General features: G+C 43.4%; 4 protein-coding genes across 9 annotated transcripts in view; all 4 read right to left on the bottom strand.

Moving 5' to 3' along the window:
* Positions 1-236: 236 nt before the first annotated feature.
* ZSCAN16 (zinc finger and SCAN domain containing 16) lies at positions 237-14,035 on the bottom strand. 4 transcript variants are annotated; one of them, XM_046004873.1, is made up of 5 exons: positions 13,158-14,035; positions 12,057-12,195; positions 11,590-11,640; positions 7,054-7,146; positions 6,850-6,907 (listed from the first exon to the last, which is right to left on the bottom strand). In XM_046004873.1, the coding sequence occupies exons 1-4, from the start codon at positions 13,539-13,541 to the stop codon at positions 7,094-7,096; spliced, it is 627 nt and encodes a 208-aa protein (XP_045860829.1). In that variant the 5' UTR covers positions 13,542-14,035; the 3' UTR covers positions 6,850-6,907; positions 7,054-7,093. The 4 variants fall into 4 exon arrangements, with proteins under 4 accessions (XP_045860827.1, XP_045860830.1, XP_045860829.1 ...); XM_046004874.1 differs by lacking the exon at positions 11,590-11,640 and having other exon boundaries at positions 6,847-6,907; positions 13,158-14,034; XM_046004871.1 differs by lacking the exons at positions 6,850-6,907; positions 7,054-7,146; positions 11,590-11,640 and adding an exon at positions 237-4,691 and having other exon boundaries at positions 13,158-14,032.
* An 8,074-nt stretch (positions 14,036-22,109) lies between these two features.
* LOC123941564 (zinc finger and SCAN domain-containing protein 31-like) lies at positions 22,110-28,009 on the bottom strand. Of its 2 annotated transcripts, none has more exons than XM_046004868.1 (4): positions 27,873-28,009; positions 25,902-26,350; positions 25,644-25,773; positions 22,110-23,784 (listed from the first exon to the last, which is right to left on the bottom strand). In XM_046004868.1, exons 2-4 carry the CDS (start codon positions 26,292-26,294, stop codon positions 22,847-22,849), a joined length of 1,461 nt encoding a protein of 486 aa, XP_045860824.1. In that variant the 5' UTR covers positions 26,295-26,350; positions 27,873-28,009; the 3' UTR covers positions 22,110-22,846. The 2 variants fall into 2 exon arrangements, with proteins under 2 accessions (XP_045860824.1, XP_045860823.1); XM_046004867.1 differs by having other exon boundaries at positions 27,904-28,008.
* Positions 28,010-35,928: 7,919 nt separating this feature from the next.
* ZNF165 (zinc finger protein 165) lies at positions 35,929-43,009 on the bottom strand. Of its 2 annotated transcripts, none has more exons than XM_046004870.1 (5): positions 41,978-43,009; positions 40,710-40,844; positions 39,427-39,907; positions 39,003-39,138; positions 35,929-37,421 (listed from the first exon to the last, which is right to left on the bottom strand). In XM_046004870.1, the coding sequence occupies exons 3-5, from the start codon at positions 39,835-39,837 to the stop codon at positions 36,517-36,519; spliced, it is 1,452 nt and encodes a 483-aa protein (XP_045860826.1). In that variant the 5' UTR covers positions 39,838-39,907; positions 40,710-40,844; positions 41,978-43,009; the 3' UTR covers positions 35,929-36,516. The 2 variants fall into 2 exon arrangements, with proteins under 2 accessions (XP_045860826.1, XP_045860825.1); XM_046004869.1 differs by having other exon boundaries at positions 39,427-39,910; positions 41,978-43,008.
* A 17,596-nt stretch (positions 43,010-60,605) lies between these two features.
* Positions 60,606-60,948, bottom strand: part of LOC123941168 (olfactory receptor 1F12-like) — a 945-nt gene continuing 602 nt past the window's right edge. Inside the window, exon 1 of the mRNA XM_046004078.1 lies at positions 60,606-60,948. This exon is cut by the window's right edge and continues 602 nt beyond it. Within this exon, the coding sequence (XP_045860034.1) occupies positions 60,606-60,948 (343 nt within the window).

Here is a 60,948-nt window from a genome sequence, read left to right as displayed (position 1 = left end):
TTCAGTTTTCATTGAAAATAATTATTGAGATTATACAAAATTTAAAATGTTAAAAGTAGATTCACATACCCAAATTACACCAGACATAAAGGTTTTCCAAAAACTGAATTATGTTTTAAATTTAATTATGTTTTAAAATTTATTTAAAATTAAATGAAATTTAAAATGTAGTTTCTTATGGGGCACCTGCGTCTGCCTTTGGCTCAGGTCATGATCTCAGGGTCCTGGGATGGAGCCCCACATCTGGCTCTCTGCTCAGCAGAGAGCCTGCTTTCCCCTCTCTCTCTGCCTGCCTCTCTGCCTACTTGTGATCGCTCTGTCAAATAAATAAATAAAAATCTTAAAGAAAAATGTAGTTTCTTAGTAGCATAGCCATATATACCTGATGGCTACTGTATTGGACAGTGCAAATGTCGATCAAAAAGCCTTTGTTCATGGTTGGCTCAGGGGGCAAAGGAGTGGGTAGCACCACAAGTATGGGGGGTGCGGGGGAAGAACGTCTTAAAAAATGCAGTGTAAGCTCATCTGAGGGCAGATTCCTCTGGTCTTCAACAGTGAGGTGTGGCTTCCTAAAGCAGACTGATTCTTCAGCATGATTACCATTTAGAGCTTAGGTACTCTGGGAATCATTTTTTGGGGTAGGAGAAGGGTCTAGCAGTGCTGGTAATAAGTACCATCTCTATGTAGACTTACTGTATATGGTGAGGAACAGTTATGGAAATCAGATTATTTTCATACGGACCAATTCTCAACTGGGCGTGATTCTGCCCCTCAAGGGGGCAGATGCTTCCCCATTTAAAGAATGCTTGCTTGTCACAAGTAGGAGGGGTGGTACCATCTAGGGGTTGGAAGCTGGGAATACCCCTAAACGCCCTACCCTACAGGGGACAGGGCACTAAAGGAAATGTCTGGCTGAAAATGTCAACAGAAGCAAGATGGAGAAACCTTGCTCTAGATGATTTGAGGAAGAAAGACTGAGCAAGCTGTTCCCTCGGAACCTCAACATGACTCCCTTTGTGGGGTCAGTCAGGGGAGAACAGCTTGTTTTGTTGATGTCAAGGTTTCTAGTTGTGTTTTCACTGTTAATGGACTTTTGGTTATAAACAATAATGTCATGCTCAGGATGAGAAGATAAATACGGGCTGTGCTCATAAGATTCAGTGTACCTTGGGATAAGGAGCTCATCTGTTCTCCTTCATATGGCTTGTATTCTGTGATCTAGGCTCAAGTGTGATTGATGCCAGTTATTAGATTGCTACTCTCTTCTCTTTCCCTATCAACATCTCTTGTTTTATCTTTGTTCTTTTCCCTGTATCCTTGTTCCTTTTTATTTTCTCCCTTTCCCCCTGATCTTATTCACCAATGCCCACACATACCTCCTATAGCCCCTCCTCCCCCAGCCCTTACTCTGTTTCCTCCTTTCAGAGCTGTTGGTTCCTCATTCAGAATCACTACTTCACCACCATCCCCATCTGTGTCTAAGAGACCTGCCCCGTACACCCTTTAGGTGCCTCTTAAAATCACAGTTGTCTTGTTAGTTCACAAAACTTCAGACTACAACTTCTTGCCTCCTTCAAAAAAAAAAAAAAATCAAAACCCTAATCTCTCCAAAGAGATGGAAGGAGCAACGCATATGCTTCTGACACAATCTAATAACTGCTTGAGAAACTGAGCTCTTCTAGAGCGGATGCTGTGTGCGGCAGAAGGCTCTCTGCTAGACCCAAGCGGCTGTCGCTGCTGTGTCTACCGTATTGCATCTTCTCTTCCAGTAATCAGGGCTGTGCTTGAGCACCCTCACCAGGGCTTTCCTTTGGGCTCCTACACACTTAGAGGACACCACCACCTGCTGCTTCTGGTACCAGCAACAACTCAGATCTTTAACCTCATGCCTCCTTTGCCTGTACCTGCACTTATCCCAGGTTTCTCACCTGCAGCACTCCAGGCTGTGTCTGGCCCCATATATTTCTGTCCCTCCCTCTGTTATCAGATGGTGGACACCGTGGTGGCAATTTGGAATCAACACCAAACCTAAAAAAGTGTAACATGGTCTGTCTCAGTGCTCCAAACTAATCTGCACTAGCCTTTGAAGGTATACAACTTGAAGACTAGAATAGTATTCAAAACTATCTGAGTAGAATGTTCTAGCATATAGAGGATAAAGGAAAATCAGTAGGTCATGTCTTTACCAATCTTTGGAAACCTAATCTTGTGGTAGCCAAAATGATCTTTCTTACCATTGCAGAAGTGGCTCTAAATTCAAGAAGTGATCATATCAGAAATACGAGCTTTTCTTTTACAGAGACTGCAAAGAGCTTCTATGCTTGTTTCTCAGCAAGACAGTAGGTAAAGGGGGAAAAGCTATCACTCAGCATCGAGCTTTATTTTTAAAATAAGGATTTTCTAATATTAAAGATTTAATACTTTACGTTTCTCTTCGTGACCATTAAAAAAATCCTTTGTTTCAAATGCTTTGAAATATGGCTCAGATAATTATAAGTCATAAGAGCAAGTAGGAGTATGAAACTTGATGTTTTTAAAATTTTCTACCAGTTGATCTAGACATTCAAAATAAACATATTTTCTTTTAAAGCAGCATTACATTCAAAATACACAAAAGTTCAGTTTATGGTGTTGGTTCTCAAGGAGTGATTTAAGATTCATCTTCTGATAGTAGTAAAGACAGAAATGACTGTGGTGGCTTAACTACTCAGGCAGAAGGAAGTGTGTGTAATTCTTGTCCTCAGGAAGACATTAGATCCCTTCCTGCTTGTTCTGGGGATGGCTGTTCCTAGAACCAGTGATTCACGGTTCGATGGTGGTGTACATTTGAATGTGCTGGGCCTCTGCTCACAATTTATGTCATTTTATAGTATTTTCAAACTAGCGATGTAAAACTCTTGCAAGTACGTGAACTGCTAATACATTTCCAAGCCAAACAGAAAAAAATTGGATTGTTTATTAAACTCCTGAGAGTCCCAGTTTCTTATCAGCATAGGTATCTGATGGGATGCTACTTTGTAAAAATAGTTACACTCTTGTTTCAGAGATGAGGTAGTAACTTAAGCTTTCAATTTAGATTATTTGGTTATTATATTTAATAATCTTCAGTCATTCGGTTATAATACACTCCTTTTTTAAGGCTGGAAAAGTGCCATAAAGTTATTACTAAGTCCTTTTTTGGAGTGTGTGTATTTTATCTCCTGTTGCTACTATAGTCTCCTTAGGTGTCTCTTTTACTACCTTCCTGAACTCAGAATCACACAATATGTAAGTTGGAAGACACGTTACTGGTGATTAGTTACACAGCAGCGTCCTTTAGAACTCTCTGCAATGATAAAAATGATCGTTGTCTGTACTGTCCAGTTTAGTAGCTGCTAGCTGCTTGTGATAAGGAACAGAATTCTCTACTTTGAGTGAATTTAATTTTAAATTTGCCCCACAGCCATGTGTGGGCACTGGCTACTACACTGGACAGTGCAGTTCTGGACAAGTCCCTCCCCATGTCTCTCAGTTTACAGGGACCTGAGACTCAGAAGAGGAGTGATTTATCCTCATTACGGTCATCTCCCTTCCCAGCAGCTTCTACTCATCACTCACTGCTTTCCTTTCCACTTGAATGTTTTCCTTACTCTGCTTCTTTTCTGATGGTTTCCTCTTTTTTAGCATTGGCAAACAAGTTCCACAAAACGATTTCACCCCCTGTGTTAGGCTATTATATCAGTAGTGATGGGAAACAAATATTTAGTATTGTTTGAGAAGCAGCTTTAACTTAATACAACAGACCTCTACTGTGTCTTGTACAGAAGGGGAAATGAGGGCAGAGAAAAATGTGAATGCTTTGCCTAATGTCATACACAGAATTGTCAAGTAAAAAAGAAAACCGAGAAGCAGAATTCACTATCTTTCAACCACGAAACATCGTTATTTTGGGCTGCAAGTGAGCAGTCTTGTCAACAGACAAGGGTTTCTGAAATAATTTTAAATGCTTCCTAAGAAACTGAACTAATTGAGAAGGAAAAGGAAATCTTCTCAGATAGATTCTCTGGTGCCAGAGAAATGTTCCATGATGACTGAAGCTTTGCCTACATTCAGGATACTCAGTCCCTAAGGCAGATTCTCTGGTAACTAAGGAGACCTGAGTAGCTAAAGAATTTCTGTTACTTCACTATCTTAGTAGAGCTTATGTGCTGTATGAATTCTTTGATGTCTGATCAGGGCTGAACTTACACGGAAGGGCCTCCCACACTCATCACATTCATAGGGTTTTTCACCTGTGTGGATTCTCTGATGCTGAATAAGACCTGTGCGCCCACTAAAATCTTTCCCACATTCTTCACATTTATAGGGCTTCACTCCAGTGTGCACTCTGTGGTGTCCAATGAGATGGGAGCGCTGAATGAAGGCTTTTCCACATTCATCGCATTTGTAGGGCTTTTCTCCAGTGTGAGTCCTTCTGTGCTTACTAAGGTCTGAGCTGTGACTGAAACTTTTCCCACAGTCTTCACATGCATAGCGTCTTCTTTCCCTCTGCTGCCACTCTAATCTGCCCTCACTTTCAGTAGCATTTTTGGATTCAGGATGTTGAGGAATGTCTTTGTTAAGTCTGTCATTTATCTTCCCAAGGAATTCTGTGTCCTTGGGCATATCTTCCTTCTGGGACAACGCTTGATTCTTAGTTTTGGTTTGATCACCTGTAACAAAGAGTACACAAACATGTCCTAGTCTAGGTTTGAGAAGCCAAGCCTATGAAAGAACGAACACATAAATGTTATAAATATGCTATAAAAAACAAAGTTACATACAATGCACAAACTAGATATTTGGCACTGTCAAAACATATATGACAATGTAAGGAAGAGATTAAGAGGCCAGTGGGGAAGAGAGCAGCAGAATACTTTCTTTGGGAACTGATTAAGAAGAGAGGAAAAGGCAGTGATGTGGATCACAATGATGTGGATTACCCGGCAATCCTGTGCGAAGGCAGAGTGAGTGGTAAATGAGGACTGGAGATGTGCTGAGGATAATTAAGAGGAGCAGACAGGGATCGAGGAACAGAGCTGGGAAGGGAGGTAAAAGTTTGGGAGAAACATGTAGGGGCCTGAAACACAGGTGCTTAAGTGCTATTAAAATTCAGTAAAAGTGGAGGACAGTGGGAATAGGGATCTGAAAGGAATGCAGTGCACAGGAACCATCAAAGGAGGGGAATGTGTTTGTTAAGATAAGGATAATAATTAAAAGCAGACTTAAGAGGGGTGCCTGGGTGGCTCAGTGGGCTAAAGCCTCTGCCTTCGGCTCAGGTCATGATCCCAGGGTCCTGGGATCGAGCCCCATATCCGGCTCTCTGCTCATCAGGGAGCCTGCTTCCTTCCCCTCTCTCTGCCTGCCTCTCTGCCTACTTGTGATCTCTCTCTGTCAAATAAATAAATAAAAATCTTTAAAAAAAAAAAAAAAAAAAAAAAAGCAGACTTAAGAGCATGTAGGTCAAGATAAATCCAGGAAGATTAGTAGGACATGACAATGGATGGTTTGGTATATGTGCTGGGTTGAATCCTTTTTTCTGAAGCGATCATCTCTTGCTGTCCAGATCCTAGCACTGTGGTTCTCAAACTTGATTGTGCATCAGAATCACCTTGGATGACTTATTAAAACAGATGCCATGCTTCCCGACCCCAAAACTTACGATTTGATAAAGCTGGAGTAGAGCTCAAGAATTTGCATTTTCAACAAGTTTCCTGGTATGATAGATACTAATAGTCCAGGAACCACACTTTTGAGAACCACTCGCCTAGGTATTATTCAAGGTCCATCTCAAATGCTCTGTCCTCCAGAAGTCTTCCTTAATCTCACAAATTGGATGTGTTCTTTCCTTCTTCCTGCTCCCCATGTCCTTAACCCCAAGCTTAGTACAGAACAGTACACAATAGCAAGTATTTGTTGAGATGAATTTTATCAGACAGTAGCTCTTTTGATGATTTGGAGGGAATGGAAAGTGTCACCTATTTGGTCATGCTGTGACCACCATCTCAACAAACCTAGGAATCTTCACTGTGAACAGTCATTTTATTACAATTTTCAATGGTCACCTGGCATGACAGAAGCAGCAGCAAGAGCTACCAGGACATTTCAGTGCCTGAGCTGGGGGCGGAACACTGGCTCACATGGCTGAGGGCCATGCTATGAAGTCTGCTCTGCACTGTCATCACCATGGCCCCTTGCTACCAGTCTTTCTCAAATTGGTTCTTCCTTAATGATTTAAAATTAAAATGATTTAAAAAAAGATTTTATTTATTTGACAGAAAGAGACATAGCGGGAGAGGGAACACAAGCAGAGGAAGTAGGAGAGGGAGAAGCAGGCTTCCTGCCAACCTGGGAGCCCGATTTGAGGCTTGATCCCAGGATTCTGGGATCACGACCTGAGCCAAAGGCAGATGCTTAATGACTGAGCCACCCAGGTGCCCTTTTTTTCTTTTTTAAACCAGGCAGTAGACTTTCTCAAAGTTTGGATATTTCCTCTTAGATGATATTGTTCTGGAACCTAAATGCTGTATTATCTTTGGCTAGAAAGGACAGGACTAAGTTAGAGCCAGGAGGTCTAAATTCCAGCCTTGGAATTGTCTGATAACTGCTTAAGTTTCAGCAGATGACCTCTGTTTTGGTTTCCTTATCACCTCTATGCCCTCTTTTCCTATAGTTTGACTGGATGAGGGAATGTATAGTAAAGCATTTATAAAAGTATAATGTGTGACAGAAGTACTGCTGAGTTAGTAGGGTAATAAGGATCAAGCAAATCATGGTAATCAGAGACCCTCTCATACCATTAAGAAAAGTGTTCTCAAACATCAGCATGTCGGTTGGCTCAACGGCTTCTTTTATATACAGCTGTCACCACTGGTTGGCTTTCCTGTGGCTTAATGATGAAGATGAGTATTTAAAAAAAAAAAAAAAGACACAAATCTGAGTGGTCAGTCCACCATCTTCAGTGTGATCTACTAGTCCTCTGGATAAGTCTCTCTCTACCATGATTTCCGGAGAAATCTAGAGAAAAAATCTCACCAGGACTTCAAGAGGCTTCTTCTTTTCCTTTTTTTTTTTTTTAATACAGGGTTGGTTTTTCTTGGTCAGCAATTGAAATGATAACCCTTAGATCTGTAATTGAATAATGTACAGAATAATATTGTACGGAAATTGTCAAATGGGAAGTTTTCTCATCTTAAGGATCTATAGTCTATTTCTGGGTCAACTGGAATTTCAGGGCCTTATTTATGTATCTCTTCCAATTGCCAGCTAATCCCAGGCCAGCAGGATTCCAAGAGACCTTCTTTCAAAGATTTACTTATGTGAGAGAGAGAGAGAGAGTGAGAGCGAGGGCATCAGTGGGAGGAGGGGCAGAGGGAGAATCTCAAGCAGACTTCTCACTAAGTATTGAGCCTGATGTCATGACCCTGAGTTCATGACTTGAGCCGAAATCAAGAGTCAGACGCTTAACTGACTGAACCGCCCAGGTGCACCAAGAGACCTTTGTTTAGAACAGACAAAATGAAAAATATTTGGATCTAACATCTTCTGCCAGGGCTGTCCTTCCAATGTTATTTTGGCATATATAATACTAAGAGTTCTTATCAGTTAGAATATGAGATAAGTCCAGGTCCACAAAGATCATCTGTATGCACTTGCTTGACAATCGAGGGGAGCAAGGCCAAGGTTAAATGCTGAGTGAAATGAAAACTGGAATGGAGTTAAGGAGACTGTCATTTATTTGCTAATGGAGAGTCAGTGTTGTGGGTTAGTTAGTTCCCTTTGAAATACTTTAAATGTACTATAAAGAACTGCCAGATACTCAGCTCTCCGAGTTCTTTTGTCATCTACAATTATAATTTTCTTTTTTTTTTTTTTAAGATTTTATTCATTTATCTGACAGAGAGATATCACAAGTAGACAGAGAGGCAGGTAGAGAGAGAGAGAGAAGCAGACTCCCTGCTGAGCAGAGCCTGATGTGGGACTCGATCCCAGGACCCTGAGATCACGACCTGAGCCGAAGGCAGCGGCCCAACCCACTGAGCCACCCAGGCGCCCTACAACTATAATTTTCTATTAAGTGATTATTGCTATTGTAATTCCCAGTTATGTTTGTGGAGAGGAGTCCTATTATCCTAGCCAAAAACTAATACAAATAATAATACTTTGCTGGTATTGGATACAATAGCTTTTTTTTTTTTTTTTTACAATAGCTTTTTTAAAAAAGATTTTATTTATTTATTTGACAGAGCAAGAAAGCACAAGCAAAAGGAGCAGCAGAGGGAAAGGGAGAATCAGACTCCCTGCAGGGAGCCTGATGTGGGGCTTGATCCCAGGACCCTGGGATCATGACCTGAGCCTGAGTCAGATGCTTAACCAACTGAGCCACCCAGGAGCCCCACAATGAGTTTTTTTTTAAACAGAAAATAAAAGTCTATTTAACAATAAATTTATATTTTGAAAAACAGTGACTTTTTGGTACATTATCCTGATGGCTTTTAGTAATTGTTCTGGACCAGTAGGCAGGAACCTCAGGTTCTGACTGTACTCTCAGCTCTGCCTCTTAATCTTTGGAAACCTAGACAAGTCACAAGCACCGTGGGTATATTTCATCAACTGTAAAATGAGAATTTGGACTGGACATCACATGCTTTTAATAAAGTTGAGAGACACGGCCTGAAATGTGTTGTGATTTCTGCAGAGTTTGTTTTTGTATTGTTTTGGTGGGTTTTGTATTTTGCTTGTCTGTTATTTTGGTGGGGGGGTATGGTGGTGGTGGTGGTGGTGACACAGGTAAAAACTGTGTACGGCCCTTGGTGCTGCACCTTGGGAAAAAGTCCTATTCACACTGTTAAGTGTAGACAGAAGGGATTCCCTAAAAATTCTTAGGCCTCACAGGATAGCTAGATTTCATGAAGCACCCTTCAGTAGATTAGATTAAGAAAAGACCATTTCTATTTTTCCTTGAAAAGTTACTTTAGTAGCCGCACATGTGTAAACCTCTACAATTTTAGGTATAAGAAGTGTGTATTTTTCTGAATTTGTAACACAAAATAGAGTGGAACTAGTCTAGAAATATCTATTAAAAAAAGGGAAAGACCATCTAGACCTTAAAAATTTTGCAGACTATCCATTAGTCATAATCCTGTATTCTCCATAGAATTTAGCATGTTGACATGTAAAATATTATTGTGACCTGTTTTATGACTGACCGCATGTCTTGTCTCCTCCCAAAGGCAGGGAGAGAAATTTGTGATATGCCTGCTCACAAAAAAAAGGTGAAGACCCCACACAGTCAAGGTTACTAAAGCTTATTAAAATAGCCTGCATCTTTTAGCTTCTACCTTCTGAAACTATCCTTGACTACCACTAACTAAATGCCAAAATCAGTAAATGGACGCTTCTCAGTTCTGATCCTGTGTGCCACTGGTAGCACTGGCAAAGCTGGCTGCAGCTCCTGGTGTCTTCCGTGACACCACCCTCTTCTGCTTCTCACGTCTCTGACAGTCCCTGATCTGTATTTTTATAGAATCTTCTTCCTCCACTCAAACTTCAAATGGTGGCATGCCTTCAAAATGTGCAGGTGCCTCTCTTCACTTTATACATTCTTTGGTCAACTTCATCTACAGCCATGTCCTCTATCACCTACCAAGGGACGATTCCCAAATCTCTTATCTCCTCCCACATCTTTCTCCTTCATCTAGAACCTTATTTTATTTTTAAAGATTTTATTTATTTATTTGACAGAGAGAGACACAGCGAGAGGGAACATAAGCAGGGGGAGTGGGCGAGGGAGAAGCAGGCTTCTGGCAGAGCGGGGAGCCTGATGTGTGGGACTCAATCCCAGGACCCTGGGATCGTGACCCGAGCTGAAGGCAGACGTCCCTAGAACCATATTTTAAACTGCACTGCCCATTGGATGGAAGCTTGAGATACAGCAAATTCACATGTATAAAAACTGAATCCACTCTAAGTTTTCACACATTAAGATACTCCCACTTTATGGGGCGCCTAGATGGCTCAGTCATTAAGTGTCTGCCTTTGGCTTAGGTCATGATCCCAGGGTTCTGGGATCAAGCCCCACATTGGGCTCCCTGCTCTGTGGGAAGCCTGCTTCTCCCTCTCCCACTCCCCCTGCTTGTGTTCCCTCTCTTGTTCTCTCTCTGTGTAAAAAACAAAACAAAACCAAAAAAAAAAAAAAACTTAAGAAAAAAAAAAACCTAAAAAATAAGTAAGTAAATAAATAAAATAATGTAATAGACCTCTGTCTGTTTCAGGAACCTTCATCACTGGCCTTTGATTTTTCCCTTCCACAAAATTCTCTTCATCAAAATCAACTCAGAGCAACTACTGTTCTTAGAGTGTTAAGCTTTCACCCCCACCCATCCCCTGTGATGTTCTCCCTTCCTAGCTCCCACCGTCTGACCATCTCAGCTCAAGCAAACCTACTCTGTGACATTTTTGCAGGCCAGCCACAGGGATAGCTGTCTTTTTTTTTTTTTTTTTTTTTTGGTGGGTCATAGCATAACTGCTCTCTTGTGTTTTTTTTTTTAAAGATTTTATTTATTTATTTGACAGAAATCAAAAGAGAGGCAGGCAGAGAGAGAGGAAGGGAAGCAGGCTCTCCGGACTCGATCCCAGGACCCTGAGATCATGACCTGAGCCAAAGGCAGTGGCTTAACCCACTGAGCCACCCAGGCGCCCCTGCTCTCTTGTTTTTTGAAGAGAAGTCATTTCTTTGTATTTCTGACATCTAACATGGTGTCTAGTGTGTAGCTGCTGCTCAACAAATGTTTAATAAAAGAAGAATGAACAGAACAGGGGGTCTCAACCTCAACCTCAAAAGGTAACCAGTAACCAACACTATGCTTTAAAGCATGAAAAGACTCCTTTAAATTATACATAATTGAATGCCATCTTTCCAGGTATGAACTACAAATATCTCAAAATCATTTATCAGATGAGACAAATCACATGGCAGGGAACCTAGAGAATGAGAGAACCCTACTGGTAAAATTTAAAATAGAATGGATTCCGTAATAGGCCAGGCTAAGCAGTATGGACACAAGAGCCTGCCGAGAAAGGACAGGGAGCACTGAAAAAAGCAGCGTTTCGGCAAACTGGAATTTAAAGTTTGTTTACTTTTTACTGAAGCCTGGGAATACACTAGACATCTGGTTTTCAATTAGTGAACTGATTACTGGGGTGGGGAAGCAAACCACAACCAAAACCCCAGTCACCTAACATGGAGAAACAAAAAGCCTACTATACTGACTAGTTCTTGCTCTCTCTTCCCTACTTCTTTCAGTGTGAGCGTGTATTAGGGACTGAATTGGGCCCTGTATCTCCCCACCCTTGCCCATTTACGTTGTAGCTCTAACCTTCAATGTGATTGCATGTGGAAAAGGGGTTTTTAAGAAGTAATTCAGAATAAATGAGGTTATAAGGGTGGGGCCCTTACCCAATAGGACTGGCATCCTTACATAAGAGGAAGAGAGCCGAAGAGTATGTGTGCAAAGCAAAAATGCGATGTGAAGACACAGCGAGTCTGTGAGTCAAGGAGAGAAGCCTCACCAGAAGCCAAGGCGACTAATCCCTTGATCTTGGACTTTCCAGTCTCCACAACTGTGAGAAAATAAATTTTTGTTGTGTAAGTCACCCGGCTTGTGGTAGTCTATTCTGACAGTCCTAACAGACTAATACAGGGTGTCATATGAATTCTCTTGCTCAAAATGTAAATTTAAGAGAATTTAGAACTAGACGCATGAGATATCAACAAATAGAAATGTAAGGTAACATTAACTACAGTGAGTATTTAAATCCCAACCCCCATCCATTGAGCCAAAAAGCAGCTTTTAAGTCTAATGAAAAACTAAAATATAATTTTTTCCATGATAAGGGTAGGTAGGGGAATAAAATCTTCTACAGTGAGGTGGAGGATAAGCAAGAAAACTTGAAAAGGAGAACATCAAAGTGAGAAAGCCCTTCTCTAACACAAGGAATCGTACCTTCCCTCACACACATAAACTCTTGCTCCTTACCATTCCTCTGGGGCTCACCAGATTCCTGCTCCTGCTGAATCTTCTTGGGATGGAGCTGCGCAGTCAGTGACTCATGGGGCCTTCCCAAGGGGGTCAACTTGTCCAAAAGTGTGTCCTGTCTTTCTGAATTGGCCGGGACCTGGGGAACAATGAAGTATGACTGGGTTTGTAAGGTAGATTTTCTGAAAGAGCTTAAAGAACTTAAGAGAAAAGATCAAAAGAAGCATTTGCCAGGGACCAGGAACACAAATGGGAAAAATTCTCATTCAATTGCAAATGGCAATAATGACTAAAAAAAAGAAGAGGCAGAAATGAATCTCGACACTTCAGGCCACTGGAGAGTGAAATTTAGTGTCTTCTCACAATGATCGGCAGAGGTCCGGGATCACAGTCTTGAGACTTGGAAAGAAACTTAAAATTATCTAGCCCAACCTCCGCCAAGTGGGGGTATTTCTTCTCTAACTGCACTGTCCAATACGACAGCCACAAGCACAGTGTGCTTACTGGGCACCCGAATTGTGGTTCGTAAGAGTGGAGACAGGCAGACCGTAAAATATATATTGGATTTTAAAAACAATGCAAAAAAGGAATGTAAAATACCTCATTTTTCATACTGATTCCATGATTACTTTGGGTTAAATAAAATAACAAAATATACTTAATCTCATTTTTTGAAATGCGGCCACTAGAAAATTTAACTACACATATGGCTCGCATTATACTTCTTTCGGACAGTGCTGTTCTGCGACATCCTTGACATCTACCTGAACTCGCCGTGACTATTCCCCTGGAAAGCGAGTTTTTTTTTTTTTTTTTTAACCAGGTAGCCCATTTTTTAGTAGCTATGAACGCTGGAGAATTCTTTGCTTTCCTCTGTTACCTACTCGCCCTCCTGTAACTCCTCACGGATCGCAGCCCTCCGTCGGACTCTGTGTCGTTTCCCGCGGCCGTCCTCAAGCACGCTCCAGTTATCCGACCCCGGCAGCCGGCGCCCTCCCTAAGCCTTGTTCTCCCCTAGGCCGACCCGTGAAGTAACCCCGGGTGTCCTGTCACGGGCTGTGGGCCGGCCCGGTGCGCGCGCCCTGAGCGTCCCCTGCTCACCTGCTTCCGAGGCTCGTCCAGCTCCCGCTCCAGGTCCTCCAGCACGGTCACGGCCTCCTCGCCCGTCCTCGGGTGGTGCGCCTGCACCCAGGCCTGCAGGTCCCCGGGCAGGATGCTCAGGAACTGCTCCAGCACCAGCAGGTCTAAAATCTGCTCCTTGGTGTGGCACTCGGGCCGCAGCCACTGGCGGCAGAGCTCCCAGAGCTGCGTGAGGGCTTCGCGGGGCCCGGGCGCGTCGCGGTAGCAGAGCTTCCTGAAGTGCTGCCGGAAGACTTCCCTCCTGTGAGGGGTGCAGCGCTGTGAGACGCAGTCCTGTCCGCCGCGACGGTCCTCGGCCTTAACTACGGGCAGTCCTCGTCCGGGGGGAGCCGGCGCTGCGGCCATCGTGCGCTGCGCGTGAGATTAACCCCAAGAACCTCTCGGAACCGCGTCACGGAACGCCGTTGCGGCGGAGAAAGGACGAAAGCTGCCGTGAACACACACGCGCTGATGAAGGGGACAGGGGCACCCACGGCCGACTCAGCTCTGCGCTCTGACTCAAAGTGTCCGCCGCCGACGCGACTCCCGGGCCGTCGGTCTCCCGGTTCTCTCTGGATCGGGGAGCGGCCGGCGCCCGTCAGCACTCGAGAAAGGCCGAGGGTCACAGCTTTGTGAGGAGAAACGCCTCACAGCTTTGCGAGGAGGCTCGCGGACTCCACGCCCGAGAGGCGCAGGCCCGGGGTTCGGCGGCTGTGGGGACGGTCACCCCGTCCACTCGCGGAGGGCCGACCCTCGACCACCCCGGCAGAAGCGGCGGACCCAAGACAGACTCGCCCGCCGCAGCAGCCACCTCTCGCCGGCGGGGAACAAAGGCTGGACTCCAGCCGACCAATGGGCGCCCCGCCGCGGGCCCCGGGCACTTCCGGCCGCTCTAGGATACCTCGCCTCGGTGGCCCCGCCCGTGGAGGACCACGTGTATAAGCCGATTGTTCGCGGGCCGGTGGGCGCATCCTCTTTGTTCTTTTTCAAACCTTTTCCCCTCTCAAGAATTTTTTTTGGTTTACTTATTAGATACGTAGTATGAAAAAGTAATGGATTCACACACTTCAACATTTAAAAAGAGTAAATGTCCTCCAGCATTTACTTTTGACAGCCTGAGTTTTTCCGGGACACGTACCGTTCCGTAAACGGGTCAGGCAGGTACATATCCCCCTCGCTTTCCTCCTGCACAAAAGGTAGCATGTCTGTGCCTTGCTTGCTTCCTCCTAGTAACTAATATTGGAGATTGTGCATAAAGGGTTTCCTCGATCTGCCTTTTTAATCAATTGCACAGTATTCATCGTGTGGGCCATCATAGTTACCCCATGGTGGGTAACCAATGGTTACCCCACTGGTGGTCAGGCAGGTTGTTTCCAATCTTCTTTTTGAATCGCTGCTGGAATAAATTACTGTAAACATAAATCTTTCTCATGCGTAAGGGTATTTACATAGTATATATTCCTAGAAATAGAATTACTAGAGTACAGACATTTGTACTTTTGTTAGTGCTGTATTACCAATCATAACCCCCAAGAGAGATGTTCTGTTTACCTATACTTGTCAACACAATGATAGATATTTTGATGTTCGCCAATCTGATGGGTTAGAAATGCTTATTTTTTTTCTCCTCCTTTCCCTTTCTTACATAAATATTAATTATTCACCTGCTACACCAGGCACTGTTCTGAAAGCTGGAACTACAGGTTAAAGGAAAATAATACTTTTGACTTAATGGGAATTTGTAATTTAGTGTGTGTGCTTCTGTGTATGAGGTAGGTAGGCAGGCAATAAACAAGAAAAATATACAGTATATTAGATGGTGCATGTTAGTGCCAAGGAGAAAATAAAGGAAACACGAAGTTTGGAGCAAGAATGAAGTAAGCAATTTTAAGCAGGGTGGTCATGAAAGACCGCACTAGTATACTTACATTAAAGCAAGGACAGAGGGAGATGAGTGAGTGTATCATCAGGGGTAAAGCTGTTTCAGGAAGAGGGATAGCAAATGCACAGCCTGGAGTGGAATGTGTTTGAAATATTCTAGGCATCGGAAGGAGGCTTGTGTGTCTGGAACTAAGGCAACAAAAGGGTGTTGGGAGTAGACAGAGGGAACAATATGAGGGTTTCGGGTGAGTTCAAGGATACATACGTTTTTTTTACTCCAAGATGGGAAGTCATTCAGAATTTCTGAGCAGGAGAGTAACATGTTCAGATATAGGTATTGAAACAGTTTTCTGGCTGCTGTGTTAGAAATAAACTTGTAAGTGAAGGGGGTTGGACAAAGACAGAAGCAGGGAGATAGGCTGGAAAGCTACTGCTACCTTGGAGTGGGGAGGGATATAAGCATGACATAAAACCCTAAAGACATATAACTGAAAACCCACAAAGGAAAAGATAAATGGAACTGATGATGTAAAAAGTTGGAATATTAAATGAAGAAAATAAAAACTAAAGTATAAGCTCAGAGTAAAATATGTCACCATCTAAAAGACACAGGACTGATTTTCGTAATACACAAAGGCCTCTTACAAAAAATAAGAAAAGTACCACGAAGCCAATAGAAAAATTGGCAAACAACTTAGGTAAGCATTTATAGAACATAAATAGACAACATGAACAGGTGCTCAAGTTCAGTAATAAATTAAAACAATAACAATTTTTAAAAAATTGTTCAGATTACTAAAGATAAAAAGACTGGTCATATTTAGTATTGGAAAGTGTGCGAAAAGTACAGGCATTTTTGGGTTGTATATTTTCTGAAGGCAAGACTTTAAAATTAGTATGTCCATACCTCTTGATCCAACAATTTAGCTTCTTGGAATTATTTATATAGAAATACTTATACAAGGGGTGCCTGGGTGGGTCAGTCGTTTGAGCCACTGACTCTTGGTTTCCACTCAGGTCATGATCTCATGGTCATGAGATCAAGCCCCACTTGGGGCTTCACACTCAGCAGGGAATTTGTTTGAGATTCTCTGTCTTTCTACCTCTCCTCCAGCTCTCAAGCTCTAAAATAAGTAAATAAATCTTTTAAAAAATACACAAATGTTAAAACATATACAAAGAAACATTGTTTATTTAAATTGGGAAACCCAAATGTCCACATTTGGGAACTTAGGTTTTTTTGGTATCCCCAACGTTTTTAAAAACTAAAAGATGCCAAAGGTACATTGAATTTAAAAAGTTATATTGGGGTGCCTGGGTGGCTCAGTCATTAAGCATCTGACTTCGGCTCAGGTCAGGTCATAATCCCAGGGTCCTCGATCGAGCCCTGCATTGGGCTCGCTCTGCGGGAAGCCTCGTTTTCCCTCTCCCACTCCCCCTGCTTGTGTTCTCTCTCGTTGTGTCTCTCTCTCTGTCAAATAAATAAATAAAATCTTAAAAAAAAGGTAAGTTATAAAACAGTATATGGGGGGACGGGCGCCTGCGTGGCTCAGTTGGTTAAGCATCTGCCTTCAGTTCAGGTCATGATCCCAGGGTCCTGGAATCGAGTACCGCATCAGCTCGCTTCTCCCTCTCCCTCTGCCTGCCTTTCTGCCTACTTGTGCTCTCTCTCTCTCTCTGCCAAATAAATAAATAAATAAAATCTTTAAAAACAAAACAGTATATGATTGTTTTTATAGAATAATTATCTTAAATGTGTTCTTAATTAGGGTAAACTTACAGAGAACTTCATTTTATATATTTCTGTGAAAGTAAACTTTTTTTTTTTTTTAAGATTTTAAGTAATCTCTCTGCACGCAATGTGGGGCTCAAATGTACAACCCCGAGATCAAGAGTCACATGCTCTATGGACTGAACCAGCCAGGTGCCCCTCTAAAATTTAACTTTTTACAAAAATTTGTTACTGGTATAAACAGGAAAGACACTTGTTTTAAAACCTCATTTATTCTTCACAACCCACAAACAATTTCCCTGTTTGGGAAATGTCATCAATATCCCTTTCTCTCTGAAATTCTTTGCCTGACAGGTCATCTTGTAAAAGGATATAACTACTTTCAGATGAAAATCAGATTCAACTTCACTATGCTTTGTAGGGTAAATATAAGTGATCAAATAAACTTGGGTGGGGCGTGCCTGGGTGGCTCAGTCGGTTAAGTGTCCAACTCTTGATTTCTGCTCAGGTTATGATCTCAGGGTCCCGAGATCAAGCCCCTCATCAGGCTCCGTGCTCAGCGGGGAGACTGCTTCTCTCTCTCTCTCTTCCTCTGCCCCTCCCCCAGCTCACATGTTCTTTAAAATAAATAAATAAACCTTAAAAAATTAAAAAATAAACCTGGAAGGGTCATTTAGGAAATGCAGAAATGAGTAACTTCCAAGTAAACCAGCTTTACAGAACTGTCCTCTCTGGGAGAGAAATTTTATTTTATTTTATTTTTTTATTCATTTTTAAAAAAATATTATTTATTTATTTGACAGACAGAGATCACAAGTAGGCAGAGAGGTAGGCAGAGAGAGAGGAGGAAGCAGGCTCCTGCTGAGCAGACAGCCCAGTGTGGGGCTTGATCCAGGGGTCCGGGATCAAGCCTCGAGCTGAAGGCAGAGGCTTTAACCTACTGAGCCACCCAGGCGCCCCTGGGAGAGAAATTTTTAAACAGCATAACTTCTGCTCTTATTTCCATTAGAAATACATGATGGAAAGCCAGCCCTTTCCCTTGACTGTGGCATAACACGTCTTCATTGCCGGCTGAGCAAGTGAAAAATGCAGACACGCTCAACTGTTCCCTGCTGCCCCCTTCAGTGCAGTGAACTTACCGGCATGCTTCTCCCTCCTTACCTAATGTCTTGTATCAAAGTCTCTCGCCAGTTTCCAAAAACACACACCCTGCTCCAAGTCCTGAACTTCTTAAGGAATCCAGAATATTTTTCAGGGAGCTGCGGAAACGTGAGTGGTTGTGCATCCGTCAGAATGAGGCTTCTTGGTAAAACCCTGGCTCTGGTCCTTGACTTGGTGACATCCTTCCTCTATCTGGATAGAGCCTCTCTGCCTTCACGATTGAGGCATAAGCAGGCAGCCTGGCGTATGACAACCAGGGCCCTCTTCTTCTATGTTTAGATCATCCAAAGCTACCAAAAACAAACAAAAAACCACCCCACAAATAACATTGTTAAAAATAACAGTGTTCGATGGATGTATATTCTCACTTGCTTTAATTATTTAAAAAAAAAAAAAAAGAAGGGTACCTGGGTGGCTTGGTTGGTTAAGCATCTGCCTTTGGCCCAGGTCATGATCCCAGAGTCCTGGGATCAAGCCCCATGTCTGGCTCCCTGCTCAGCAGGGGTCTGCTTCTCCCTTTCTCTCTCCCTCTGCCTTTCCCCCTGCTTGTGCTCTAATAAATAAGTAAAATCTTAAAAAATAAAACTTAAAAAGAGAAAAACGAATGAACTAAGCACTCAAGAAATTAGAAAAAGGATGAGAAGGAAATCCCCAAGGGAAAGGTTAGTAAAGAAATAGGGATAAAAGAACAAGCAAATGAATGAGAATACAGAAAAGGTGACATTAAATAAGAGATCCAAGAATGAAACATTTATAAACAAGCCTGTTAAAAACAAGCCTATTAAGCAAGCCTATTAAAAATCACAAACCTGTAAGAACCGTGGTGGTAGCCGGAGTCATGGCAAGGCAGGCATTTAGCAAGTTTCTTTCCCTCTTTGATGGAGTTTTAGTTGAAAGGAGTGCAGCTGAAACTGTACCAAGGGAGGTATTATGCTTCCGGAAAAATCTCAAGGAAAAGTGTTGCAAGCAACAGTAGTAGCTGTTGGATCGGGCTCTAAAGGAAAGGGTAGAGAGATTCAACCAGTTAGTGTGAAAGTTGGAGATAAAATTCTTCTCCCAGAATATGGAGGCACCAAAGCAGTTCTAGATGACAAGGATTATTTCTTATTTTGAGATTGTGACATCGGAAAGTATGTGGATGGACTGGAATCGTTGTTAAAATGGCATGAAGTGAAGCTGCCCATTCCAGTGAAGTGAAATCTTTCATCATGTAAATAATTTTCATGTCTCTCTTTTATAAAAGACTAATGGTATTCAAGCTAAAAAAACCAAAAAAGGAAATATAAAAAAACCCCAACAAACCTACAGTAAATTCAATTGAAAAAAAAAAACATTTAAAAATTGTAAATGACAAATAGCAGATGAAGACGTCTCTTACCAAAATTTAAAAAAAATCTCAATGAAATTGGTGGGGGAAAGAAACTTTAATTCCAAAATTCATTCAAGAAGTAACAAAATCTATGGGGCACCTGGCTGGCTCAGTTGGTGGAGAGTCCAGTTCTCGATCTTGGGGCTGTGAGTTCAAGCCCCACGTTGGGTGTAGAGACTACTTAAAAATAAAATATTTTGTAAAAAGGCAGAAAACATAAAATAAACCAGTCCTAAAGGAAATAATTGAAAAGGCTACCAAAGAATCATCTCCAGAAAGGTTCAAGTAATTCTGTAGTATTTTAATTTTTAAAAAGTATTTATTCATGTATATGATGAATTCTAACTTTTTGGAATATACAGATAAATAGAAAGAAAAGGTGAGAATCACTCCCTCTTCATTACCTAAATACACTGTTGACATTTTATTACTTCCAACTTTCACTATTTTAAATCTGTTTTACATAGTTATTATATTCTAAAAATACTTTTATAGGCTGTTTAATATTTAAATGTATTAAAAACTTCTCATTTTGTTATAAGCCTTTCATAAGAATGAGTTACATCGACACATTGTTCAAGATAATAAATAGTACCCTACAAATGAGTTGGAACGTTTACGTGAGAGGCAACATGCTTGATGCTGGACACAAGTGGTGTTCAACAAATGGCAGCCACGATTGTCAGAGTTTGCAAAGGACTTCCCTTTCGCTACATCATTTAATTAATTTATAATGGGTATTTCTATCTCACAACACACTTTCCTCTTTAGGAGGAATGAGTAAATCACATGCTTCCCAAAGAGGCCAAGCATGAACTCTTTTTTATTTATTTAAATTAATTAATTAATTTTTAAAGATTTTATTTATTTGACATAGAGAGAGTGAGTCAGAGAGAGATCACAAGTAGGCAGAGTGGGAGAGGGGGAAGCAGGTTCCCCGCTGAGCAGAGAGCCCGATGTGGGGCTCGATCCCAGGACCCTGAGATCATGACCTGAGCCGAAGGCAGAGGCTTAATCCACTGAGCCACCCAGGCGCCCCAAGCATGAATTCTTTAAAAAAAATTTTTTTTTAATTTAGAGAAGGGGAGAGAGAGAATGCGCACATGGGTCAGCCAGGGGGTTGGGGTTGGGGGCAGAGGGAGCGAGTGTTAAGCTGGCTCCACGCTTAGCACCTGACTCGGGGCTTGGCTCGATTTCATGACTTGAAATGATACCAGCCTGATATTTCATGGTATTATGGCTGATATCACAACCTGAACCAAAATCAAGTCGGAAACTTGACCGACTACGCCACCCAGGGGTCCCACCAGAAATGTATTCTTGCTCCTGGGAGAGAATCTTCCTGCTTGGCTGGTTTTGTTAAGAAGGCCAGAGTCCCGACTGAGCAGTATAGAACATATATATGTTCAATAGAAAAAGAGAGGTGTCCTGTGTCCCAACACTCAGAAACCCATGCAGTGGCAGGGCCCTGAGTGATACAAAGAAACAGCAGTGAACTCAGATTTGGTGAGGGTCTTTCATGTTAGGCATCTGGCCCACATGGCATAGAACTGAGGGTCGGTTAAATCTCAGTGTTCCTACCTTCAGCCTCTCAACCTCCCGCTCCCTCCTTCCTTTTTTTTTTTTTCTCCTTCCTCCCTTTCTTCCTTAAAATATTTTATTTGCTTTATTAGCGTGAGAGAAAGCAAGAGCAAGAGAGAGAGCACAGAGGGAGAGGGAGAAGCAGATTCCCCACTGAGCAGAGAGCCCAGTGTGGGGCCTAATCCCAGGACCCCGATCCGAACCTGGGCTTAACTCACTGGGCCGCCCAGGTGGCCCTCCACCTCACATTTCTTTAAATCGTGCTTTCTTGCTTAATGTTTTCACTACCTTTGCTTTGGCTTCCTGTTTGTAATTTGGTTTCCTGGCATCTCTGGCCTTTCTCCTTCCCTCCATTTATCCCAGACCCTCCTGTATTCGTAGCCTTTTCTTCTCACCTCTCCCCAGTCTCCCATTTGGGCCTCATCCCACAGCCTTCCCTCAGCTGCTCCTGTCACCAAATGCTTCAAATCTCAAAGCTTCTCTTTCTGAGCTGCACCCCCGCTTTCCGCCCCAGGCCTTCTCTCTCTGACACTAGCGTCCAACCCCGTCATGGATGTTGTGTCTTCATTTCACCCAAAGAACTAGTCTCCACGGGTTTGGCTTGAAGCTATTATAGCGGACTTTCCATAATTACCTATACATTCCGTCTAAGGAGAAATTTAAAGTGGATTTCCTCTACCTTCAGGTGCGCAAGTGCACACTTTTATTTTTTTAATCTAAATCTTCAAGCTGTTCTTAGAAAGCCCTTTCTTCACAGAAAATCTTAGTGGGGGCCGGTGTGTAAAATTAAGGTGTAACTCTTGGTGGCAAGTTGGCCTGGAACCCACAAACCCCTGAGAAGCCCTTAGGGCAGGGGTGGGCTCACACAGGTAGGGGGAGGGCGGGGCGGGAGACCGCAGGAAGCTGCGTGGCAGTGGACAGGGTCTAAACACACAGGAGTGATAACCTGTCCCAGTCAACTCTTGTAGGAATATGCCCTCTAGTGTTGGCACATCATGCCTTTTTGTAAGAGAATCCGGAAAGTCAGATTTTATGTGAAATTGCCAGATTTTTAAAAAGTTGAAATAATTGGGGCACCTGGGTAGTGCAGTCAGTTGGGTGTCTGACTCTTGATTTTGGCTTAAGTCATGATCTCAGGGTCATGAGGTCAAGCCCTGGGCTCTGCGCTCAGTGCAGAGTCTGCTGGGAATTCTCTCTCCCTCTCTAAATAAATACACTTAAAAAAAAATCTTTAAAAAATTGAAATACTTTTATATATTATTGAAAAAAAAAACATGTGGGAAAAATACACATATTTTTCCCAAATAGAGCCCACTGGGCTGTTTGGCACCGCTGGTGGAAGACGTGAAAGGTCACACTGGAACATGCGTGATCCATCCTCTTGCCCCACTGAACTTTCCCATCTACACGAGTCGTTCCTCCCAGATTACAGAGTGGGTTTTGTGTCCACAATGTTTTCAGTGTAGATAATTGATAAGCTGATGTCTTTTTATCAAGCTGACCTAAAATTCAGGATTTTTAAAATGCAGATGAGATGTTAACTCTAAATTCACACTTCACGCAAGATCATTACTCTAACTCCCAAGAAAATAGGGGGAAGAAGGGAAGGGAGAGGAACAGCAGCTGTCTGCCGTCTGTGACCGCTGCCGTCTCTGCGACTGCTGCCGTCTCTGCGACCGCTGCCGTCTCTACGATCATGGAGTACATATTTTGTGGATCACTGAGGCTTCCTGAGCTGCTGCTTCAGAGAAGGACGTTTGAGATGTGGAAGGGTGTGCTTGTTTGATTAAGTTGTCAGGTGATAACCTGTCTCAGCCTCCAGAAGTCTTTTCTAATGACTGTGCAAAGTGCAGTGGTGATCCCCGAATTCCCCATGCCACTGTCACGGTGGCGTCCTCTGCTGGCTGTGCCTTTCTGGCCTTCTGCAGAATGAGCCCCGACCAACAATCACCAGGGCTTCTCTCCAGCGTGGACTCGCTGATGTACAATGAGGTGTGAGCTCCGTCGGAAAGCTTTCCTGCACACGTCACACTCATAGGGCTTCTCTCCGGTGTGGATTCTTCGGTGTCCCAGAAGATGTGAGCTGTAACTGAAAGCTTTCCCGCACACGTCGCACTCATAAGGCCTCTCTCCGCTGTGGATGCGCAGGTGTCCCACCAGAGCCGAGCTGTGACTGAAGGCCTTCCCACACTTGTCACACTCGTAGGGTTTCTCCCCACTGTGGATTCTCTGGTGATGGAAGAGGCCTGAGCTTTGGCTGAAGCTTTTCCCACACTCACTGCACTGGTACGGCTTCTCTCCGGTATGGACTCTCTGATGCTGAATCAGATGTGAGCTCAGACAGAAAGCCTTCCCACAGTCGCCACACTGGTACGGCTTCTCTCCTGTGTGGGTCCTTTGGTGTCGGACAAGGCCTGAGCTGTAGTGAAAAGCTTTCCCACACTCACTGCATTGGAAAGGTTTTTCTCCTGTGTGGGTCCTCTGATGCTGAACAAGGTGTGAACTGTAATAAAAGGCTTTTCCACACTCATCACATTGATAGGGTTTTAACCGGTTATGTAGTCTCTGATGGTCAATAAGCTGTGAGCTCTGGATGAAAGTTTTGCCACACACATTACATGAATAGGGTCTTTCTCCAGTGTGGATTCTTTTATGTCTAATGAGGCTTGAGTTTTGAGTGAATCTTCTCCCACAGTCATCACACTTATATCTTCTCTCAGCTGAAGTGTTTCTCTGGTATCTTTTTGTCCCTCCTTCATGTTCTTGGGATTCTCCACATTCAGGGGCTTTTCCATTCATTTGGCCAGATGACTTTTCGGGAGACTCCGTATCTAGAGTAAACTGCTTTTGAATCAGTTCTTCTTTCTCAATTCTGATCACATCATCTGAAACAAAAACGATAGATTTCAAGTTACCAGTGAAATATACAGGAAATAAAATTAAACACATGTACTAGAAGCACACAGCTCAACTTTCCCAGCAAAACAGTTTGACAGCATTTGAGGAAGAAAGTGGGAGACGGCAAAGGGAGAGAGGACTGGCAGTGTCTGGACTGGAGGGCACGATCTGAGCAGAGTGGAGACAAGTCGGGGAGGAGTAAATCAACAAAGGAAGAAAAGATCTGGGATGAGAGTAGGTTCCAAGGGAAGGGTAGAGCAGGGCAGAGAGAGATGGAAGAACAGGGCCGTGGGAGGAGCAGAGGAAGCCATGGGGGCCAGTGCTGATGTGGAGCCGAGAAGCAGCTCTATGTAGGTGCTCTGAGGGGTCGGAGCACAGCAAAGTACCCTATTTGCAGATATGCAGAACAAGGAGATCAGAGTCTAAAAACATGGGGCACAAAAGGATGTTATCACGAAGGGACAAACAGAAACCGATTTGGCCCCAAAGACATTTCTACTCTTCTAGCAAAGGAGAATCTAGGAATCTGTCAAACCTGAAGCTACACTCTAACCCTAGGCTTTTAAATGGGGTGGAGCGGGGGGGCTGGCAATGGGAGGAAAGACAAGCATGGGGACAGCTGAAGATCCAGGAGGCAGTTTACATCAGATCCAGCCCAGGCAGAGGCATGGACAACTGCCAAAATGGGTCGGTTAAGGATACTGTGGGAGGAGAGGGGAAAGGAGCCATGGCCGAGCAACAGGAGTGAGCTCTCTGAGAGCTGATGTGAGCTGCCTCTGCGTCTTCAGCTGTCTCTATGCCTGTCTTTCCTCCCATTGCCAGGCCTCCCCCTACCCACTGATTTAAAAGCATATCACTTTTCCCTGCATTACTCCTACATGGCTGCAAATTCCGCCCCTCACTCTGGGTCCTAACATGGGATTACTTCAGGGAGAATATGCCTTGAGCGGGACAATCTCACCTTTTTTCAGAAACTGTTGACCATTGAGGAAGTGACCACATTGCCCATCCCGGAGGAGGGGGGTGTTGGGACCCTGCTCAGGGGCACCTCTGTAGGAGACAGGCAGGGGAATTATGGTAATGTGCTTTCCTTGGGTCAGGACGGATGGGAGTCTGGGTCTGTTAGAAACCCTCCTTTGTGTTCGTGACCATTTGCCCCGGAAGTCTCAATGGTCCAGAGTGTAGCTTCAGGCTTGACAGATTCCCAGACTCCCAGCCTCAACCCATGATCTTGGGGTTGTGAGGCTGATGCCCGTGTTGGGCCCCCCTCAGTGCAGAGTCTGCTTGGGATTCTCTTTCTCCCTCTCTCTCTGCCCTTCCTCCTGTTCATGTGCTCAAGTGTACTCTCCCTAAATAAATACAATCTTCAAAAAAAGAATGAAAAAACATCATCTTTCAGAGCCATTAGCAAATATAAAATGAACAGTAAGATGGGACCCAAAACATCACTGCACATATAATAGGACTAAAATTCCTATCAGCATGAGAAAAAACTTTTGGATTATTATTAAAAAATCATAGCATAGAAACATAATTTCTGACAACGCACCTCTCTCCCCTCTCCGACTCACCTGGCTAATTTCTATTCTACTTTTGAGATTTAGCTCTCATGTTACTTCCTCAAAAAAGGTCTTCTCTGACTGCCTTCTTCTTCTCCCATATATAAGCTGTTATGGTACATTTATTCTGTAAGCTCCATGAAAGCAAGCATCATGTCTGCCTTGTTCACCATACCCAGTGCCTTCCATGGTGCCTGGCACAGAGTAAGTACTCAATATTTATGTGACAACGATGAATGATTCTGAAGTCTCCAGGGGAGCCATATGACCCAAGTGTCAACACTAACCACAATCCTGTTGGTGCTGAGGGTCCTGGATCTCCATGGGCTGAGGCTGGTGATATGTTGCTTCCTTAGCTGGATCCAGAGGTGCAGATGTCCCAGAAAGCAGTTCCTGTGCACAGGTCTGGGTTGAAACCTGAGAACAAGCAGGCTCATCTGGGCATCTGAAGGGCCCACAGTGTACATGATCCCGAGAGCCCAGAAAGGATCGGCCTGGATGCCCACTCCCAACCACTCCCTCATTGAGCACAGGTCCCTTTCTACCTGTTGGTCTGGTTCATCCAATTCCTTCTCCAGATCTTCCAGCATAGCCACGGCCTCCTCCCCGCTCTCCGGGTGATGCTCTTGGACCCAGGCCTGCAGCTCCTCGGGCAGGATGGTCAGGAACTGCTCCAGCACCAGCAGGTCCAACATCTCCTCCTTGCTGTGTATCTCAGGCTTTAACCACTCACAGCAGAACACCCAGAGTTGGCTCAAGGCCTCACGGGGTCCAGGAGTCTCCTTATAGCAGAACTGTCGGAAGCGCTGGCGGAATAACTCCTGGCTGTTTGGGCTGCTGCCCTGTGGGCCAGATCCCTGAACCTTGGCAGGATCTTCTTTTTTGTTTACTTCGAAGAGCTCCTCTTCAGGAGCCCGTGGAAGGAACGCTGCAGCCATTCCAGCTCCAATGGTCAGAGAGGACGAGAACAAGTGTTATCTTTCAGGGCACACTCCTAAGGTTATAGAAACCACAGTTAAAGACAGAAACACACACACATACACACAGGTTGATTAAATACCTGAACTCACTAAGTCTAATGTTTGTGTTTCAGAAGAGCAAGAAAGCTTCACCCAAATTTAAAGAAAATTTTAAAAATGTGCTTAAGTTCATTCAAGCCTTTTTCTAAGTAGAAGGAATGTTTGTCAAGAAAGAGCATTTTTCATAACACCGAGAATATTGTTGGACCCCTGCTTTCCAAAAATAATACCAAAACAATCCACTGATTAGGCTAAGGTGAATTTATTCTTATGAATGCTAGCACTACCTTGACAGAGTGTAAGTAGTATCTCCCAGGGAGGAAGGCAGGGTCAGGATATTTATGAGGTTTTGGGGGTTTAAGGCAGATCTTTTTTTTTTTTTTAAGATTTTATTTATTTATTTGACAGGCAAAGATTACAAGTAGGCAGAAAGGCAGGCAGAGAGAGAGAGGAGAAAGCAGGCTCCCTGCTGAGCAGAGAGCCCGACGTGGGGCTGGATCCCAGGACCCTGGGATCATGACCTGAGCCAAAGACAGAGGCTTTAACCCACTGAGCCACCCAGGCACCCCTTAAGGCAGATCTTTCAAAGCAGAATAAGGATTGGGGAAGGATCATGACACAATAGTTTAGAACTGATGGACACAAGGTGAAGGTTTTCAGCTGAGAGTTTCTGGATCCTATCCACTTAAATTTGGGAGTCTGATTTTGATTCATTCGCATGGATTTTTTGAGGGGTAATTTCTCAAAACAAATATGATTATTTGCAACTTGATGTTCTGGGGCAAGCATTTCCTAGAATAATAATGTCATGTTGATAAAGATAGTGGAATAATGTGCTACGTAGTGTAGACAAATGAACAGCTAAGTCACCTTAACCTAGGTAGGTAGAAGGCTGAGTGGGTGTAGATGGTTTCAGTTTTCCATGTAAGAGCAGACTTAGGCAGGGCCTGTTTAAATGTGCACCACCGCCTCGTCAGCCTGGTGGACTGCCGTGAAGGACAAGGGCTGTGGATTCCGGAAGAACTACGCTTGAATCTTGTCACGTTCTCTTACGAGTCGTGGCTTAGTCTCCCTAAACCTCTATTTTCCCCCTCTGTAAAAATCTTACCTTTTAAAAAATGCATTATTTTGAAATGGTTTTGAATTTAAAGGAAACTTCCCCAAACGGCGCAGTTCCGCAAACTTCACCTCCCTATGCCGTTCACCCAGGTTCCGCAGCATTAACATCTGACCAACCGCAGCGTCGTAGCAAGAGCGGGAAAGTAACTGGTTAACTAAACCCTCCGCGTGGCGTTGCTCTGAGAGTGGCTACGGACAGCATTGGAGCCAGGGCTCCCCACCCCCCACCCCCGCAAGGCCTCCGGACAGGCTGCAGTTCTCGCCGTGACCCCGCCATCTCGGCGCTGGGTTCGGAGCCCTGCCTCGGTCTCCCCGCACCCGCACAGAACCCGGAACCACGCACGGAGGCCCCGCTCGTGCCTTCCCTGCGCCTCGCACCTGCGACCCACGCGGCATCCTTCAAACACACCTTCACCTCCCCGGCCCCAGGGGTCAGGGGACGGGCTTCTGCAGCGGGCTTGCAGAAGGCCCGTTTTAGGAGCCACTGCGAGTGAAGGACACGACTCGCAGCAGGTCACGCCTTCCGAAGGACGAGACAGTACGCGGCTGCGCCAGCCGTGCGCCCTGTCCCCGCGCCGACGAGCGAGCACAGCGGCCGCACTCGGAAGGTCGGGCTGTCGGTCCGCGCGCCGCGGGGGCCGGAGTCCCGGGGAGGCCCGCGCACACGCCGCCGGGGCCGAGCCGGGAGGTGGGCCCCCAGCCGCGGCGCCGCGGTCTCCGGACGCCGGTGTTACCCGGGCCGCCCGGCCGCCGGAGAGGTGCGCCCGCCAATCCCGCCCGGCCTGCGCCGCTTCCGGCCGAGACGAGGCCTCCCAGGGCGCCGGGGGCGGAGAGCCGTCGGCCGGCACGTGGAGGGGACGGCCGGTCGGGACGCGAGGGGCGGGGGCCGCCTGGGTGAAGACGGGGATGGGGCGCCGCGACCCCGCGCTCCCGGGAGCCTGCCTCCCCCGCCGCGACCCCCGCGCTCCAGCCGAGCGCCGTCGCCGTGGACACACCTGCCCGGCGGGCAAGCTGAGGTCCGCCGTGCGTCCGGTCCCCGCCCGGGAACGAGCGAGAGGCCCGGGGACCCGCTGGCGTCCGCACGCCGCGGGCGGGACGCGAGCGACTCTGCTCTGCGGCGGGATGCCTGCCGCGCGGCCACGCTGCAGACCACTGCGTGCAGCGAGAGCGACGTCATTTCTGGGTTTACCGTGTACGCTGAATTCAAGGCAAACTTGCCCGTGACCCTTATACCTGTGTACTGCAGAACTGCGCGCCCAGAGGGTGTAGGAGCCGCTCCGACCAGTGTATGCGCCCAAAGATGGTTCTGGCCTAGGCTTGCAGTGCGGTGCTTCCCAGCTTCTGCTGTGGAGTCGGGCAGACTTTCTACTGGAATCTTGAGTTACCGATTATTAGCGGAACTCATCTGAAGTCATTTCCCCTACAAATTGGAGAGGAGAGTCCTTCATAGACGTGTTCTGATGAATGAGGAAATACCGCATTGCTGTTACAACGATTAGAACTTGATATTTTAATACGGACTACAGTAAAAATCACTTAGTAACTGGATTTCTTATCTTATTTTAGGCAGTGAGCTCCTTGAGGTTATTCTCTTCATTTTTGTATTACTGAGCTACTGTATCTTGTGCAGAGGGGTAATTAATTTGGTCCAGGTTTCAGTTTAACTCCTGGGTGAGTGCTGCAGTGAATGAATTTTAACAGACATTCCAAAAAGTTTAAACAAATTGAAATCCCAGGTAAAGAACAGGATACTGGAAAAGCTGAACAGCTGATGTGCGGGGCTTATACAAGAAGCTTCTACTCTGAAAGTTCTTTAAGATGGTGGGTCAAGTAGGAAGCCGAGAACCACTGATGCACTTTGCTAACTTACCGGACTAGCAGAGAAACTCCCCAAAAGGTAACAAATGCGTAAGACTTCAGTGTTGAGGAGGCACACATAGATGAGCTGTGACAAAGCCGGTCACCCTTGTAAGAAGAGAGATGTATTGGAAAGCTGGTTATGACTGAATTGAAGACTGATGGAAGAACAATGAGGTTGGTGTTGAAGGTCTTGCAGAGTTTGAGATTTAAAAAAAAAAGATTTTATCTGATGAGAGAGAGAGAGAGAAAACAAGAGGGGGAACACAAGCAGAGGGAGTGGGAGAGGAAGCAGCAGGCCTCCAGCTGAGCAGGGAGCCCAAACTGGGGCTTGGTGCCAGGCTGGATCCCAGGACTCTGGGATCATGACCTGAGCCCAAGGCAGATGTTTAATGACTGAGCCACTCAGGCACTCCTAGAGTTTGAGATTTGTGAGAATGAGCACCTGCCATGGTGGGAAAGGAGCTCAGGTTAGAGAAGGAAAGGCAGTATATCTCTGGCTTTCTCTTCCATTTCCTCTAAATCCTCTGTGCTATGCTGAGCCACTTGCTCCAAGACAGATGTCTTTTAGCTGGATTTGATTGCTTTTCTTTGATTTTGCTTTTTTCCTTTTAAATTCTGCTTTCTTATCTGGTACCCAGGCTGCCTTCATCAAAGGTAGAAGTATTATTTCTGGAATATCAGCATCTGGATGGCAGGGATCTGTCTTATCTTTCTTTGTATTATATGTTGAGTTGTTTTAAATGCTTAGTAAATGTTTTTAGTTGCTTGGTTGGTATTAAAGCCTGAAAAATTTAAGGACATTGTGGAGGGAAAATCTCTATAGCTTTACAAAAGCATTACCCAAGCCTAAGATTTTATTTTGCAGTGTTATAATGTGTCTTGTCTGTAAGGGGTATATGTGACAATTGTATCAGGGAAATGTTAAATGTTAAATTTTCCCTGGCTTAGGAATTCTCCCAGAACACTCAGAGGAATCTTCCTGAAGCACAGCTCTACTCAAGATGAGAATGACTGGGAGTTGAAGACTTTAGCAAACTTGATCCCTAACATACAGTCTCCAAAAGCCAAATAACCTCTATTAGTAAAAGAAGGGGGCCAGACTGGGTGCAAGGATCCTGGCACCAGAACTTTTGCCAGTGTGTTAGGTAGCAATGTTAGCAAGAAACGAATGTCTGGGCCCTAAAAGATGTTTTTATCTCTGAGCTAACTCTAGGAACGTTGCTATTAGTGGCTGAGGTCCAAGAGACACATTAAGGAGCAGATTATAAAGGTGCTAGAGCAGTTCTTGACCATCCTGTCCAAAGTCATATAGGCCTGTGTGCATGAGAAACATCCACAATATGGAGGAAGTGAGCGTGCTAGGAAGCTTTAGGCAAAGAACTTAATAATCTAGGATGCTGGGTAAGAAGAGTTACAATCTGGGTAGGACAGTTGAGGATGGTGGGAGGGGACATGGATGCAAAACTGGAATGAGCAGATCATTACTGAGCTAAAATCTTCCCTGTGGTTCCAAATCTGTCTCTTACTCCTTCCTATCTGCCTTCCTATGTCTAAGGCTAGATGAGCTTCTGGTTCCTAGGTCTCCTGTTCTATGTCCCTTGATTATACTACTTATGATTTATGACTTCTATTTCTAATTCCTAGTGTGGTTCCCTCATAAGCTCAAATGTATGTTTTTCTCCAGGTTCCAGCTTGTTGTCTTTGACAGGTAATGTTTTTAAAGAGAATAGTGAGCCATAGGTCTTGGAGTTTCCAACTCTGGCTTATGGAAATATAGCTTTACTGTCAATCTTAGAGATTCAGTCCCCTACAGAAGGGGTTAAGAAGCATAATTTACCTTGAATTCACCTTTGGTCAGACCATCTTTCTAGAATACTTCTTCTGACACCCATTTTGTATTTGTCAAAGGTGTAGTGAGGAATTTAAAACCGGATACTTTTACCCTGGTCTGGGGAGGCCAGTGAAGTTTTCTGGGGAGTCACTGAGCTTTATTAAATGAACAGTGGGCCTTAGAATAGACAGGGAAGGAGAATCATATGGGGAGGAAGAATTTAGAAAATTGAGTGGCCTATTTATGTCCTCCATAAAATTCACTAAAATGTAACAAACATTTAAATCACAAGTCATCAGCCTTAATGAGAGCTACTGAAACAGCAGATAACAGTGAAAACTTGTTAAAATGTGGAAACTGGACTCTCTTCACTGACTTAACTTTTAGCACTCCAGCTTTCAGGTGTTTGTGAATCAACAAATGAGAAACAGAGACATGGATCCTTGGAATGTTGAAGGATGACTTGAAATGTTGAGGATCTTCTGTATTTAGTAAATTCCCAAATCACTGTAGATCTGTCTTCACCCTCAGTAAAAACTGTCCATGGCTTGTTTCAGGATCAGGTTCAGTACTGAATCAGTACTGGTTTCTATTTGACTACTTATTCTTTTTTCAGATTTCTATTGGATCATTTTATTATCAATGGCCATTGTCCCCACTTTCTCCATTCTACTGTCTTTCCCTCCTCAGTCCCTCACATAATGTTGCATTAACCTATGGTGACGGATTTACTCTAACACTTCATAGCTCTTGCTAATTCACTACTTTTTCTGTTCATTCAGCCTTCAATTCTACATTTGCTTTGATTCTCCTTTTGATTCTTATCATTCTTTTCTCATCCTTATAGCGATTGATTTAGTAAAGAGGAAATAGGATTTGGAATCAGAGTATCTGGAGTATGTGCTTTACCAGACATCTTAGGGACAATGTACCAGCAGAGAAATTTCTTTATTCTGTCTCTAAAGCTTTCTAGTGTGGTCATTTTCTCTTCATATTTATTGCTATGTAACAAATTACCCCCAAATGGGCCATCTTAAACATACTTATGGTTTCTGTGGGTCAGGAATATGAAGTGACTTCGTAGAATGTTCTGGTTCCGGGTTTCTCAAGAGGTAGTAGTCAAGATGTTGGCTGGGCTGTAGTCATCTGAAGAAAGCTGAGGATTGGCTTTCAAGTTGCTTCCCTCACATGACTCTTGGCAGCATGCCTCAGTGTCCTCACAGTATGGCAGCTGGTTTCTCCCAAAACGAGTAATCCAAAAGACCAAGGATGCTGCAGTGCTTTCTGTGACCTAGTTTCTGCCACCACTCCCACCATATTCTGATTTTTACAAGTATATCGCTAGGTCCAGCCAAGACTCAAGGGGAAGGAAATTAGGCTCCATCTTTTGCATGGAGTTGTGTCATGGTTATATTTTAAATCATCACAGGCAAGTTACTTAACCTCTGTGAGCTTCTGTTTCTTCACCTCTGAACAGGGGACAAACATAGTATCTATCCTACGGGAATGAGTTGTGACGTTAAATGGAGATATCTTTTGAAAGTGTTTTATATACATTATAACTCTCTAATGCTCTCATAATTTTCAGTGTAATCACTGCCAAAGATCTACTGTTCTCATCTGTGTCCTGGATTTCTACTGTGTTAGCATTCTCTCTCTTGAATAGACCCTGTTAAACTGTGCTTGATTTAGGCGGACCTATAGGATGTATTCCGGGACATGCTTAAATTATCCTTTGCTCTTTCCCTTAGGTGTCTGTCTCAGATGATAAGTTGTATCTGTGCAGTCTGTATATTTTGGTGACAAAAGTAGTACCAGTAAAAAGTCTGCTCTAAAGAAGCAAATATTTAGAGAAATACACATAGGCAGTATTAGCTACATAATCTTCAGGACTAGTGTAAAATGAAAATGTGGGGCCCTTTGTTCAAAAAGGAAGAAAAACATATTATTAAAGGTAGTAAAATATAAAACCTATTTATCCCCTACCATGCGCTTTCTCATGACTCAGCATGGCATTTTTATTATTTAATGTCATTTAAAGTAAACAAAAATTAAAATTTTAATTATGAATTTTGCTGTTCACTTATGTTGTACAATACCAGTTTTAAATGCAAATATAAAAGCATTAGGAATCACCAAATTATACACAATTCATATTTTGTAGTTCCTATGTGCATCTGTATTTCAGGTCAGTGGAAACACCGTGAAGGGCAACTTCTTGACAGGCACACATTCTATCCACTCCGTCCTTAGCTGCTGAGGAGTACGGAGAAAGAAAAAGAAGGTGGCAGTGTGGCAGTGTTGCTCTCTTCCCTTTTGCTTCTGCCATCATTTCCAGGAAGTGGCTGCCCAGCACACGGAAGCAACATAGTAAGAACATGGTGGGTTTCTTGTTCCTGCTTCTCAGACCCTGCCATCTGCCAGTTTTTGAGTTACGAGCCAAGTTCTGGTTCCAGCAAGCAAGTATGTTCTCACCTGGCTGTCAGCACCCCAGCTTACTCACGTGTAGCTATAACATGCCTTGTACCGGTAAGGGCAGGAAATTTTCTCTTCGTCCCTTCTAGGTTTTTTGGCTGTTCTAATAACTAAACTGACCTAAGATTAACAAGAGAAAAGCAAATTTAATTATGTACATATAGGAATCCCAAAGATATGACTAGTCATCTTGAAACCCTCTGAATGCGGGGCACCTGGGTGGCTTGGTCAGTTGTGTCTCACTCTTGCTCCATTCCCCCAAATAAAAAAATCTTAAAAAAAAAAAAAAGAAAAGAAAAGAAAAGAAAAGAAAAGAAAAGCATGGGGGCGCCTGGGTGGCTCAGTGGGTTAAAGCCTCTGCCTTCGGCTCAGGTCATGATCTCAGGGTCCTGGGATCCAGCCCCGCATCGGGCTCTCTGCTCCGCGGGGAGCCTGCTTCCTTCTCTCTCTCTGCCTGCCTCTCTGCCTACTTGTGATTTCTCTCTGTCAAATAAATAAAATATTAAAAAAAAAAAAAAAAAGAAAAGCAAAAACCCTTCACTGAAAGATTAATTCTAAAGGGAAACGAGAATCCTGGTGAATTTTGTCATGGGTGACGGGAAGCACAAACTAAAAGTTCTAATACGGAAAGAATGCGAGGCCCGACTACAAATGGAATGAAACGAAAGTTACCGGAGTAAACATGCTGGTGTTTTGCAGCACAAGCACATCTACAGGTAAGACTTCTGATCCGGACCTGAAAACGGGCACCCTGTGCGCCGAGGTTCCCCCACCTGAAGAGGCGGGTCTGAGGGTCCCGTCTCCCCGGGAGCCCGAGCCTCGCACAGCCGGCGCGGGAGGGGAGAGTACAAGCGAACCGGCGCGGGAGGGCGGATCGGGATCGCTCCCTCCGGGGCCCGTCAGGGCGGTCCGTAGCCGCCGCCTTCAGCTCGGAGTTGTTCCTAAACCTCACCAGCAGCCCCAGAGAAGTGAGAGACGGGCGCTGTGCACGTCACCGTTGGCCGCGGTCCCCGCCTCAGGCCACGAAGCGCCCCTCACCGCCGCCTCACACCCCTGTCCCTAGCTGTGTAGCCACCACCGGGGAAGCTGGCCGCTTCCGGCTTCTCCGGGAGAAGGGTCTGTGATAACCTCCGCACGAGGGGCGGCCACCCGGGGCACAGCGCCACTTCCGGCCTCTCGGGGAGACGCTCCTCTCGGTGGTGGCCTCTGAGGGGAGGTGCTGCAGTTTTGAGTTGCTCGTAGTCGTTCACCTTCTGAAAGGCTAACGACGTGCGAACCACGTCCCCCGTTTTACTTAAAGTTCCGGCGTTGCGTCACGTGGTGCTACTGTTAGGGACATAATCCAGGTTAACGGTTAGGCACGAGGCCCGGATCGGCGCGCGTTCGGTCGCTGGTTGCAGCATTTGCCGTCCCTGTATTTCGAGCAGGAGTCACAGCCCGGGTTTCGCGCAGGACGGGGCGTAGAAGCAGCGCTGGGACCGGTCACGGCACAGGAAGCATTTACAGTACGTGTGAAACAGGCAGCTACGCGTTCAGCGCCGCACCACACACGCGTGGGGTTACTTCCATGCGCTCAGGATATTTTTAGTTCAAGGTAATTGAAAAACAGATGCTAAGACTTTTTTTTTTTTTTTTTAATAAAGCCTATTAGTGAAAGCTTTTGTACATTAGATTAATTCTACACTGGGGGTTGTTGGCTCGTTTTCAGATAAAGACATTATATACACAGTGGGGTATTTAAGCCTTACATAGTCGCTTATATTTTCAAATTAGGGAAAACAGTAGGGCAGTATTTGCCTTTATATCCTGAAATCACTGGTGTTCTTGTCGGATTCATCTCTCCACTCTTCTCTTGGGTACCAACCCTCTCTACACGGTCTTTAATGGAGAGAAGAGCAGCCAGCAGTCATGCAACAGTTCCACGACCCTGACCTTCAATGCCAATTTCCGCAGCGCTGCCCCACAACAGTCAGTAGCCAGAGAACCCTGTTTCCGTCCAGAGAGCTCCCTGGAACTGCAGTCCCTGTCCACTCACCGCAGGGAGGTGCCAAAGACATATGGGGCAGTAAGAACCTAGTTATGGTACTGTCTTCTCCAAATTTGAGGTTGAGGTATAAAATGGCTTAAATGATCTGGGAAATTCAGGAAAGCTCATTTTAAGAAAAAAGATTAAGCTCTACTTTATAAAGCAAGTGCTAAATGTGACCACCTTCCCTTACCTCTAATTCCAACTCCTGACTAATTTACTTCTCTCCTGTCTTGTTTGAATCTCTCTGGATTCTGGCCTCCTGCCTTGGATGCTCTCCTGGTTTACCTCCTGGCATGACCTCTAGACACAGACTTTCATCTACATATTGGAATGCCACCATTGCGCAGGTCCTTGTTTGGCAGGACTTTCTAGTTTAGTTTTGCTGTGCCTTCATTTAAAGGAATGTTCTGAAAGTTCTGTGTGTATTGCTCATTGCTCAAACTATTTCACTTCAGGGCTTAGCCTACCTCCTCTTGAGGAGAATCATTAACTAATACTGATGATCAGCTTCTTTACTCAATCTTTCCCCCTCCATACTGCAGTCATGGTTATTTCCTCTCTATCTCCATTGCCATAGACTAGCCTTTTTATTAGCCTCCTCCAAATTCTGCTCTTCTGGCTTGACTTCAGCAGTCAATAGATGAAAGATCCTGACTCACAGAAAGCATTCCCCCGCCCCAATAGGTGAAGACCACAAGCAAAACATTAAGCCTCAGAATGAGAGAAAAGAGATATTGGTCTTTTAGTCATCCATCTCACTCCATATTTTTTATTCAATATTTTTCATGTTGCTATTTCTTTTGCATTTCCATAAAAATTTAAGTTCTTTACATTAACAGATTTTCCCTCTTGTGAATTCTTTGGTGTTGACGAAGGTGTGAACTCTGACTGAAGGCTCTCCCACACTCACTGCATTCATAGGGTTTCTCTCCAGTGTGGATTCTCAGGTGTCGAATGAGGTGTGAGCTCACTCTGAAGGTTTTCCCACATTCACTACATTCATAGGGTTTCTCTCTGGTGTGAATTCTCTGATGCAGGATAAGATGTGAGTTCAGGCTGAATGCTCTCCCACATTCTTTGCATTCAAAGGGTCTTTCTCCAGTGTGAATTCTCTGGTGTCTAATAAGATCTGAGCTCCCCCCAAAGCCTTTCCCACATTCATTACATTCATAAGGCCTCTCTCCAGTGTGGATTCTCTGATGCCTGATAAGCTTTGAGCTGTGTCTGAAAGCTTTCCCACATTCATTACACTGGTGGGTTTTCTCCCCATTAAAAATTGCTGCATGTTTAATAAGGTTTGGGCTCTTGAGAGATGTTCCGTATTGGTGAATTTTCTCTCCAGCATAAATTCTTTGATGCTTAATAAAATCTGGATTCCATTTGAAACTTTGGTCATAGGCACTGTGTTTACAAGATTTCTGGTGTGTCAATTCACTTGAATTCAGGTTTAAGCTGCTCTCACAACCATCATGGCTAATGCTACCTGTAAGTGTATTTTTGTGGGTAAGGATTTTACTAAAACCTGCATCCTGAGCAGATGATGGTCTCTGAGCACCCCCTGATTCTTTTTCCCATTGCTTCTTTAGCCTGCCTGCAGACTTACAAATGTCTTGAGGCTCAGCAGTTCCTTCTGACATGAATCCTGAGATTTTTCCTGATAGAATCCTCTGTGATTCCATTTTTTCATAAATGTCCAACTTTGGCATGAATCCATTGTTTTCACTCTCATTATCTAGAAGAATGAAAAGACAAAGTGGTAAATATCTGTTTGCTGGGTTGGAAGAAAATTTTGAGCTATACCCAAGACAGTTACATATTGGTACTTCAACTGGCCACTCTAAAAATGTGGCTTTTCAAGAGAAAAGTGTGCTGAATAAGGACACAAAAGAGAAAATTTGGTAAAAGCAAGTAGAATGCCTGTGGGGAGGAAAACTTCATCTATCTACCTACTCTTTCTTCATGTCCATGGCTAATCAAGTTCTGTAAGTACTTTCTGCTGAATGTGCCCTGAACACATCCTCTTCTTTACATTTCTGCTACCCACTACCCTTGTCACTCTTCCTACTTGGGGACTGTCACAGCTTCCTGCTGTCTTGACTCTGAGCTTTTCTTCCTAGTCATCCTGAATACCCTCACCAGACTAACTGTCCTTAAAATCCTGTCTCCTCCTGTACCCTACTCAGAACCTTCCCTCTCTTTTCTTCTACAACACCTGAACTCCTCCACCTGGTTTCCAGGATCCATTTATGATCAAGTCCTCACAGTTCCTGCCTGCTGGCTCACAAATTTATAGTGTGCCTATGACTCGATATTGTGCTGCAATCAAGCAGCCCCTCTTTTTGTAGGGTTTCCTTTGTCTAGAATATGCTGGGGCAGGAAAGGTGGTTAGGCAGTGCTGGTCTTAGGCTGGGGGAAATACATGATTTTGGATGGAGTGGATGGAAATATCTCCAGAACAAACTGGAAAACAGAATTTGGGTATTTTTTTTTAACTAACTATAATTTACTTATTTTTAACAAGATCATGACTATTTTGTCTTTTTAAAAAAGTTTTTAATTTATTTATTGGGGTGGGAGCAGAGGGAGAGGGAGAAAGCAGGGGAGCCTGATGTGGAGTTGGATCCCAGGATCCTGAGATCATGATCTGAGCTGAAGGCAGATGCTTAACCAACCAAGTCACTCAGGTGCCCCCAAACTAATTTATTCCTGAGTTTATTTTTGAGATCATTTACACCTAAAGTAATACTGAGTCCATGAACTCTTTAAACAGAGGAGTTTTAGAACAGTGATAACTATTCCATGGAGGGAGTCACCAGAAGTATGGCTAACTTCCTACAACAACATGAAAGCTTTGTAAGACCAAAAGTACAATAAAAAAAGATAATAATGTGGATCTTGTTCTATGTATCTGTGAATTATATTCCACTTCTGAGTATATCATTATATATCTGCTTTTCTACTAACGTGTTATTTCTCTTGATGTGTTTCTTCTTTTTTTTTTTTTTGCTTATTTCCTGATGTTTTCTCACACATTAATTTTTCTTTCCTTTAGTTTACTCATAAAAATATCCTGTGTTTTGGAAATATGCTGGATGAAGAACAAATGGGAAAATGTAAATATTGTGGATAAGGAACCAAATTCTCTCTCTCTGTTTTTGTTTTAATTGGCCAATGACACACAGGGAAAAGTTCTCTCCTTCTCATGGGGTGATAAAGGAAAGGACCATGTATGGTAACTCAGGCTACTCTGAGAAGGGACATTCAGAGTCCCACTCCTCCGGCGACACGAACTGCACACACTATTGCTCCTTACCGCCGTCCGGCAGAAGGGGTGCTGAGGAACCACGAAGGGCCTTGGGGTCCACTGGCTGCAAATGGACACTCAGTGCCGGTCCAGGAGGCACCACCTTCTTCCCGAGTATCTCTTGTCCGTGTGCATGGACTGGAACCTGAGAAAAATAAAGAACATTTGGGCTTGTGAGAGAATCCCTGTTGGGGATTTGAATATCTTCCAAAAACAAAGAGAACCCGCTGTAGGAATACAAAACTGCAGGACGGATTAAGTCTGACGCAAATGTAAAATGTGGCACAGCACGAAATGTAGTGGAAAGGAGACAGAAAGGCACACTGCCCTAACAGCCCCTGCAGATCTCCCTGGGTGCTCAGTCTCAGGCCCTTTCTTCCCACTGTGGGACTCCGTCCATGTGGAGTTCTTAGATCTCCCATTCCCTGTGTACCTGGACTACTGCTTCATCAGCGCCTCTCTCCAAATCTTCCAGCAGGGTGACAACCTCCTCTCCATTCTCTAGGCCATGTTCCCGCACCCAGGCCTGCAGCTCCTCGGGCAGGATGGTCAGGAACTGCTCCAGCACCAGCAGCTCCACGATCTGCTCCTTGCTGTGCGTCTCGGGCCGCAGCCACCGATGGCAGAGCTCGCGCAGCCGGCTCAGCGCCTCGCGGGGCCCCGGGGAATCCTGGTAGCAGAACTGCCTGAAAAGCTGTCGGCAGAGCTCCTGCCTAAAGGGGTCGCTTCTCTGGAGGGAAGTGTCCTGCCTCCAGACAAAATCTTCCTCTTCTATCTTCACGATCAGAAGTCCTTCATTCTCCTGAAGGTTCTGAGCTGTAGCTTTCTTTGATTCTGTCGTCATTTTGGGATGAAATGTATTACCAGGAAACCCACTTCTGCTTTGTGAAGCTTCCTACTTAGTTTCAAGGGCTCTTCTAAGGGATAAAAAAGAACTATTACTGTCTATGAAGATGAAAGATCACATCACAGAAATAGTCATTTTCCATTGCCCAGAAGTGTACTTGGCATTTACTCTATGTAAAAGCACTAAAATACTTTGTGGAATAAAATTGTTACATAATTTCTACCTCAAAACACTTTCAAGTTTAAATTTAAATACAAAATACCGCTCTTTGGAAAATTATTTATTTTAGAGAGAGAGAGGGCACATGTGTGTGAGCAGGGGCGATGGACAGAAGGAGAGGGAGAGAGAATCTCCAGCGGACTCCTAGCCCATCTCAGAGTCCAAGGTTGGGCTCAATCCCACGACCCTGAGATCATGACCTGAGCAGAAATCAAGAGATGGACTCTTAGTCAACTGAGCCACCCAGGCACCCATAAAAACAAAATACTTTAAGGTAGAAACAATAAATATAAGATTTAAAAATTTCAGGCAATGCTACATGTTAATATGTCACTTGCAATTAAATTATATGTTGTCATAAAGACAGTAAGGACCAGCATAGGAAAACAATAAAGTGCTTCACAAAGTTGGAGATGCAAAGAGCTGCAATGCAGGGAAATGCAAAGCAGGCTGCACTGGTCAGGGAAAACTTCATGAAAAATTAACTTCTGAAGAATGGAAAGGATTTGATAGGATGGGGGAGAGAGAAAAGCAGGAAATTACAAGCAAGGAAACAGTCTGAACAACTGGTTAATGGTAGGATCACAGAAGTGGGAGAGCAAAAAGTTCAGTAGGTTTGTATAAGGAAATCACAGAGGCAAAGGCCCTACCATAGAAAGCCTCAATGCCAAGATCCCGAACTCAGAGTTTATCTTTTAGGCACTGGGGAGCCAAGGAACGCTTCTGAGCAGAATGACCCGACAAATACTGTTTGTGGAGATTAACATGTTCATTTCTAGGATGGACTGCAACATGAAAAGAGAAACAGAGAGAGGCCATACTTATACAAGTGTGACGAAAATACAAGCTCGAAACGAGAATTAATTCAAAATCTGGAATTAGGATTACTTATAAATCTCTTAAGTAATAGGGTAACTTTTCTTAAAAGATTTTTTTAAAATAGATTTTATTTATTTGACAGAGCAAGAGAACACAAGCGGGGACAACGGGAGAGGGAGAAGCAGGCTCGATGCCAGGATTCTGGGATCATGACCTGAGCTGAAGGCAGATGCTTAGCCATCTGAGACACCCAGGTACCCCTAAAAGATTTTGAGTAATCTCTGCACCCAGTGTGGGGCTGGAACTCACAACCCTAAGATCAAAAATCACCTGTTCCATCAACTGAGCCAGCTGGGTGTCCCAGGGCAACTTTCCTTGAGAGCCAGAGGCTAAGTTTCAATCAGTGTTAACTAGTTCCTTCCCCAAAGGTCTCAAATAGATAGGTTTCCTGTTATCCCAACAGTTCCTTCTCTATCTTCCTAGTTTTGTGACTCAGTTCATATCTTGGACATTAAGTCCTATCATCTCACCAAGAAAGTTAAATATAATAAACCAGCACCATGACTTATCTGTCGACTGTGAGTCTTACTAAACACTAGTTCCTCCAGTCTTAGCACATGGGAATGTCTGGTTTCTGCGCTGAAAAACTGTATAACAGGAATTTAGATGTGAAGCCTAGAATGCGAGAGCAGAATGCAAGTATTAATCTTGCAGGGCCTTCTACTACACATTTCACCAGCTGATTGCTGATCGTTGTACTCATATGTACTTTATTAAGAATCTTGGGGCACCTGGGTGGCTCAGTGGAGTAAAGCCTCTGCCTTCCGCTCAGGTCATGATTCCAGTGTCCAGGGATCCAACCCTGCATCGGGCTCTCTGCTCAGCAGGGAGTCTGCTTCTTTGCCTACTTGTGATCTCTGTCAAATAAAGAAAATCTTAAAACAAAATCTAAATACAAGCCAAGCTCTGGGCTAGAAGTTGTACAGCAATGGTTTCCAAGAAAGTCTGCGTTCCCAGCTGATTAATTAGCTGACTAATCATGTGGCAACTTCGTTAGAAACTGATTCTTGGGATGCTGTCTGGGTGAGTATGGGTATACCTGGAAAATCTGTATTCTGATGTACAGCCCCAAGGAATTAAATGGTGCTTGAGTTTCTAAAAACAGTTGGGAAAAAGACATAAATCCCACGTGGATTAAAAACATTTAAATATCTAAACGTTATGTTTCACAGAACACACTCTGAAATGCTGATCAATGCTGTAAACCGAAGGACTAAACAAGCTGTAAGGTTGCGCAATCAAACACCCTAATGGTTTAGAGGCAGGGAGACGACATGTGTGTGTGTGTGTGTGTGTCGCAATACAAGATGGGAAAGATTCAACAGGCATAAGGGAAAGCTGAGGAAGTGGGAATGAACAGCAGACCGACGGAGACGAGCTGGCAGGGCTAATATTTGTTGTGACAACTCTACGGAATTCCTACATGACACCCGTGACTACAGCACAGATCACCGCGAATTCTTTTTAGCTTTGGCTGTTTTTCTTCCTCCATGAGGTCAAGGGCCACGCTCTCCCGGTCTTCGAGTTCTCACAGTCGTTGGACGCGAGAGCCGAGAGGCCTCCCGACGCCGCCGGCCCCCGCAGGAGGGAGGGGTCGTGCCGGAAAAGCGGGCGCCGCGGTGTGCGGGGGAGCAGCCGGGCTTCCCGCACCGAGCACGCCGCGGGGCTGCCCACCGCCCGCTCTGCGGGCCGTCTCCGCCGCTTCCACCGCGTCCCGGGCACCCGCGGAACGACACACACGCAGTGCGAGTGCGCGGCACGACGGGGCCGGGGCCGCCCGCTTTCCCTACGAGAAGGCCGGCACTCTCCTCGCGAGAGGCGGGCGTCGGACCGGCCCCCGGGCAGCTCCTCGCGGCTGGAAGCCGCTTTCCAGACGCCGCCGCGGGACTCGTCGTCCCCGTCAGTGACTCCGCACCGCGGCCGGACGCCCCAGCCCGGCGCTCCGCCCCGCCCGCGGCTATGACGTAACGGCGGCGCGGGTAACCATGACAACCACCGCCCTTCTGGAAGTAGGCGGGCGCAGTGTACTCTGAACGCCCAGCCTCCGGGCCGCTTTTCCTCGGAATTCCTCCGCGGTCCCGGCTCCGGGGCGCAGCGGGGCTGCAGCAATCCCGAGGTAAAGTGGTAGGGACTGGGTGCTTGGAGGGGACAAAAGGTCGGACCGGTGGGTCCTCAAGCCCGGACTCACCTCTCCCACGGTATGGTTCCGATCGGAAACTTCCGGTGGGGGCACGGCGCTGCACCCTCTCTTAAAGCTTCCGTCCTCGTGGGCTCTGAGCCTGCGCAGAAGGCAGCCCGGCGCTGGACTGCAACTCCCAGAAGTCTTGGCGTCTCCGCCGCGCTCTGATTCCCGGTTCCCGGGCAGCTTCCGTGGCTGCCGAAGTTCTCCGAGCTCTATGGTGGTGTCCTGGCACCCTGTGTGGCGGCAAATGCGGCCTCGCCTGGACTTCAGTCTGGGGGGTGGAACGGAAGGGCACGCACCGCGCCCAGACCTCACGGGACTGGTTACACTCCGGGCTCACGACGGCCGGCGCGTGTCCCGAAGCGCGCACTTTCTTGAGTCCGTGGGCCCGTGTGTGAGGTCTGGAATGCTGACGCTAACTTACGGTTCCTGCGCCTCGTAGCCTCCCCGCCTCCTCTCACGTGCGGTGGTAAACAGCCAAATTCAGCTGAGCAAGCGGCAGGAGCTGATCTCTTCGTTAAGCCGTAGTGAGTGGAGAGGAGGGCCGAGTGGTACCGAACCCAGAGGTTTTGTAGGAAGGGGAGTAGGGCAAGAAGTTATTAGCCAAAGGAAAAGCTTTGTCTCGAGGCAAGGGGCCCTCCGTGGAGGGGTGACGTGTGAACGGGGGGTTTTATCATGCAGATTACCTCATCTTCTCGGGGGGCGTGGGGGGGGGGGAGGGAATGAAGAGGCCCATGTGACCTTACGGGTGCTGGCGAGAAAATTCTTGATTATTGCTTAAAATTTAACTCCCGAAGAGAACGCAACTGTAATTTCGTCCTGGTTTGCTCTTCTGGGGGCAAATAACTCCACCTTGGGCCTGTGGTTTTCTTTTCAGCAGAGGTAACCCCTATAATCTGTGCTTATTCTCTTCTTGAAAGAATAGGTCTACTAGATAAGTACGCATGGTCAAACAATATATGGTTTAGTGTTCTTGTTTAGTGTTCTAGGTTTAGGTTTAGGTTATCATCTAGAAGGCATCATGCCATAGGTAAGCCTCTGATACTTGCTTTTTTTCACTTAACAATGTTACTACGGTTTATCTATGGTGTTGAGTTATAATTAATTTTCTTTATAATAGTCCGGTTGTGAATATAGCATTGCATCCATTTTCCTACAGTTAGTTGGGCTGATGGGCTCTCTGTTGGTTAGGGCAGTTGACCTCTTAGGAGTTGTGTCTGCTTTTACCTGTGTTCCCCGCAGCCTGTTCTTTACAGAGCAGCCTGAAGGATGCTGTTGCAGCCCAAGTTCTGTCGTGCTGCTGAAGGGTAGCAGAGCCCACCTCCTCACCTATGCGCCTTTGATAGTTTGATCATTTTGAGCTGTAGGCACTTGAAAAACAGCACATGTGGAAAGAGGCTTTCTCTGCATTTCCCTTATCTGTTTAAAGACAGATCCTCCAGAGTAAACTCAATTGTTGTAAATACCTTTCCCCAAGAGTTCATCAACTAGGGAAGATTGACTCGTATTGTAGGAAAGAAGTTGACACCACACCCTGACAAACTTGTCCCAAATGATCAGGATGTAGAAATGGAGTTTGGAGCCCACAGCCAAGAAAAAAATCTTGAGACATCTTCAGTGGAAAAAAAGTGGTTTTATTAAAGCATGGGGGACAGGATCCATGGGCAGAAAGAGCTACACTGGGGTAGTGACGGGTGACTGATTATATGCTATCAAGTTGGGAGGGGGGTGGGGACAGCACAAGCCTTCAAGGTATTTTGGAAGCAAGGTTTCCAGGATCCTGAGGGCTGGCTATTGTTATGAAAATATCATTTATTACTATTTAGTAAGAATTCAGTTATGAGACCCTTCAGATGTGTATCAATGGGTCATATCCTTGGAGTATGATTGCTAACATATATCTTGGGGGGTGGAGATAAAAGAAGTTTCCAAAGGAATTCTTATATGGTAAAGTAGACTGAACAGGATCCTGAGGCATCAGGATAATGTTAAACTAAGATTGCCACTTTAGCAAATGTCAACATCAAGGCAGCTAAGATCCCAGAGGAAGGTCACTCTGCCTGTTTCAGGGACTTGTCACTGGGCTATAGCCAGTAAGAAAATTTAATTCTTTCTTTTTCTTTTTTTTTTTTTTCTGTTCTCTTAAGGGCCCTATTCATCTTTTCTAAAAATCATTTCTTTCCCCTAAAAGGCCTACATCTCCTGCCCCTTTCCCTGTTAAATTAAATCCTGTTAGTTTTTCATTGCTCATTTTTCTCTAGGTCTTTTCTGTGTGCCTATGAAGTATACATGTTAATAAACTCCTGTTTGTTTTTCTCTTGTTAATGTTTTTTATTACAGGGATTTCAGCTGAGAACTCAGAATGGTAGAGGGAAAATTATTTTTCAATCCTTAAACTAGCCCTCAGCTTAAAGCCTTTGAGTAGCTCCCTATTTCAGGGAAGGCAAAACCTAAAGTCCTTAAAATGGCGTATGAGGCCCCATATGACCTATACTCCATGTAATCAATTACTCTCTCCCTTGCTTATTCTGCTCTGTCATTCCCAATGACCCTCCTTGCTCTTCCTAATTAATAACTTTCTGAAAAAGCACCAAGCCCAGTAACTAGTTTCATTAGTGAGTTCTGTCAAGCAGTTAAAGAGTAAATATATATCAGTTCACCATAATCTATTGAAAATAGAAGCAGAGGGAACACTTCCTAACTTTCTATTATACCTAATACAAAAGCCAGTTAAAGACACTCCAAGAAAAATACTACAGACCAAGCCTTCTCATGAAAATAAATGCAAAAATCCTTCACTAAATATTAATCCAACAGTATATAAAAATTTCATAGAACAAAGAAGCGGAATTTATTCCAGACATGCAAGAGTGGCTCAACATTTGGAAATAAGTCAGTATAATCCACTGATATAATCAACAGGCTGAAAAAGCAAAATCATGATCATTTGATTCAGAAAAAGCATTTGACAAAATCCAACAGCTGTTTGTGATTAAAAACTCTTAATGAACTAGTAGTAGATGGAAACTTTCTCTACTTGATACATCTACAGAAAACAACCCACCCCACCTACCCAGCAAACCACAGCTAACTCCATGCTTATAAAGGAAAAGCTGAATATTTTTGTCAAGCTTAGAAAATGGATAAAGCTGTCCTCTTTCACTACTATTTCACATCATGCTGGAAGTCTTAAATAGGACAGTAAGACAAAAAAATAAAGGTATACAGAAAGGAAAGGAAGAAATAAAGCTGTCTCTATTCGCATATAAGCTTTCTATGTAGAAAATCCCAAAGACTAGACAAAACAAAACAAAACAAAAATGTAGAACAAGCAATTAAAGCAACATTGGCAGGTTTTAAGGTCGATGCCTGAAAGTAAAAAAAAAAATACTTAGGTATAAACTTGACAAAGTATAGGATCTGTATGCAGAAAATTACAAAACACTGATGAAATAATTCAAAGATCTAAACATATGGAGAGATACTCTGTGTTCTGTATATTGAAAGACTCAGAATTGTTAAGATGTCAATTCTTCCCAGCTTAATGTGTTGACTCAACAAAACCCTCAAAAATCACACCAAGCTATTTTCTAGATATTGACAAATTAATTCTAACATTGGTATAGTAAGGGAAAGACATAGAATAACCAACACAATATTGAAAAAGAAGAACAAAGTTAGGAGATTCACACAATAATTTCAAGATTTGTTATAAAACTACCATAGTCGGGCGCCTGGGTGGCTCAGTTTGTTGGGCGACTGCCTTCAGCTCAGGTCATGATCCTGGAGTCTTGGGATCAACTCCCGCATCGGGCTCCCAGCTCCACGGGGAGTCTGCTTCTCTCTCTGATCTTCCCCTTTCTCATACTCTCACTGACTCTCTCTCAAATAAATAAATAAAATACTAAAAAAAAAAAAACTACCATAGTCAAGATGGCATGGTATTGGAAAAACAATAGACACATAGATCAATGGAATAGAATAGAACCCAGAAATAGACTCAAAACAAGTATAGGAGCTGATTTATGACAGAGGTGCAAAGGCAATTCTATGGAGAAAGAAGAACTTTTTCAGCAAATGGTACTGGAATGATTAGATGTTTATGTGCAAGAAAATCACCTTGTACCTTTTACAAAATTAACTCAAAATGGATAGTAGACCTAAATTAAAATCCAAAATTATGAAACTTAAAACATGAAGAAATTCTACGGACCTTGAGTTTAGTGGTTATATTTCAGATGACAACCAAAAACATAATCCATGAAAAAATAAGTTGGAATTTATTAAATATGAAAATGTTTTCTCCATGAAAGACACAAGAATGAAAAGATAAGCCACAGACTAGGAGAAAATATATGCAAACACATTTCTAAGAAAAGACATACCCCAAATATACAAGTCTTAAAATTCAATAATAGGAAAACAATTAAAAAATGGCCAAAATACTTGAATAGACACTTCACCAAAGAAGATGTACAGATGGAAAATCAATGTCTATGGGTTGAAAAGGTATTTAACATCACTGGGCAATAGGAAAGTGAAAATCAAAACAGGGAGATATCACTACATACCTATCAGTGGCTAAAATTTCCAAAGTTGACAATACCATGTCTATTTAAAAGTTACTAAGAGAGTAGATCTTAAAATTCACATCACAAGGGGTGCCTGGGTGGCTCAGTGGGTTCAAGCCTCTGCCTTCGGCTCAGGTCATGATCCCAGGGTCCTGGGGTCTAGCCCCGCATTGGGTTCTCTGCTCCACAGGGAGCCTGCTTCCTCCTCTCTCTCTGCCTGCCTCTCTGCCTAGTTGTGATTTCTCTCTGTCAAATAAAAAAAAAAAAATTCACATCACAAGAAGAAAGGATTTGAAACTATGTCTGGTGATGGATATTAACTAGACATTTTAGTGATCATTTCACATTATATACAAATGTTGAATCATCATGTTGTACACTTAAAGCTAATATAATGTTACATGTCAATTGTATTTCAACACCCCCCCCCCAAATTGACAATACCAATTGGTGGGGATGCAGACTAACAGGAACTCTTACTTATTCCTGATGGGAATGCAAAAGGGTACAGCCACTTTGGAAGATTGTTTGGCAGTTCTTTACAAAGTTAACGTAGTCTTACCATGTGAGGCAGTCACACCATAGGTATTCACACTCATAGGTATTCACTCAACTGCTTTGAAAATTTATATTTGCAGAAAGAAACCCCTGCAGGTGAATATTTCTAGCAGCTTTTTTTTTTTTTTTGAGTAGGTTCCACACACAGCCTGGAGCTCAACGTGGGCTCAAACTCACAACCCTGAGATGAAGACCTGAGCTGAGATCAAGAGTCAGATGCTCAACCAACTGACCCATCTAGCAGCTTTTTCTCAATTGCTGAAAACTGTAAGAAGCTCACTGTTGAATAAATTAACAAATTCTGATACATCCATACATTGGAATATTCTTTTTTTAAAAAGATTTATTTATTTTAGGGTGAAAATGTGCATGCTCAATTGGGGAGAGAGGCAGAGGGAGAGAGAGAGAGAGAATGAGTCTCACACCTCAAGTTTGAGGGCTTGATCCTTTGACGCTGAGATCATGACCTGAGCTGAAACCTAGAGTCAGGTGCTTAATTGAGTGAGCCACCCAGGTGCCCCTGAATATTCTTTAGCAAAAAAAAGGAATGAGTTATCAAGCCACATGAAAACATGGATGAATCAAGTACATATTGCTGAGTGAAAAGCCATTCTAAAAATACGTACTATATGATTCCATTCATATGACACTCTCGAAAAGCAAATCTATAGAAATAGTAAGCAGATCAGTGCTTGCTAGAGTTCTGGGGTAGAGGAGGGCTGAGTAAGTGAAACAGAATTTTTTAGGGCGGTAAAATTATTCTGTATGCTACTGTAGTGGTGAATACATGACACCATGTATTTGTCAAGCCCCACTGAACTTTAGAGGACAAAGCAGTGAACTTTAATGTATCCCAAGATGAAATATGGAATGTGACATTACCTAATCATATTACAAATGCATAAAACAACCTCACTGTAGGGGTGGAACCAAAAGATGCTGACTTAAGTGACACTGAAAATGAAAATGAAAATACTAAATACAAAAGAAGCTGTACATAACAGCACTCTAGTTGATAATCTGTTTCTAGTGGGGGCTGTGGATTAACAGTTCTGAAACCATTATATATGATGGTAGAGTTGAATAATTAAATAAATGGGTGGCAGGTGGTGGGATGTAGGTATCTCACTGCTGGAGCAGGAGGTGGCAATCAGGCAAGGACCAACAGCTGGAATAAATATAAACTTATGATATCTATATCTATCTATCTATAGATCTATCTGTGCTAACAGAGATAGGTAAATAAGTGTACCTATACAGGTTAATATACACATATATTTCCTGTCAGATTAGATGGCCTAGAAACAATTATACTTCAGTAACGACCAGCACACCTAGTGTCCAGATCTGGCTTTCTTTTTTTTAAACATTTTTCATTTATTTATTTATTTATTTGACAGAGAGAGAGATCACGGGTAAGCAGAGAGGCAGGCAGAGAGAGAGAGGAGGAAGCAGGCTCACCGCTGAGCAGAGAGCCTGATGTGGGAGTCGATGCCAGGACCCTGAGATCATGACCTGAGCTGAAGGCAGAGGCTTAATTCACTGAGCCACCCAGGTGCCCCTAGATCTGGCTTTCTAACAGGATTCTGCAGTTGAGAAATGGCTTATCCTAGGGCTCACAGGAACATACAAGATGAATCCAGCCTGGGTGGCTCAGTCAGTTAAATGTCCGACTCTTGATTTCAGTCCAGGTCTTGATCTCAGGGTCCTGAGTTTAAGCCCCATGTTGGGCTCCATGTCCACTACATTAAAAAAAAAAAAAAAAAGGAAAAAGAAAAAAAAAAGATGAGTCCAGAGAATGTTATGGTGTCAGAAATAAATAGTTCAAAAACTAACAAACACAGAACAATCAGATGAAGTCAAAATGATGAGCTATGGAAAGGTACTCAGAAACCATGTGAAAGAATTTCCAATGGCCAAAGTGGCACAATTTAAGCAAAAAAATAAGTAGTTTTGGATTATTAGCCAAAATATAATTTGAGTACCCGTGAGCACATACTGAAATAAATGACTGATAAACAAGTGGGGAAGGATAGGCAAACGTGCAGAATAATTAAAAATTTATGCAGATACTCTGCCCTCCATACATGTGGATGTGTGTAAAGATTTCCTCTTCATGAGTACGATATTGAAAGTGAGGGGGAAAAGAGTATCTTTAAAGTGGAGCTTGGGCACCTGGGTGGCTCAGTGGGCTAAAGCCTCTGCCTTCAGCTCAGGTCATGATCTCAGGGTCCTGGGATCGACTCCCGCATCAGGCTCTCTGCTCAGCCGGGAGGCTGCTTCCTCCTCTCTCTCTGCCTGCCTCTCTGCCTACTTGTGATTTCTCTCTGTCAAATAAGTAAATAAAATCTTAAAAAAGAAATTTAAAGTGGAGAAGCTTGACAAACCCTCAGCAGTTGATCAAATTTCCCATCAACAGTGATACATCCTGTTGATACTGGGTGCCTGTGGAAGAACATGGCGAGGACAGCACTTCACCTCTGTGGTCTTCCTCTCAAAACACCATAGCTCCACTCTATCATGGAAAAAAAAAAAGAAAGAAAGAAATCCTAGTAGATGAATGTTCTACAAAACACCTGACTAGTACTCCTCAAAACTATAAAAGTCATCAAAAACAGGGAAAGTCTGAGAAACTGTCACAACCAAGAGGAGCCTAGTAGACATGACAACAAAATGTAGTGTGGTATCCTGGATGGGGTCCTGGAATTTAAAAAAAAAAATGTTAGACAAAAACTCAAGAACCCCGAGTAAAGTATAGTTTTTTTTTTTACTTTTTTAAAACCTATTTTATTCAATTTATCAGTTTTTCTTTGACTTTGTTTATGTTATCTTTTGTAGTACAGTTATTTCTAATTAATATGTAAGCAGATCTAATAATTTTTTTACATTATGGGTTCTAAATTTGGAATATTGCTTGAAAAGTCCTTTCTCTATCTCAACTCATTAAAAAAATTCATCCATACTTTTGTCTCAAAATTTATGATTTAATTTGTATTTTTAAATATTAGATCCATTCAGAATTTATTTTGGTATAGAGTGAAATTCATTTCAGAGATTATTTTTTTTCAAATAATCAAGCAATCACCTAAAGTAATTCATTCATCAAATAAGCCATCTTTCATCCTACTTTAAAAAAAATTTTTTTTAATTTGTTTATTTATAGCATAACAGTGTTCATTGTTTTGGCATCACACCCAGTGCTCCATGCAGTAGGCGCCCTCCCTATTACCCATCACCTGGTTCCTCAACCTCCCATCCCCCTGCCCCTTCAAAACCCTCTGGTTGTTTTTCAGAGTCCATAGTCTCTCATGGTTCATCTCCCCTTCCAGTTTCCCTCAACTCCCTCTCCTCTCCATCTCCCCATGTCCTCCATGTTCTTTGTTATGCTCCACAAATAAGTGAGACCATATGATACTTGACTCTCTCTGCTTGACTTATTTCGCTCAGCATAATTTCTTCCAGTCCCGTCCATGTTGCTACATAAGTTGGGTATTCATCCTTTCTGATGGAGGCATAATACTCCATTGTGTATATGGACCACATCTTCCTTATCCATTCATCCGTTGAAGGGCATCTTGGTTCTTTCCACACTTTGGCGACCGTAGCCATTGCTGCAATAAACATTGGGGTACAGATGGCCCTTCTTTTCACTACATCTGTATCTTTGGGGCAAATACCCGCAGTGCAATTGCAGGGTCATAGGGAAGCTCTATTCTTAATTTCTTCAGGAATCTCCACACTGTTCTCCAAAGTGGCTGCACTAACTTGCATTCCCACCAACAGTGTAAGAGGGTTCCCCTTTCTCCACATCCTCTGCAACACACGTTGTTTCCTGTCTTGCTAATTTTGGCCATTCTAACTGGTGTCAGGTGGTATCTCAATGTGGTTTTAATTTGAATCTCCCTGATGGCTAGTGATGATGAACATTTTTTCATGTGTCTGATAGTCATTTGTATGTCTTCATTGGAGAAGTGTCTGTTCATATCTTCTGCCCATTTTTTGATATGATTCTCTGTTTTGTGTGTGTTGAGTTTGAGAAGTTCTTTATAGATCCTGGATATCAACCTTTTGTCTGTACTGTCATTTGCAAATATCTTCTCCCATTCCGTGGGTTGCCTTTTTGTTTTGTTGACTGTTTCCTTTGCTGTGCAGAAGCTTTTGATCTTGATGAAGTCCCAAAAGTTCATTTTTGCTTTTGTTTCCTTGGCCTTTGGAGACATATCTTGAATGAAGTTGCTGTGGCTGATATCGAAGAGGTTACTGTCTATGTTCTCCTCTAGGATTCTGATAGATTCCTGTCTCACGTTGAGGTCTTTTATCCATTTCGAGTTTATCTTTGTGTATGGTGTAAGAGAATGGTCGAGTTTCATTCTTCTACATATCGCTGTCCAGTTTTGCCAGCACCATTTATTGAAGAGACTGTCTTTTTTCCATTGAATATTTTTTCCTGTTTTGTCGAAGATTATTTGACCATAGAGTTGAGGGTCCATATCTGGGCTCTCCACTCTGTTCCACTGGTCTATGTGTCTGTTTTTATGCCAGTACCACGCTGTCCTGGTGATCACAGCTTTGTAGTAAAGCTTGAAATCGGGTAACGTGATGCCGCCAGTTTTGTTTTTGTTTTTCAACATTTCCTTAGCAATTCGGGGTCTCTTCTGATTCCATACAAATTTTAGGATTATTTGCTCCAGCTCTTTGAAAAATACCGGTGGAATTTTGATTGGAATGGCATTAAAAGTATAGATTGCTCTAGGCAGTATAGACATTTTAACAATGTTTATTCTTCCAATCCAGGAGCATGGAACAGTCTTCCATCTTTTTGTGTCTTCTTCAATTTCTTTCATGAGTGTTCTGTAGTTCCTCGAGTACAGGTCCTTTACCTCTTTGGTTAGGTTTATTCCCAGGTATCTTATGGTTCTTGGTGCTATAGTAAATGGAATCGATTCTATAATTTCCCTTTCTGTATTTTCATTGTTAGTGTATAAGAAAGCCACTGATTTCTGTACATTGACTTTGTATCCTGCCACGTTACTGAATTTCTGTATGAGTTCTAGTAGTTTGGGGGTGGAGTCTTTGGGGTTTTCCATATAAAGAATCATGTCCTCTGCGAAGAGAGAGAGTTTGACTTCTTCCTTGCCAATTTGGATACCTTTTATTTCTCTTTGTTGTCTGATTGCCATTGCTAGAACTTCTAATACTATTTTGAACAAGAGTGGTGAGAGTGGGCATCCTTGTCGTGTTCCTGATCTAGACGGGAAGGCTGCAAGCTTTTTCCCATTGAGGATGATATTTGCTGTGGGTCTTTCATAGATAGATTTTATGAAGTTCAGGAATGTGCCCTCTATCCCTATACTTTGAAGCGTTTTCATCAGGAACAGATGCTGGATTTTGTCAAATGCTTTTTCTGCATCAATTGAGAGGACCATGTGGTTCTTTTCTCTTCTCTTATTGATTTGTTCTATCACATTGATTGATTTGCGAATGTTGAACCAAGCTTGCAACCCAGGGGTGAATCCCACCTGGTCATGGTGGATAATCTTTTGAATGTACTGCTGGATCCTGTTTGCTAGGATCTTGTTGAGAATCTTTGCATCCATATTCATCAGTGATATTGGTCTGAAATTCTCCTTTTTGGTAGGGTCTTTGCCTGGTTTGGGGATCAGGGTAATGCTGGCTTCATAAAAAGAGTCTGGAAGTTTTCCTTCTGCTTCAATTTTTTGGAACAGCTTCAGGAGAATTGGTGTTATTTCTTCTTTGAAAGTTTGGTAGAATTCCCCAGGGAATCCGTCAGGTCCTGGGCTCTTGTTTTTTGGGAGGTTTTTGATCACTGCTTCAATCTCATTACTAGATATCGGTCTATTCAGGTTGTCAATTTCTTCCTGGTTCAATTTTGGGAGTTTGTAGCTTTCCAGGAATGCATCCATTTCATCTAGGTTGCTTAGCTTATTGGCATATAAGTGTTGGTATTAATTTCTGATGATTGTTTCTATTTCCTTGGTGTTAGTTGTGATCTCTCCCTTTTCATTCATAATTTTATTAATGTGGGCTTTCTCTCTTTTCTTTTGGATTAGTGTGGCCAATGGTTTATCGATCTTATTGATTCTTTCAAAAAACCAGCTTCTAGTTTCATTGATACGTTCTACTGTATCTCTGGTGTCTACCTCATTGATCTCTGCTCTAATCTTGATTATGTCCCTTCTTGCATGTGGAGTTGGTTTGATTTGTTGTTGATTCTACAGTTCTTTAAGGTGTAGAGACAGCTGGTGTATTCTGGATTTTTCAATGTTTTTGAGGGAGGCTTGGATGGCTATGTATTTCCCCCTTAGAACCGCCTTTGCTGTATCCCATAGGTTTTGGACCGAGGTGTCTTCATTCTCATTGGTTTCCATAAATTGTTTAAGTTCATCTTTGATCTCCTGGTTGATCCAAGCATTCTTAAGCAAGGTGGTCTTTAGCTTCCAGGTGTTTGAGTTCCTTCTGAACTTTTCCTTGTGATTGAGCTCCAGTTTCAAAGCATTGTGATCGGAGAATATGCAGGGAATAATGTCAGTCTTTTGGTATCGATTGAGTCCTGCTTTGTGTCCCAGTATGTGGTCTATTCTGGAGAAGGTTCCATGTGCACTTGAGAAGAATGAGTATTCTGTTGTTTTAGGGTGGAATGTTCTGTATATGTCTATGAGGTCCATCTGGTCCAATGTTTCATTCAATGCTCTTATTTCTTTATTAATTTTCTGCTTCGATGATCTGTCTATTTCTGAGAGAGGCGTATTAAGATCTCCTACTCTTATTGTATTCATATCAATATGACTATCTTGATTCATAGTTTTCTTATATAATTGGGTGCTCCCATATTGGGGGCATAGATATTCACAATTGTTAGATCGTCTTGGCGGATAGTCCCTTTAAGAATTATGTAGTGTCCTTCTGTATCTCTGACTACAGTCTTTAGTTTAAAATCTAATTTATCTGATATGAGAATCGCTACCCCGGCCTTCTTTTGAGGCCCATTGGCATGAAAGATGCTTCTCCATCCCTTCACTTTCAGTCTGGGTGTATCCTTAGGTTCATAATGGGTCTCTTGTAGACAACATATGGATGGGTCCTGTCGTTTTATCCAATCTGCAACCCTGTGTCGTTTTATGGGCGCATTTAGGCCATTCCCATTGAGAGTGATTATTGAGAGATAGGTTTTTATTGACATTGTGTTGCCTTTGAAGTCTTTCTGTCTGTAGATTGTTTCTATATTTCTGTTTAATGATATTCTTAGGATTTTTTTCTCTTTTATAGGACCCCTCTTAATATTTCCTGCAGTGTCCGCTTGGTGGTTGCATAGTCTTTTAAGTCTTGCCGGTCTTGGAAACTCTTTATCTCTCCATCCATTTTAAATGTCAGTCTTGCTGGATAATATTCTTGGTTGCATGTTCTTCTCATTTAGTACTCTGAATATATTTTGCCAGCCCTTCCTGGCTTGCCAGGTCTCTGTGGACAGGTCTGACGTTATTCTAATGGGCTTTCCTCTGTATGTAAGGAGCTTCTTTGTCCTAGCTGCTTTTAAGAGGGTCTGTCATGAAACATAATTCCTCATTTTAACTATAAGGTGTCGCGAGGACTTTCAAGGATCTAAAATCTTGGGAGGAAATCTTTTTGCCTCTAGTACATGAACGTTGTTTCCATTCGTGAGATTGAGAAAATTTTCATAGACAACTTCTTCCACTCTATCTTCTAGACTTCTTTCTTTTTCCTCCCCTTCAGGGATTCCAATAATTCTGACGTTGGAACATTTCATGGCATCGTTTATTTCCCTGATTCTGTTTTCGTGGCTTCTGAGCTGTTTGTTCCAGGCTTCCTCCTGATCCTTTCTATCTGTTTGTCCTCCAGATCACTAATTCTATCTTCTGTCTCAGTTACCCTAGCTTTTAGAGAATTTAGATTCGATTGGAACTCATTGAGAGCATTTTGAACATCATCCCTGGTGGCTTTCAGTTCTGCCCTAACATTGTGAACATCATCCCTGGTGGCTTTCAGTTCTGCCCTAATCAATTCTGTTTGGTCATCCATGGCTTTCTCCAATCTAGCTATTGTCTGGATAATTGTTAGTCTGAATTCCTTTTCTGACATATTGTCTATGTCGATAGCCATTAGCTCTGTTGCAGAAGGTCCATCCTCTGTATTTTTCTTCTGTTGGGTATTCCTCCTCCTAGTCATTTTGGTAAGAGATGACTGAACAGATGCAGCTGGATTGATCAATTGTGGTGCAGTCAAGGTGCACCCTGGAATGTTTCTGTGCAATCAGGGTTACCCACCCAAATGAGAGAAAAAAGAAAAGAAAAAGAAATGGAAAAGAAGAAAAAAAAAAGAAGAGAAAAGAAAAAAAGGAAAAAAAGAGAGAGAGAGAGAGAGAGACAGGAAAAAAGGGAAGATAAAAGAGAAGGCTCCGCCCAAATGGGCCTCAAGGTAAGATTTATGAAGTATACAAACAAAAACAGACAAACAGAAAGACTGATAAAAGTTTATGACAAGAGAAAAAATATATATATATAAGCAAAAAAAGGAAGAACCTCATCAGAAAGAACCCCAAGTATAAGATTTATATACTATTAGGACAAACACAAATACACAGAAACACTGGCAGAAGGAAAAGTTGGGAGAGTGGTTATAAATTCTCAGTGTGGCGAGGAAGGTTATTTTGATTCTTCCTGGATGTATCTTGATGTTTTTGTTAAGGGACTCAACTTTCCTAAGATACAAGGGGATTAAAAATTGGTTTGTCTATAGGGGTAGCATTGATTGGGGAAAGGGGATTACCTTGCAGTTTAACTCTATATGTATATTAGAAAATAAAAATTAAAAAAGAATAAACTAGAGTAAACTAAGTTAAAATAAAAAAAATAGAAAAGGAAAAGAAAAACACGGGTGTATGTATCAAAAAGTTCAGGTTAGAAGGTTATTAAGGAATTTGACGTACTGGACATCTCAGTGTGATGGTAAATAGGTTAAAAAATTATCTATGTATATAAAAAAAAGATCCAGAATAGTGGTAAACAGTTAAAAATAAAAGTTGTATTTATGAAGTAGTGGTGGTTGTTCTCTTGTAGTCTTCTTTTTTTTTTTTTCCTTCCTGGTTGGTTTTCTGGGGGAGGGGCCTGCCACGTGGGTTTTCAGACAATGGTATTCCCTGAGTTAGGTCCTCCCGCCCCCCTCAAGGGGGTGGGCTCTGAGGAAACTGTTTTTTCAGGCTTTTGTTCTCTGGAGGTTTTTATGTTCTTTCATCTGTTTTCTCTCGCCTTGACAGCTTTTGATGGTTTTCAGAGTTTTAGAGGAGAGCAAACTGCACCCGGACCTCCCTCTCAGAGAGAAGCCTCAGAATGCTCTGCAGAGCTGCTGGCAGAGTCGGTTCTGTGTCACTGTCCCTGGGGTTGCAGGAGCTCCTCCTTGTACCCAATACCAGGGCAGTAGCGGCTGTCTGGGCAGCTCCAGACCGCCAGAGAGGTTCCAAGCAGCGATCGCACACTGAGATTTTCCCGCTGTCCCGGGCTGGGAATGTCTGGTTTTTCCGGATGCCAGAGTTCCAGGCTAGCACCTATGAGCACCTTCTCCCAGGGGAGGGTGTGGGAGGCATGCGTTTCAGGATTGCCGCCTGGCCAGGCTCCCAGGCCCTCTCGGGAGCCGTACCCCACGTGTTCTCAGGTGCGCTGGCGGCTCAGGGACAAAGACCTGCTTTCTCCACAGCACTCTCTCTGGCTCAGCACCAGGGGAGGCTGTCCTGGGTATTACTTTCCAATTGGTCGCCTCCGGTGGCTCCCTCCCCCTTTTGTTTATCTTCCAATATCAGTCCAATGTTCCCACTCTGCTTTACCTGCCACTGGCGTCTTCTGCTCCTGTAGAGATCCAGACGTGTATAATTCTGATCTCAGGCTGATTTCATGGTTGATCGGAGTTCTTTGGTAGGTAATCAGCTCACTTTAGGGTACAGGTTTAAACAGCACCTCCTCTTACTTCCTGGCCATCTTGACTCCTCCAAAAAAAATCAGTTTTTATCTTTATTTCTGCCTGTTAGTTATTACATATATGAAAATGATTGAGCATTTTATTTATTTACTTTTTTTTTTTACCAACTTTGAAGAGATGTTTTGGATAGCATAACTTAAAATATGGGACATATGGCATATGGAGAAAGGCACTTTTCATGGTGCTGGGCAGCACAATGGACCTAGAAAACAATCAAAATCAAAGATCACAGAGGCAAATGTTATCATTTGCTGGTGCAGTTGCTTCTCACACAGGCAACTCTAAATAACAGCACAGATGCTTAATTAATTAACTAATTAATTAATTTGAGAGAGAGAGAGAGAGAGAGAGCGTGAGCAGAGGGAGAGACAGAGGAAGATGGAGAGAAAGAATCTCAAGCAGATTCTGCACCGAGTGTGGAGCCAGACCTGGGACTTGATCTCACGACCCTGAGATCATGACCTGAGCCAAAACCAAGAGTCATATGCTTAGCCGACTGAGCCACCCAGGCACCCCAGACTTTTTCTTTAATTTTAATTTTTTTAAAAGATTTTATTTATTTATTTGACAGATGGAGATCACAAGTAGGCAGAGAAGCAGGCAGAGAGAGAGGAAGGGAAGCAGGCTCCCTGCTGAGCAGAGAGCTCGATGCGGGGCTCGATCCCAGGACCCTGGGATCATGACCTGAGCTGAAGGCAGAGGCTTTAACCCACTGAGCCACCCAGGCGTCCCTAATTTTAATTTTTTAATTTTTAAATAAACATATGTGTTTTTTTCCCCAGGGGTACAGGTCTGTGAATCGCCAGGTTTACACACTTCACAGCACTAATCATAGCACATACCCTCCCAATGCCCATATCCCCACCACCCTATCCCATCCCCACTACCCCAGCAACCCTCAGTCTGTTTTTTGAGATTGAGTCTTTTATGGTTTGTCTCCCTCCCAATCCCATCTTCTTTCATTTTTTCTTTTCCTACCCCCCAAATCCCCCATGTTGCATCTCCACTTCCTCATATCAGGGAGATCATACAATAATTGTCTTTCTCTGACTGACTCACTTTGCTAAGTGTAATACCCTCTAGATCCATCCACGTCATTGCAAACGGCAAGATTTCATTTCTTTTGACAGCTGCATAGTATTCCATTGTATATATATACCACATCTTCTTTATCCATTCATCTGTTGATGGACATCTAGGTTCTTTCCATAGTTGGGCTATTGTGGACATTGATGCCATAAACATTCAAGGCACCCCAGACTTTTAATTTTAAAATGAAGATTAATAGTCTTCCAGGCAATTCTTTGTAGACCATCATAAGATTTATATACATATATACAAGGAAGATATAAGTGGTGCTTTTTACCCCTGGGAATAAAGACAGGATAAAGATAAAGATAGGAAATACATACAATATAATTATAAAATATGACTAAATATAAAAAACATTAGGGTGAGAAATAATCCATCCCCTCATTCCCACCAATCCCTCACTGGATCCTTCACAAGTCCAGATTAATTTGTTCAATACACTTACACGCAAGTACCATGCTCCTGCTTACCTACAAGGCTTTCTCCTGGATTTGGAATATTCTCATTGTTTCTTTTTTTTTTTTAAAGATTTCATTTATTTATTTGACAGACAAAGATCACAAGTAGGCAGAGAGGCAGGCAGAGAGAGAGAGAGAGAGGAATGGGAGCAGTTCCCTGCTGAGCAGAAATCCCAATGCAAGGCTCGATCCCAGGACCTTGGGATCATGCCTGAGCTAAAGGCAAAGGCTTTAACCCCCTGAGCCACCCAGGTGCCCCATTTTCATTGTTTCTATTTAAAGATCACCTATGTCCTGGATCCAGATCAAGTGAAACTTTTTTCTCAAAGCTTTACTTGACCTCTTATACCCTCACCAATATCTTTTCTCTTTAACCTCTCATTGCAGTTATGATTTGAACCTTTTATTACATAATAGTTTTCTTCTCTACTGTTTTTCATGCAAGACGATGTGGTTACATCACTCCTGTCTACTCCAGGAGGACAGGCCTGAGGGGGCTGCTGTATTCTTCACTCCACATGGTAGGTTTCTGTGTTGACCTGAGCCATCTTAACAATGCATTCAAATGTTGATCTCATATTCTTACTGTGATTTTCAGGGGCTTCATCTATACATGTTTGCCCACAACAATAATACCTTCAGGAACTCAAATAGATAAGGCCTGTGATTAGGTAGCAAATTTAGGTCATTGTCAAGTTTAGTTAGGTATTTCATAACAGCTTTTTAGCTATGACTAGAATAAAAATGATGAGCCCATAAGGATTTTCTTCCTGTTGAATGCCTTTCAGTCAGTACAGATCACTGCGATATCATTTTGGTCTGACCTACAGCCTTCTTTAATGCCCGTTTCAGCTCACTGTTCCTTAGACTGTATATGAAGGGATTCAACATAGGGGCTATGACCATGAAGACCACTGATGTGGCTGAGTCTTTTTCAGATGAATGGTTGGACGAGGGGCTCATATAGACTCCTGTGATTGCGCCATAGAAAAGAATGACCAAGGCAAGGTGAGATCCACAGGTGGAGAAAGCCTTGAGTTTTCCTTGAGCAGAAGGGATTTTCACCACAGCAGAGATGATGAAGATATAGGATGCCATGATACACCCTGAAGGTACCACGAAGATCAGCCCCACCGCAGCC

This window comes from Meles meles, chromosome 5 (assembly GCF_922984935.1).
Source record: "Meles meles chromosome 5, mMelMel3.1 paternal haplotype, whole genome shotgun sequence".
Taxonomy (NCBI): domain Eukaryota; kingdom Metazoa; phylum Chordata; class Mammalia; order Carnivora; family Mustelidae; genus Meles; species Meles meles.
Note: the sequence above shows the minus strand (reverse complement) of the source record. Positions and strands in the feature narration are given on the sequence as shown.

Bases quoted from the DNA above. Each gene is read 5' to 3' on its own strand.
- ZNF165 (XM_046004870.1), bottom strand. From the start codon at position 39,837: ATGACGACAGAATCAAAGAAAGCTACAGCTCAGAACCTTCAGGAGAAT. The intron at 39,139-39,426 runs GTACACAGGGAA...TATTTTTCTCAG, and splicing joins CTGATGAAGCAGTAGTCCAG to GTTCCAGTCCATGCACACGG. The intron at 37,422-39,002 runs GTAAGGAGCAAT...TCATTCTTCTAG, and splicing joins ACCCCTTCTGCCGGACGGCG to ATAATGAGAGTGAAAACAAT.
- ZSCAN16 (XM_046004871.1), bottom strand. From the start codon at position 13,541: ATGGCCGCAGCGCCGGCTCCCCCCGGACGAGGACTGCCCGTAGTTAAG. The intron at 12,196-13,157 runs GTGAGCAGGGGA...ATTGTTCCCCAG, and splicing joins TGGACGAGCCTCGGAAGCAG to GTCCCGGCCAATTCAGAAAG. The intron at 4,692-12,056 runs GTAAGGAGCAAG...TCTTTGTTACAG, and splicing joins TGGTGAGCCCCAGAGGAATG to GTGATCAAACCAAAACTAAG.
- LOC123941564 (XM_046004868.1), bottom strand. From the start codon at position 26,294: ATGGCTGCAGCGTTCCTTCCACGGGCTCCTGAAGAGGAGCTCTTCGAA. The intron at 25,774-25,901 runs GTAGAAAGGGAC...GCTTGTTCTCAG, and splicing joins TGGATGAACCAGACCAACAG to GTTTCAACCCAGACCTGTGC. The intron at 23,785-25,643 runs GTTAGTGTTGAC...TTTTTGTTTCAG, and splicing joins TCAGCACCAACAGGATTGTG to ATGATGTGATCAGAATTGAG.